Consider the following 60,861-nt stretch of genomic DNA (forward strand, 5'->3'; position numbering starts at 1 on the left):
GCTAGTTATGTAGCTACTAGGGATATCATAATTTTATGATATATATTATGTGGCCTTTTGATTTACTGTATATTATGCCATTTAAAAAAATGACTAGAACTGCATGATATGGGATTTTTATTGGAAAGAACACCAATATCTAGTACACTAGAAATAACCTATTCCCCTAATTGTGAGTCTTTTGTTTTTGACACAGACACAAAAACAGGGCAAACAACACAACTACACAACTACAATAAATGATTGATGTGTTCTTTTTCAAACAAAGACATTCAATAATAAAACCTAAGCTATTTATTTGATCACGATTACTTAATATGCAAAACGTGTTTGAAACAGTAATTGTTAAACTAAGCTTCATCTGCTTTTTTGAGAGCTACAAGCAGCAGTATAACAATCAACTGACAGACAATGAGCTCTCTAGCACTAGATATACACTATCTTGCCAAAAGTATTCGCTCACCTGCCTTGACTCGCATATGAACTTAAGTGACATACCAATCTTAATCCGTAGGGTTTAATATGACGTCAGTCCACCCTTTGCAGCTGTAGCAGCTTCAACTCTTCTGGCAAGGCTTTCAACAAGGTTTAGGAGTGTGTTTAAGGGAATTTTTGCCCATTCTTCCACAAGCGCATTTGTGAGGTCACACACTGATGTTGGACCAGAAGGCTTGGATGCAGCTGCTGGGCCATGGAAACCCATTCCATGAAGCTCTGTATGCACTTTATTTGAGCTAATCTGAAGGCCACATAAAGTTTGGAGGTCTGTAGCAACTGACTCTGCAGAAAGTTGGCGACCTCTGCACACTAAGCGCCTCAGCATCCACGGACCCCGCGCCATCATTTTACGTGGCCTACCACTTGGTGGCTGAGTTGCTGTCGTTGCCAATCACTGTAACTTTGTTATAATACCACTGACAGTTGATTGTGGAATATTTAGGAGTGAGGAAATTTCACCACGACTTGTTGCACAGGTGGCATCCTATCACAGTACCATGCTTGAATTCACTGAGCTCCTGAGAGTGATCCATTCTTTCACAAATGTTTGTAGAAACAGTCTGCATGCCTAGGTGCTTGATTTTATACACCTGTGGTCATGGAAGTGATTGGAACACCTGATTTCAATTATTTGGATGGGTGAGTGAATACTTTTGGCAATATAGTGTAATTGGGACCCCTTTTATGCAGCTGAAATAAATTATCCTAACAAACTTGAGGTTTAACATTACAGTGGCTTGCTAGGACAGTTATGACAAAATGCCTAAAATAACACAAAAACACATTTTTTCAACAGTCAAAAATTAAACTAAATGTAGTCCAGACCTAAAGCTTCAGTCCTTGCAACACACAAAAAAAATCTACAGCTGATGTGTGGCTGCTGGTTCTGCTAAAAAATCCAAAACTTTGTAAGTTGTGCCAATACCTATTGTTGACAATAAATTTTAGCAGAAAATGTCATATTGGCCTTTAGTAATAAGTTTTATAAGTTAGTATCTGCTGATACTGATATCAAGCCTATGATAATTCGCTTCACTAATCTTTACCAGTTTCCAGCTAAAAGAATCAAGTGTTTGATTGCTGCAGTAATGCTGAAATTTTGACATCACTGGTTTTCCTTTAACATGGAAAGTCTATCATTGTAAGATAGTCATTTTAAAATGACAAACAATAAATCCATGATCATTAACTTGATGAAAAAATTCAATAACAGTCTTGTTTTAATGTCATAAAGACTAAAAATGATATTTACTGAGCAACTACTGATAATTTAAAGAAATTTTGAAAAGGCTGCTAACATTTGTCAAATGAGATGTCGTGAAAGATGTTTCATACACAAGTGCAGAAGAGTGATCCAAGGAGGTGAGCCATGCCTAATAAATATTTTGAAAGTTATTAAAGTTTCCTCAGACCTTGGTCAGACTATCTCAAAATCTTAAGAAATATCTTAAACTTCACTTGGACTGTGTCGCCCACTGTATATTTACATTTACCCCAAAATTAATGGTGGATTTATAACTGGCATTCAACCAGTGCCAGTATGTCTCCAGAACATTATTTAAAATGTTACCTAATAATGACATTTCCGGTCATGTACTCACTGAATTTTAAGGGGCACATGAAGTACAGAGATTACCACTGAAAAATCAATTCAGTACAAATTATAATTAAATCTGATACATAATTGTAACAGAGCTACACTCATGTAATAACACCCATTACAAAATATGTGGTAAGATGCCTGCTGGGACAGAAAGATTGTTTATTATCTCAGAATGCATTGATTGCATTGTTTATTATCTCAAAATGTATTGATTGCAAAAAAGGTTGCAGTGCAGCTTTAACTGACGTAGTTACTACGCAAGTGAGGGAGGGAGAAGGAAGGATTTCCTGTTTCGGCGGCGGAGGGATACTGTTTGCTGCCGTAGCGTGTCCCGTTGAATGCGAGGAGATTTGCCATTAGCAGCGGAGTGATCTGAGCTAGTAGCTTCCTATACAATTCAGTGAGAACTCAATGTGAATCTGCTGCAAGGGAAAACATGGCGACTTCACAGCATGAGGGGCACGCAAATCAACTCGATCTACTTATCAGAGCCGGTAAGATAGCTTTATGTATTTATAGCCTCGATCCCGGAGCCAACGCGGGGTTAAGTTTTTAACCTCAACCGCTGCGTCTCAGTCCGCTGCCTACAGTGAAGTAATGGAGGGCAATCAGGAAGTGATCACCTTGGTAGCAACCTGCATGGCGTTGTACGCGGCTTTTTAAAATCCTGTGTGAGAGTTGAAAAGTAGTTTGGGGCATGTCCGAATGCACAACTAAGTTTTTATTTGCACAAAGTGCTGTTTGCATGTAGGAGAACATTTTTCTCATCGAAGTGAAATGTAAAATAACGGTCTGGAGATCGGCTCTGCACAACCAGGAAGTGCAACGATGTTGTCTTTCCTACGTCTTTGCCACGCTGTCTGAGTCGGAAGGACATGCGGGTTTATTTTTACTATAGTAGTTATGGCTCATATTGTCAGATTAAACCCATTTATTGTTATTCCTTATGTATATGCCAGTATTTTACTGTGACTGGTTTTTATTCCCTCCGTTTGAAGAAATATGTGTAGCAACAATATCACACACGTCGCCTCTTGAAAACTCTGCTATGATTCATTATGAAGGTCCCTTGTGTGCTTTTTGGTTATCTTAAGTTTCATCAGCACTATATGAACATGTTCAGTGGTTTATATTAATGTTTTATGATTTCCGTTATCGTGTTGTGCAGCCTGTGATTGAAGCGTGGGATGGCCTGGTTGAGTGGCTTCTTCCCTGTGGTCGTTTTAAGTGCGGCTGCAGTCTTCGACTACATTGACCTGCATTTGCTTAGTTTGTCTAAATGTACGAATATTCTCCCACTTTCTGAGTGTAAACCACTTGTTGTGAACACGTGGAGTCGTTTTTACTTTTGTTAAAAAGCAATTTTAAAATTATTTTGTTCTATCTCGATGGCGGAAGCATTGTGTATGTGAGAGGGCGGTGTTGTCGTTGATTGACTTGCCCGTTAGTCCAATGGCATGCGTATCCAATCAGGTTCAAGCAGGGGAGGGCGGTTGACCTGTGAATGGGCCAATAGGAGGCAAGGCGGGCGTTGAGTGACAAGAGGATTTGTGAGATTCTTCGAAGAGAACTGGAGGGAAAGGATGAGGACTGTAAACACGGAAGTCATTAGAGGCTGCACTACTTTTTGTCGGACTTGCTTCTATTCTTGGCGCCGTTACATTGTAATACGGGCCTAAACGATTTACCAGCCTGTTAAAATGATGTTAAACGTTTGATGTTTAAATGAAATAAACGTTTTATAGAACTGTCTGAGCGTTTTACATTTTAATGATGACCTTAATTGAAATCTTCGAGCTCAGTACAAACTAAAGATAGCTAAATTTTCTGTATGTGGCTATTTAGGTCAAGCCAAGTTGTGTGTCTGACCCAACACCTTTTAGTGGTCTTATTACAGTGCAGCTGCCTGGTTTCAAGGGCAGCTAGCTTTGCTATAGGGTCTCTCCTGTGATGTCCTGTTTGTTTGTAAAGGGGGGACTAAATGAGTTGGATAGTCTAAAGATAGTCCGTGTGTCCCCCCTCCTATGCGGTGTATGTCTCCAGAGTGAGATAGCCAAACATGGACAGGGCAGGGTGTAAAAGGAGCTCATGTTTCCCACCAATGATTGACAACAACAGCCGGTACCCTGTTTTTTTTTCTCAGGGTCCCAAATGGGGATACGTAACCATTTCTTCACAGCAGGCTGAGTGCCAGTTTTGATTTAAATCTCATTGTCATTTAGTGCCATGTTTTGGTGAATCTAAGTTAATAAATGTGGAGCATGTATTTTTGATTGAGACTGCTTGTCATTGAAATCTTGTCATGCAGATGTTTGAGGGCAGTGTTGAGTGCAGTTGAGGCATATAGATAAATAAACCCCTTTGAATTTTTCTCAATGTCATTCTTCAACATCCAGAAAACTAGTATGATCCATTCTGATTTTATGAAAGGGTCTCTTGAGAGTGTGTGTTTCAACATGTAATTGAGCTAATTTAAAGACAATGGAAGGAAATATTTTACTGAGTGTTAGTATTTTACATCAAGTCTTGTTATGTTTAGATCCCAATAAATTTTAGGCATATCCAAAGTACATTTTAATAGCCTGACAGTATTCCACTAGGGGGCATCACATACATTTATATTCAGTGTACGTAGCACTCTTATTTCAAATTTCTTCATTTGGGTCTGTTTTAAGTGTTATATTTGTATCCAGTCTCAGAGTTTACTTTTTTAGATATGATGAAATCATGTCATAGACATAGATCTGAAAAAAAAAATCAAAATTTAAGGAAATTGTATATAACAGTGAGTTGTTTGTCCTGCCTTCTTCCCCAAACTATAAGCTAATTGTTTTTTGTGCATGTTTCAGTGGAGGCTTCTGTCCATGGAACCAGTGTCCACTGCTCTGACAAGACCTTTGAAGCAGCAGAGGCTCTGCTACGAATGGATTCCCCTTCAAGCCACAGGGAAGACAGAAGTCCAGGTAGCATATAATTAAATTTTATAAAACCAGGGGTTCTGTGTAACTCTTCCTCTACAACCTCTTACCACTGTTCCAAAACTAGTCTTAAATTAATCAAGTATATTTTACAGTTTGTGATGTATCTATCTTAACAAAAAGGTGTGTACTTGTGTGTACTTAAGTTTGACTCTCTCGACGAATTTTTTTTTTTTTTACTTGCAATTGTGAACGCCTCACAATGCAACTGTAAAACATATATCTAACTCTTCTTTGTTCAATTCCTTTATCCAGAAGCTTTCCCACCATGCATACCGACCCCAGATTTTCTGCATGCTGCCATGCGTCCAGACATGATTTCAGAGACTGAGGTAGAGATATCTACTGAGGAGTGCTGTGAGGAGGAAGATGAGGAGATGGTTACCCTCCTTGAAGAGCCAGACCTAGAGCATGGCCACGAGCCTGTCAGGAAAAGGAGAGGTAATAAAGAAAAAGCTTAAGTTTATCCAAGTACAGATTTCATCTGCAGAGTGAATTAGTGGAAACCCTGGTACTGGAGAGAGAAGCACACAAAAATGTTCAAACTTTATTTCATGAGGTTACAGTCCCTCCATATCACCGGATTGTAAAAGGTTTTGAGCTTTAAATGTTTTTTGAATCCAGGTTGTAAATAGAAAACATCTGGCGGCACTGCGATTAAACTTTCTGGCCTAAAAAACTGGGCCATAAACCTAAATCCAGAAACCATGACTTTAACCAGTTATTACAGTTACTCTGTTCGCCCACAAGCACCATCTAGTGGTAGACTGTTGGGCCCCAAATTCAACTCTTAAAGCCAGAAATTCCCATAGTTCACTACAGTGATAGACAGAAATTATACTGTCTTGTTTTCAACTCTTTTGCAGCTGGGCGAAAGCCAAAGACGCATCAGACATCGATTTCAAACGGCTCACCAGACCTTGGCATCAAAAAGAAACCAAGAGAAGGGAAAGGTACCTTACTACAGGAATATTACTGGCTGTGATAAAATTAGATGTTTGAATTTTGGATAAACAGAAAGTATGGTTCAAAAATGTACTTTATTTCCAGCAGGGAGCACCACCTACCTATGGGAGTTCTTGTTGGACCTCCTTCAGGACAAGAACACCTGTCCTAGGTACATTAAGTGGACCCAGAGAGAGAAAGGCATATTTAAACTGGTTGACTCAAAGGCTGTATCCAAGCTGTGGGGCAAACACAAGAACAAACCTGACATGAATTATGAGACTATGGGACGGGCACTCAGGTGTGTATGGTGTTTCAGCCTTTTGTTTTTCTTATTTATTTTTGAAGCAGCACCATAATAATTTATCTCTTCCCCCAGATACTACTACCAGCGCGGCATCCTGGCCAAGGTAGAAGGCCAGCGGCTGGTTTACCAGTTCAAAGAGATGCCCAAAAACATCGTCATCATCGATGATGACAAGGTGGACATGCCAACTCCAGACGATCTGATCAGTTCAGAGACAGCTGCATCCTATGAGCGTGTGATGCCCTCACCAGACATGCTTATGCCCTCCAAGAAGCCGAATATCCTGCGAGGAGGAAACAGAGCCAACGTGGTGCAAACTTCTGTTGCCACAGGCAACAAGATGGTAACTGGAGGTAGTGCAGCAGTGGCAGCAGGGGTACAGAGGATAGTAACTGTTTCAGCATCACCAGATGGGAGCCAGACTCAGCAGTCTCAAACAGCTATCATCTCTAACCCCTCTGGACCCAGGTTAGCTGAGAACTTTTAGACTGGACATAGAAGGGTGTCTCTTCTTAGCGGTGTTTGCTCACATATTAGCATTTTGCCCAAAGAAGTATTTATGTTTGACTTTTTTCTACTGTCATCTGCGTTCTTGTCTACAGGACAGTGCGGGTTGCTATGCAGGTGCCAGTAGTCATGACTACGTCACTTGGTCAGAAGATTTCTACCGTTGCTGTTCAGCAGCCTGCAGGTACAACAGGGGCTGCTGGGCACACAACTCTTCTCACCAACACCTCTGCTATCGGCGCTGCTGCTGGAAACGCAAACACCCAACAGAAGGTGTGTACATGTGTAATCACCTCAGTTTTGTTCATTAAATCATAATATCTGCATTACTACAAGCTTAAGCAGCCATTTATCAAATTGGCTAATGAAGAGAAGGATTTAAAAAAAACATTAAAAACCTTTTGAAGTAGTCATTGGATGAAACAATTGAATCCACTATAATCTGTACCAAGGGCACATATGTAGAATAATTTGCAAATTTAGGAATACTCTTTCACACTGCTTTATGTCAAAATGCGTATGAATATAGGGAATATCTTTTCTATTAGGGCTGGACAGTATGTGAAGTTTGTAAGACATTGATTTAATTTGAAATTACACATAATTACTGTTTATATGACTAGTTTGTTGATGCTGATTTGAGGAAAAATGAAACCAGGCCTAATGCCAAGTGAAAAGATTATTTTCAGTATATAACAGTAATTTACTTATGAGCTTCCAGATCATCTATATAAAACATTTAAATTGGGAATTTTTATTCTATCATATTTTATTTTTGAGCATTTTTATATCATAGTGAAAATTAAATAATAATACCTGTTTGAAGTTGGAAGTCTTAGACACCCAATATTGGGTATTTTTTGTTTTTAACAATCAAAAATTGCAGACAAGCTCTCGCACACCTTTCCAAATGCTGGCAACAAATTTGTGCTATTTAGACAGTTACTCCAAATGTTGGCTACATGTCGGTGCAGTTTAGACAGTTCTCTCTACCTTTATTAGAATGCGAGTCACAATTATAAGTTCCTGTTGTTTTTGATTCAACCATATGATGGAGAATTTTAAATGTTTAAAGGATAAACAATTTTGACAGCATCATTATTTTGGACTTGTATTTTTCGTAGGTGCATTACTGTTGGTTAGGCTATGTATTGATATCGATTGTTGATCCATATTGGCCAGCCCTAGATTGTATAACTGAAAGGTTGTATCTTTTTATTTCCTTATTGTTTTTAGAGATATTCAAATGTTCTTACGACTGTTTCCGACTGGGTGCGTGGCTTCCACATAACAGCTGTGTCATGGCTCCTCTTTTATTTCAGTGTGTGTGTTAAGTAGTCAGGCCTGTCGGACTGCCTGCATGAGTGCTGTGTCTCACATGTCTGATACCTGCTTCTCATACAAACGACTCAGGTGATTCTGTTCTGGAGAATAGTGTCACTGGGATTTTACTGTGAGCCATATGTCTCAGCCAAAATAGACTAGAAAATGTTTAATAGGGAGACACATTAATGGTGGGTTAGCAGATGAGTATGTCCACGTCTGTTAAATATGTTATTGGCAAGATAGGCAACACAGTAACACTTCCAGTCTATTCTTTTCTAAGTAAAAACCTGGTTTGGTATTTCTGTGGAGAAACTTCATTGTTGGTACAGAAAACTTTTATCCTGAAAATATCGAGCAATTGTATGTTGAAGTATTGAGGCAAAACTAAACAGGGCTATCACAGCATCGCGTAGTCAACAAGCAGCACAAGTGCCTGCTTTGACAGCTGTGACAGTATGAACAAATATCTGCCGCTGCAGTCACTGATCAAACATGCACCCAGCCTAAAATGGCCTTTAAAGTTTCCTAAATGAGACTATTAGAACCCTGCAGAACCTGTGCAGACTTTAAGATCAATTTAGTAATTTATAACATTCTTTGTTTTCGTTTCATGTGCGATTTTTAAAGGTTGTGATCCAGACGATCCCCACCATGGTTCCCGCCACAGCAGAAAATGGGGACAAGATCACTGTCCAGTTGGCAAAGATCATCACAATCCCAGCTCACCAGTTAGCTCAATGCCAGCTGCAGACCACCACAGCCACAAACAAGTCCAGTGTTGGAGCCTCTCCAGCAGGCATCAGCCTCCTCGGGAGCCCTCTGACAGTGCGGGCCCTAGCGCCTGTTAATGTTGCTCCTGGAGCGCAAGTCATGCGACTTACCGTGCCAACGCCAACACAGCCACAGACTCTGGTGGTGTCACAGCCAGGCAGCGGGACAGGGGTGGTGACCGTATCAGCAGCCAATCAGACGGTGACAGCACAGCCTCGGATCATAAGTGGTGTAATTAATGGATCAGAGCTGGTGATTGGAGCACCAGCAACTGGAGGAGTTACAGTTGAAAAATTGAAGGCTGGGGGGGTCCAGGTCCAAGCTGTGCAGATGCCTATGAAGGTGGCAGTCCAACAGAACCAGGGGAACCCAAAAACTGTCCAGAGCGTCCAACCAGAGGCCATAGATGCTGAAGTGGTTATCAAACTGGAAACACCTGATGTGTCAAAGAGAGAGGAGCCAGAGTGCTGAACACAACATCCATCTGTTCCTTCTCTGCCACTGAGCGTTAGCTTCTACATGCCCATGTTCATTTTTTACTCTTTGAGTACCAGCAGCAGTCTGTAGGACTTTAAAGACTTCTGAAGGCCCGTTTTTAGTCCTGAACCTGACCTCACTTCTTCCCAGGTGCTGCCTAAAACCGGTCTCCCTCAGGACACAATTAAACCTCTGTGAGAGTCGTGTATGGAGTTCAGAACTGTGCTGTGCAGACTAAAAAAGGGACTTTTGGGAAAGGGAAAGGGACCAACCTTGATCACTACATATTATGCCTTCTAAATGGATCTCTGTCACTGACTCGAATTGGGAAAAAGGAAGGAACCTTGAAAATATAAAAAGCTGAAACACTACAATAGGAGACAAATAATTACATCTAAAACAAAATGTGAACTATGAAAAAAAACTAAGTAAGGGTGTAATAAAGCTTTTGTAGGAACCATTTGTTTATGACTTTGTCTCCACTGATGTTAAAACCAGCATTTTTTTGTACTTATATCACTGTGTAGATCAAGTGTGGAAGGTGCTACATGAGTCCTGAAAAAGTGACAGAAAGAAAGAGAAAGTGAAGCTGTGGGAAGCTCTTACTAAGGAAAGATATCAGACAGAAAACGGTCATGTATGTACATATATACATATATATTATCTTCTATTCAGTTTATGGAGCTAAAGTTAACAGAACAGCCTTAGATTTTTTATTTTCTTTGTATTGTCTCAGTTAAGAATTTTGTTTTTGTGTTTTGATACCTTGTACCAAGCACAGTATTATTAAACTAGGGGAACTAATCCTTATACTATAGTTAGTTCCTCTGTCTTGTCAGGCTGTTAAACACTCATGTAGATTTAATCTAACAGGAAAGACAAACATGCTGCTCTTCAGCATCTTGAAAAATTTCTAGTCTTGAATTTCAAACTTAATTCACAAATTTTATTTTTTGTTTTAATTTTTGGATGGATAATTCCTCTCGTTACAACCCTGCACTGTCTGGATGCGTGGAAATACAGAAAACACGTCCCTGAGCAGAGGCACGACATAAAATACGAATTTGGATTAAAAAAGGAATGTTTATTAGCTCAGAGTCTGGGATTGATTATTGTGGTTTCTAAAAAGAAGAAGCATAGAAAAGTTAGAAGTTCATGCAAAATTTCTGTGAAAATTATCAAACCACTGTGGATTCCAGGTCACTTTATTTAAAGTGGGTCAATTTGCCAACATTACTTTTTAAAGCTATTTTGTCCCCTTTATTCTTTTTTTTTTTTTTTTTTTTGGTCTAAAAAAGAGGGAAGCTGTAAAGGTGTGTGTTCAGACTGAACTGTTTGTATATTCAACATTTGAAGTATATTCTATTTTGCTGTACTCTTGTTTCAAAGTGTATTAGATTTTACTGAAATATAAAAAGACATTTGAATCCTGGCTGTTTTATTTTTACTTTGGAAGTTTTTACATTCAAACGTGGTGGTTACCATTCTAGCTTTAAAGCACTAAGCTCACTCTTTGGCAGCAACAACTTTTATTATTCCTTTATTTATGGAGCACACTGAGTGCAGACTTTCTGTGGCTATTTTCCAGGTTTTGCAACTCACATCTTTGAGTTTGCAGAACTTGCTGTTTCACTGATAAAGAACAGTTGCATTATCGTGTTCATGAACATAGATTATGAAAAAAAGTCTATGATGTAAGTTTATTGTCCACAGCAGCTTTTTATATCCTATCTGAAAGGTGAAACTGTTACTTTAGATACTTGCGTGTATAAAAACAGTTAAATATATCTATTGCAGGTGACAGTTTAGCCTAGTTGGTAGGGCAGGCACCCATAATGAGGCCACAGTCCTCAATACATGCTGCAGCATCAAATCCTGATCCCTAGTGCATGTCATCCTGTCATTTCTTGTCTGTCTTCAGCTGTCCTGTATATTCAGGACATTAAGCCTGCAAGAGAATGACTGTAGCACACCAGTGATTGGGCAACCTTGGTTCCTGACATACTGCAAAAAAAGGTTGCTACAGATTTACAGGTGCATTCCCCCCAAAATGAATATTAACATTTTTGTTTTTTCCTTTGATTTAATTCAAAAAGTTAATCTTTCATACATTCTAGAGTCATCATTAAAAAGTGAAATCTTTCAAAATTAATTTTTTTAAATGTTGAATATTATGGCTTACTGTTGAGCTCACACAAATCACCAATCCACTATTTCAAAATATTAGAAAATCACAAAACACCAGTCCAAAAAAGGATTTATAACAGAAAAGTTGCACTTCTGGAAAATTATGCTCATTTAGCACTCAGTAAGTGTTAGGAGCTCCTTTTGCACAAATGTACTCCTCTATGTGATGTAGCGTGGAGCCAGTCAGTCTGTGGCCATATTGGGGTGTGAAAAAGCCCAGGTTGCTCTGATAGCAACTATTAATGGGCTGGGCTATTAATAGATCGCAAAGAGTTTTCTTTAATGGAAGTTTTTCAGACAGTATCTCCTTAGAATGTGGCCTTACCCAAGGTAGCAGCCTAGGCCCACTGCTCTATTCTATTTATACAAATGATTTACCTTTTGTTTTATCAGATGCTAACTAAATAATGTACGCAGATGATATTACAGTATAAGCATCAGCAACTACACCTGCTGTTTGACCCCCACCTTGAACAAGGAATTAGTTATCATAGGAAAATGGATTCAAGAAAACAAGCTTATACTGAATACATTCAAGACAAAAAGCATAGTTTTGGGGTCAAATCATTCTCTGAGGCAAGAGCCAGAGCTTAAAGTCTTCATCAATAATTCACCTATAGAGCAAGTAAAGGAAATTAAACTATTGGGCGTTACCTTAGACAACAAATTGTCCTGGTCAAAGCATAGAATCTATTGTACGTAAAATGGGAAGGTCTTCGGCTGTAATAAGGAGAAGCAGAACATTTCTTACCCCTAAATTAACTAAACTTGTACTGAGTACTCTTGTTTTCTCACAGCTTGATTATTGTCAATTAATATGGTCGAATGTGAAAAAAAAAGATTTAAGAAGACTGCATCTCATACAAAAAGGCAGCACGCTACAGCTCTATAATGTCCATATGACACTAATATCAACATCATGCACTGAAGTCTGGGCTGGCTGCAGGTGGAAGACAAGATGACTGCTTTACTACTGGCAACATAGAAACTTGTGCAATTTAAAACACCTGTTTATCAGTACAGGAAACTAAAGCTGAATTGAGAATCATATAGATACAATGCTAGACAGGCAACAAATGGACAGTTTTCACTACCAAAAGCAAACACTAATTTCCTAAAACGTACAGTAGAGTACAGAGCAATGAAAGCATGGAATTCCGTACCACTGTTACTGACTAAATTAACACAAAAATTCGTTTTTAAAAGTCATATCAAAAAAACACCTTGGCACGTCATATTTGTAGGACACTAGGCACAGAGTGTTTGTAGTTTTCTTATCCTAACCTTTATATTAATGTTTTGTGGCTGAAATTGATTTTATTTTTGACAGAAATTATTGTAAAGTTCAATGGATATTTTAAGTTTCTGGATTTGTGTGAAGTATGATTTTAATTCTCCTTCCAATATGTGATGGTTTGCACAGACTGTGTTGCTTTCTTGTAAAGTTAAGTGTATATATGATATGCCTGTAAATATGTTTGTTTTTAGCCTGGACCCCAGGGGGACTAGCTGTGCTCCAGGGTACAGCTAATGGGGATCCAAATTAAATAAACAAACAAATAGCAGCCTTTAGCTAATCTGTATTGTCGAGTCTGGTGACTCTCATCTTCCTCTTGGCATTTCCCAAGAGATTCTCTGTGAGGTTCAAGCACAGCAATACTGTGGTTAGCAAACCACTTACTGGTAGTTTTGGCTTGTGTGTGAGCAGGTGCAAGTCCTAACCTGATGCAACAGATAGACTTTCGTATATCCATTGCATAGATATTTTTATGACAGACTGGTAGATCCTGGTATGTGCATCTGCTCCGCAAGATTAGCCAAATCCTACTGGAAAAGGAAATCAGTATCTCTATAAAGCTTCTCAGCAGATGGAAGTATAAAGTGCTCTAAAGTCTCCTGGTAGACGGCTTACAGCGTTGACTTTGGCCTTGATAAAGCAGCAGATGACATGGCACCCCAAACCATCACTGACCACGGAAACTGAAAACACTGGACTTGAAGCACCTTGGGTTCTGGGCCTCTCTGATCTTCCCCAAGACTCTGGGCCTTGATTTCCAAACTAAATTCTAAACTTATGTTCATCAGAAAACAGAGCTTTGGTCCATTAAGCAATTGTCCAGATCTTTTTCTCCTTAGCCCAGATGAGACTCTGAGGATGTTGTCTGTGGTTCATGAGTGGCTCGGCACACGAACACAACACTCATAACCCATTCCATAGCCACCCCTGAGAGGTAGCTCTTGATCCACTGACTACAGCCTCAGTCCGCTCCTTGTGAAGCTCCCATAAATTCTTGAATCTGCTATTTTGACAATCCTCTGAAGGCTGTGGTCTCCCCTGTTGCTTGTGCACCTTTTCTTACCACACTTTTTTCCTTTCAGTCAACTTTCCATAAATATGCTTTGATACAGCCTCTGAGAACAGCCTGCCCTCTCAGCAATGATGTCATGTGGCTTACCCTCATTGTGAAGGGTGTCAATGATTGTCCTCTGGACAGTTGTCAAGTCAGCAGTCTTTCCTATGATTGCAGTTGTGTGTACTGAGCCAGAATGAGAGAATGAGGGCTCAAGAAACCTTTGCAAATTGAACTTTCCACAGTATCAGTATATTGAGATTGTGGATCTTTTGTGTGTGTGTGTGTGTGTGTGTGTGTGCTGGAAGCTGTTGTCAAGATTAAAACAGAAAAATATTTCACTTTGTATAAGATAGATTTAGAATTTATGGGAGTTTAACTTTTTGAAGTTAATCACTGGAAAAAATGACCTTTCACATGATATTCAAATTTTTTAGATGCACCTGTAAATGTTGTGCATTTTTTTGTATCAGAAGTGTTCAGACACCAGTTGGCATTACGTAAAACTTGAGGGCTTGATTACAGTTTTAACTGTTAGAATCCTAAAATCTACAACAATGGAGTTTTAAAAAGGGTAGGGGTTTCATTTATATATTAGTTTGTTGAATCCATTCTGAGAGTGTACATATGCCATAATCACAAAAATATTTGCCCTTGCTATAATGCAGGTTTTTCAAAACCTTGTGTATGCATACCTGCCTTCTCTCTGTTCTCTTTATAAATCGTGATACGGATGAATAAATGATACATACTATCAGGTAAAAAGATACTGTCATACTTTGAATGATATAATATACTGAGCCTAAAAAGCATTTAAATCATCAGTTTTCTGAAAGTGGTTAAATGATTTTGCTTTTATTTGATTGACCAAATAGGGGTGATCTTTTGCCCAGACCACTCTACCACAGGTGCACCACACATGAAGGATTCATGCCTGATGGTTGAATATTCATGTTTTATTCCAGAGGTGTCATACAGCACAGCCATTGAGCAGGTTTCATCTCAGGTTTTGGAGAGATATGATGTTTTGGAAAAGAAGTACACCAGATTTTCATTTATTAAAATTTTGAGCACAATTAGAGTAGAAATACAACCCCAAGGACAAATGATATACCATGATATTTCATTTTTTTAATTAAATGAAGCCAAAATAGTACCAAACATTGAGAGCTGAAATTGCTGGTTCTTCTTGCTCAGCTGTACCAAATGATGAGGGTCTAAACAGAGATGGAATTCCCATCACTACAAATCATTTCTTACACTGCAGGTCCCACTTGTATGTTCACACACTGATGGAGGCAGTAATATCCAACAGTATAAACTAATTCATTCATACATATTCACATTTCCCTCTCTCAGCAGTGGGAGCAGTTGAAGGCTCAGTGTGTTTGCAAAGACACAAACACTTTGACTTGTGACTGCAGGCGCTGGGGATCAAAGCTCTGCTGATCAACATCTGCCACTAATGTTTAGGATGATGTGGATTTTGGAAAACAAAACATTGCAAAACAATCTGGCTTTAATTCACCTTCTGTGTAATCTAATTTTCCTGACTAAAATGTGCATGCACCTGAGTCAGAGTTTGCACACTGGTGGTCATATTCTACCACAAGACTGTTTTTTAATATATCAAATACTATGTGTGCAAAGTGACATGCACCAGTTTTAGGCCCCACTTTTTGTGTGCAAGTGAAGTTTATAGACAAATCTCCAGTTCATTCAGATAAAAAGCATTATGCATACCAATTTTGTCAAGTAATCTTATGGATAGATTGTTTTATTTACCCATATTGGAAATGTCTATTTGTCTGGATAGTGCAGAATAAAATGGATGTTTTTTTAATGTTTTAGACACTGAGACCGCTTGGTTTTCTAAATAAATCAGCCTGGATGTCTGTTTCTGAAATGAAAACAAAACAAGGTGTCCGATTTTCAGTGAGACTGTTTCCATCATAGAAAGTACCGTGTGTGTTATTCAGAGCAACAAAGACATTATTTTTGGCATTGAAGCACAACAGTAATACAATTTCAGGTTTATTATTCAATGCTGTCGGCAGCACATACAAAATTACATTTATTTGCAGATGCAGATAATACTTTTACCAATAAAAACTGGACTGAACAGACCCTTTAATTCCAGCCAATAAAGAGCATTTGAATCTACATATTACTACTTTGCAGCAGCAAAAGGCTTTAGGTATAAACCTCACATACATAAAGCAAAAACACTTAGTTGTCAGTCACTCTGAATTAAAAATTGCAGTTTGAAATCTCAGTCCTGTCATCATCCTCATCTACACACCAAGATGCATTCAGGATTCTCATTCCCTTCCTGTGTGCTGGTCCATCATTTCCTCTTCACTCCTCTTTGAAGCTCAAGTCACAAACCAGAGAAAGATGGTCGGAGGGATAACTAAAGGACGGGAGTCTGTTTGGCCCAATCTGTTCCTCTGTGGGCATGTCCAACACTGTGTCCACTCTCAGAGAGTCCTGACTGTACCAGATGTAGTCCAGAGTGGTACAACATTCCCCTGTAGGCCTGATCTTCCACGTCGTGTACTCCGGCTCAGTCAAACCGTCCTGGCTGAGTTTTTTATATGCTGAGTCCAACCCAAGAGTTGACGTAGCGAAACGTCGGTACACCTCCTCAGTTGGGACTGCGTTAAAATCACCACACACTAGGAGGGGAATGTCAGTGTTGGGGGCACCCATAGGCTCTGTGGGATGCTTCTGTACTAGATTCTGGAGGTGTCGCAAGAGGTCAGTACCTTGGGCGCTGCGGAGCCACTCCCAGCCAGAACGTGCCTTTAAGTGGGTCACAGCCACGCACAGACATCTTCCTGTACCCCGACAACGTAGCATTGTCACCACAGCAACCTAGAGCGAGAGAGCAGCAGGTTAGAGAGCCCTGTGAGAAGCTTTTCATGTGATTTAGTATGGCTTTAAACTAATTCTACCCACCTGATTGGTTGGAATTCTCATCGCAGAGAGCCTTATGCTCACGCTGTCCAGAAACTCGAATCTAGACTGATCAAAAAACAGCGCACAGCCATCTGGCCCGTTGTTGCCCTCCACATCCAGACAAGGTGACCAGGGTTTAGGGCAAAAGTTGCTGCTGTAACCCAGGCCTGCCAAGACTGGCTGGAAGGTGTCATAGTAATGGTCGACTTCCTGCAGACACAGGATATGAGGTCGGTAGGTGAGGATCTCCTCCAATAGGAGGTACTTCCTTCTGGACCAGCTGAGAGCCTCCATGGGACACTGGACAAAACCGTCAAGTCCCTCGCCAAGAGCTGAGGGATGGGAGAGAGAAAATCTGGCTTAAGTCTTAAGTTCACACCAGGCAGCTAAACAAAGCTTCACAGATCACAGTTTCTGTTCAACACAAACATTATTTTTACTTTCTACCACTGAAAAAAAAAAGTATTAGAGTTAAGTCTGTACAACAACATTTTGTGAAGGACATGTCTTTAAATAAAACACAAAACACAAGTGTAATTCAGTCTTTTTGTGTTCAGTTAATGTTTTTCATAGCGATAATTGAGAGATAATTTTGATTATAAATTGAGTAAAGATTGATAAATTGATTTATAAACTGATTTATCACATCAGGCAAAAACAGAATAACACTGCCACCCAGGGAATACTTTGTCCATTAAATAAGGAGCTTTAAATATGTTTTATCTCCATCAACTCAACAGGAAACTATCTATTTCTTTATCTTTTTAGCGATTACATTTGCTCTCCTTCTTAACCACACCAGCTTATATATTTATAGGTTTTGCTGACCAGGCAGCATGCAGGATTTTTTCTTACAGATTTCCGCTGTGGCTGGAGAAAAGACAGCTAAAAGCAGCATAGTGTGACAAATAAATAAAGCTGCAAGCGACAACAACAACAACAACAACAACAACAACAAAAAAACAAATAGGCAGCAAGGGGAAAATATCACTCAAACATAAATGTGTTGCACTGTCAGGAGAAAACATTTTAACACATTTTAAGCCACTTCTCTAATCTTTCAGTCCCTGCACATTACCCATAATTTTTTTAGTTAAAATATGTATGTAAACCTACAATCCCTTGTAGAGTGACACTGGATAACTGTAAGGATAAAAAATGATCTACCTTGAGCCAGTATGTTCCATTGCATCACCCTAATAGGGCTGCTGGGGGCGCTGTTTTCATCATTGAGGTAAGTGAACTTCCTATGAATGCGTGGTGGTCTGTCTCTGAGGGCCTCCTTGCATTGTCGGAGCAGGTCTGCTGGATCAGGGGGACATAAAGGGGAGCCATTCTGCTCCTGCAAGGCAAACATAACCCCTGTTGAGATTTATTTGACTTCATGGTCATGCACACACACAGTGCCTACTATCTTTTTTATAGTTGTACAAGAAACAGAATAAGAGTCACCTGGCAGAAAACTGGATCCAGATTTGCGTCCACAGGCTGGCATGGTCCCAGATGGTCTGGAGGGAGTGGGAGAGGTGACCTGCCACTGAGTGTGGGAGTCAGGATGCTGTACAGCCTGGTGGCCCCCCCACCCATCGGACACACTAAAGGGAAAGAAAGTTACCAAGATGGTGAGGTGGGTGCTAGAGCCCTACTCATAAAACAAAGAACGGGTTCTTATCAGACAGTTTTCTTAAACTATAACCTTATTTAAGCAGATGTAGACAGTGCTTGTAGAATCAGTTAACTATGGTGTTTGAACATGCTCTGATGGACAGACTGCAAAAACATACATAGTCCAGGCATTTTTCTTCATCATGTACTCTGTTTTAAAAAATACATATGTGATTGGCCCATAATGTCTGAAAATACTGCCTATTCATTCAGTATATGCATGTTTGAAGAATGAGAGAAATCAAATATTAACATTACTTAAGGTTGACAGTTCATTTAACTGAAAACAGCAGGCAGCTGTGCTTAAAAATTATGTTGATAACAGCAGTCACACCAATCCTAAACACTGAGTTGCAAAAAAGAAGAGCCAGAAAGACACTTAGAAGAATGAAAGGGAACTGCAATGTCAGGAAATAAATCTCTGAGGTTTATTACCATGAGTGTTCCCTTCATATCATGCACTCATTTCATCCATACATAAAAATATTGACTGTAGCATTTTAAAACAGCATGAACAGGTTTTTATTTATCTGGAATGCATCCAGTCTTTCCATACAAGCAGCACTAATAACAGCCAAGCATCAATTTTGAAGTGCATGTTTGAGTTTGTCATGGTCACACCCGGTCGATAATAGTAAACACAGTCACGTGTGCACGTGTGCAGAGGCACCATCTGTCCTTGATTATGCCTCCATGAGTATTTCACAAGTTGGCTGATGGTTTGTGAGAACTTTGCTCTGCAGTGGGTCAAACCAAAGTGGGTCAAACTCACTGCCAGTGAAGCCAAGAGCTGTGAAGCCTATTAAATTACAAATGCAGGAGTTATAAACAAAATATATAAAGGCTTGATATTTGAACTGAATATTACAACCATCCTTTGGTTTTCTCCTTTTCTAAGGGGCATCAAGAATGACCAAATATTAGTGTTTCCTAGTTATTGACGTTGCTTTAATATTCTCTCAAATATATATTTTTTGTCTATTTATGCCTTAATTATAGAGATAGGACAGTAGATAGGGTCAGAAACAGAGTTAAGAGTGGAGAATGGCGTGCAAGAATAGATGTGGCACGACCAAACTGCAAAGCCATCTATGCATCAATGCTTTAATTTTTATATGAAAGTTTGTTGTGTGTCTATTTTGTTTTTCTATTTTTTAATGTAATTAGTTGTTGTTTATTGCTTTTATACTCCTTGCACAGACCAGTGGGCACTTTTAATTTCGTTGTACATGTTACAATGACAATGAAACTATTCTATTCTATTCTATTCTATAAAGCTGAGCTATCTTGCCCATCCTTTTTGCAAAACTTAGTTTAGTTTATTTAAGTCTATAAACAGATTTTCACCACATATATATAAATGAAAGAATATGATAAAAATGATCAACACTGACCAAAAGAGCACAGACTAAAGCTTAATATAGCTCTCCTTTCACATTCATACAGGTCACCCTTTCACTGCTAGGTCAAAGTAAGAAAAACAAAACTTTATTGAATTATTCATGTTAAAAATAATATGAATTCAAAACATATATTTTTTATTGTGTTCACAGTTGTATTTTCAGGTCAATGCACTCTTTTTTGTGATTATATGCCAAAATTTCTTGAATGATTTTGTCTTCTGCAAATATGAAGAACTGGGTTATTTGCATTCTCTTTATTTACGCGAACCGTACACTGACCTCTTCACTGTGAACCCAATGCTGGAGACCGTCTTCTTTTGGGTTTCTGTAGACCAGAACTATTTGACTATATAAGGAGAAATCTAATTGGGTTTGATCACTGATGTGTAGGATCTGTCCACTTTTATATGGCAGTGAGAGGTAACATGACTGGATAAGCCAGACAGTCCTCCTGTCCATATATGAAATGGCACATTTTAATAATATATAATCATAAACAGAGTTTAATGTGGGCTCATGCTTATCTGTAATCAGCCACACTAAAATATAAGTGTTCTTGTCCTAGCATTGTTAAGCCAGCTTTTACTGCAACACCTAACCCACCTGTTCTTTTTCAACATACAAAAACACATTATTCATTTATAAACAGTTAAGCTATGACCTCATATTGAGTAAAATTAAAAAAGAATAAAATCCTCTTACCCATAGTCTCCATCACTGTTCACCGCTCTGTCCTCTCTGCACTTGAATTAAATGTCTTTAATGCCTCCTTTTAACCCTTCGGTCACACTAACAGATTCAGCTGATTTCTGTTTTCACTGCAAAAGCAGGCAGTGAGAAATGTTTGTCTCTGAGTGAACACAGACATCTGACTTCCCACTCCTCACTGCTGCCTATAAAACCTCAGGGAGAGAGAGAGTGAGCTGGGGAGGGGGAGATTAGGAAGTTTAGACGTCATCAGGCCATATGGAGTATTACAGGTCATGTGCTGGTGAGGGAGAGAGGCACATACTGCGTACCACAGACTGCTGCTCTCTCACACTCATATACACAAGCAGGGAGTGTGCCTGATAGAGAACTGCTATCGTTAATTGGTATGAATTACTTGGAAATGACACAAAATGTCAGGATCATTTTTAATTATTCACAGCTTGTTAATCTCTTCCCATTGAATTTCTTTACAACAATGAAAGCATGAGTGAACAATTGGCCAGAGGATGTGAGTGAGCGAGTGACTGTGCACATTTCACAATTATAACTTCCTGAGATTGCGTGATGTTACAGACACTTTGATCACAATTTTCCGTTACTATTGTTGCACCATTGAACACTGTTATTTTCCATGTGCTGTACTGTGCTTTTAAAAACTTATATCAACAACAGTGCGTGAGATGGAAATGAAGTAAGATGCAGCAATCCCCAGTCTGTGGTCTGAGACCTCATTAAGAAGTTTTGATGGTAGGGTTTAAGAAAAAACACCTGTCTGAACTAGTTTGTATATATATAGTCAATTAATCAGTTCACCAGCTTCAGTCACTAGTTCATAATTTAACCTCCTATAAATATACTTTTGTATTCTATTTATGTCTGTTAATTATGAGTTATGCAAAATGAATTGCCGCTTGACAGATAAATAGCGTACACTACATACGTTTTTAACACAATCATTAATAGAAGGAGAATCATAAAGGTGGTGCTCTAAACAATATAAGGCTATTGGGATTAGATTAGGCTGTCAAATTATCTTTTTTTTTTTTTTTTTTCAAATCATGAATACTCTCAGAATAGTTCATTGCAATTACCCTCCTGTTTTTGTCACGTTTTTAAATTCCACCATTTGTATTTAAAGCTGTTTGTATTCTATTTTTGATTTTTGAACTATCTTGTAATAATGGTACTCCTGCTCCAAGTTCCTGCTTGGGTATAGACCTTCTTTTATTTTGAAATGAAATAAAAGAACTTTGGGTACGTACAAAATTAGACATAACTTACCACGGAAAAAGACACTTGATACGGATTGAAAAGAAAATAAAGGCACAGTAAAAAGAGAAATGCTTGATAGCACAAGGCGTAGATGGCTTTGGACTAGTCCACTGAGCCGTCTGTGAGTTTTTTAAAAAGTGAAATAAGATATTAAGGAGAGATGGTGGTTTTACATCACTGTGGGGTAGGGAGCATAGTGTGCTGAAAGGGACAATAAAGCATGTGATTAATGCAATTTAAAAAACAAATGCACTAATTATGGGCCTATTTCCACTGTGTTTAATTTAGTTATGCTGGCAGACCTAATTCAGATAAGAAATACAGTGCCTATAAAAAGCATTTACCTAGACTAGAGTTTACCAAAAGGCATATGGGAGACTCCATGTTGTCTGATGAGACCAAAATGGGCATCAGACTTTTGGTGGACACCAAACACTGCAGATCATCACAAACACACTATCCCCACTGTGAATCATGGTGGTGGCAGCATCATGCTGTGGGGATCCTTCTCTGCAGCTGGCCCTGGTAAAATGAATGCAGCCAAATTTAAAAGGGCTATTCATACCTGATCTTTGTTCAACCTGACAGAGCCTGAGCAGTTTTACAAGGAAAGGAATGGAGCAAAATTGCAGTGTCCAGATGCGCAAGCCTGACTGAGACACAGACTCAGTGTTGTGATTGCAGCCAAAAGTACATTTACTAAATAATTACTCGAAAGGGGTGAAGATATATGCAGTCACTTATTTTACATTATGTATCTTTATTTTATTGACATTGCTTTGTAGAAATCTGTTCTCACTTTGACATTAAGGACGTTTTAAAAAAAAAATGTTGGTCAAAAAAGTCTAATTATATTGATCATAATCCATTTATAAAATCAATAAAAGGGTAAAACATCCAAGGGGATGAATACTTTTAATAGGCACTGTATTCATTATTGTGATTTAAAATGGGGGACCCTCAAAATGAAAAATAATTCAGGACCTCAGGCTGGGCAGGGGCTCTCCCTCGATCCCCTCAAGCTATGCTGGCTATGGGCTTGCAAGCTAATGCCTTTATGTTACAACATCAGGTAAATTATTTTTCCAATACTATCTTAGCCTAACTGTGTGTTTATGGCTAACAAGCAAATGTGAGCATGCAATATATTACTTTGAACAAAGTTAACATTTAGCCCATGTTGATGAGATTTGATACGGCCTCATAGGGTAGGGATAGGGTTTTACGTATCATATGTAGAGACAAAAAGGTGCATCTGTTTTTATTTGTCAAACTAAAAAGCATAAATGATGCACAGTTTAAAGAATTACTAAGCTATTTCATATTATTCTGCCAACCTATTTATTTGATTTAAGACCAGTGAAGACTACTGTTAAAGGAAGGCAAAAGCAATCAAGGCTGATAACTACTGGTATGAGAGTTTACGTAAAGTGCAGTCTGACTTAAGTAACCTTTACAGGTGATCGCCTGCGGTCACGGCAATCAGAGTGAAGCACAGACAAAGACTGGAGACCATCTAGGGAGCATTTTTTTCTGTTGCAAAAACACGAGACACATCAGCAACAGGCCTCTTTCTGTAAGCATGTGAAAGTGGAAAAAAGTGTTTTGTCCTAATCAGCATTCTGCATCCACCTGCTTAACTCTGTGAATGAAAACAGGTCAAAATCCTGCCCTCGAGTGTACTACGTGTGCTGAATAATTCTTTTATGAGTGGCAACAAAGCCCTCTAATTCCTCTTCATCTAGAGCCCTTAATCCAACAGATTGAAGTCAAGACATAATATTTCTATGTTCCGCTGTGTTGCTTTGACGTCAGAACGGTGATGGCTGTGTGGTAAACAACGGACGACTTGCCTGACTTTGATGACTCATTTCTGCACTCCAAAGATAGAGCATTGTCTCTGCGCATTACTGTAGGTCACAACACATCTTAAGAGGTAACAGCGTGATACTGAAATGATTTCCAGAGCAAGGAGTGGATCTTTAAGAAGCAAGAGGACCATCATATTTCATAAGAACTCCAAGGAACTGGCGGGCTGGCAGGGGGAACGAGTGGTCGTTGATAACTTATCTGTGTGTGTTTGTGTGTGCTCATCCAGCAGTAATGGCGGTGTGAATCATTCCCTGAAGACAATCTCTTGAGGATCCAGGCAGAATAATTGAATGACGTGGGTGACTGGGTGCATGAAATGAGAAAAGAGAAAGGCACTTATGTACATGTCTATGTATAAGTGAATGAGAGAGCACGTCACTGTTTCTTTTATTGGCATACTGGCATTTCCACATTGAAGGGCAGCTGTCTCATTATGTGTGGGTGGGCTTGATGGTGCTACTGTATTCCACAGGGCAAACCGTTACATAGAGGAAAGATTTAAAGACAAATTTGTTCTGTCATCTTTGATTGTAAATTTTACATCATGTTCTTATTATATGTGCTCAAACATTGCTAAAGATTTTTAGTTTCAAACATATAAGGCTGTGTATATAACACATGAAGCTGCAGTTGTAGATTCGATTATAACAGCTGCACACAATAGATATTTCATTTCAAAAACTTCTTCAACAGAAGGTTTGACTTTGCTGGCTTTGTAGTGTCCAAAACTAAAGGGTTATACAAACTTACTCTTGCTGAGGCTAAATTCATGAGCTGCCAGCTTTCTTGTTAAAATAAGGTTTGAAATACAGCCATGCCATCATAGCCTGGAACTATACTTAGCCCTGCTTTAGACAAATTGCTTTGCCTGCATGATATGAGAAAAATATGTAATGTGTGTTAACATTGTTCAATTATGTCATAAGGTTGTTAGTTGTGATAAATCCCCTATGTTTCCAACATGTCCACCCTGGCTCTTTTTAGCTCCATTGCCTTGTAGGTTCCTCTGAATCATCAGTGTGGACTTCCTGCTGTTGCAGTAAAAATAACAGCTGCACAAATTCAACTGCTATAATTAACAATATCCTCTCAATTTCATTAGAATTAATGATGCTGTTTATATTAGAATGATCAAAGTATTATCATACCTGGATTTTCCTGTTAATACCACACATACTGCACTATAGCCATAATTCTTTCACTCAGGAACACTCAGCATACATTTGACCATTTTACTGCAAAATGGATATACAGTTTTACTTGGAGGAGAAGGCTCTGTTCAGAAGGTGCTCAGTGGGTTGGTCAAGCAGCATGCTTTGACTTACCAGGGAGCGAATGGCTAGAAAACTACATATGGATAGATACATTTAAGACAATGTGTACTGAATACAATAAAACGTGTTCATAAGCAGTTCATCCATAGTAGCATGAATCTGAATATGAGGGTGCAACAGGCCTTATGCTATAAAGGAGGAGGCTGGGGTGGAGGAGGGTAAGCTTTGTCAGCAGCAACAGTGTGGTGCATCAGCATTAATGCAAGTAGGGATTAGTGAGAAGTATTTAAATACACCGCTGTGTTGAGAGAAAGAGTTGTGATTGACTGTGGGGGCTGGGAGGTGATAACTAGGATCAGCTGACCATCAGCTGATCATGGCTAGCTGTATGACATCCGTTTCCTGCATGAACTGACGCTAAGCTTTATTTTTCTCTGTTGTTGCTCTGTTTGCTTGCCTTTATCCATCTTCTTTCTTACATCACCCTCTATCCTCTCCCACTACCAACACAGTTTCACTAGAAGCCTGTTCCACATGAATCTGCTCAAGGTCTCTGCTTGTTACAAGGTTTGTCCTTTCCACTGTTACTTAGCTCAGTGTTGCTAAGTGCTGTGCTCATGGTAGATTCATGTTAGGTCTCTGTAAACAATGGTTCAAAGAGTACAGTTTACATCCTCCCTTTTTGTAAGGTTTCTTGAGATAAAATTAGTTATAAATTTGAGCTTTATAAATAAAATTTATTTGATAGATTGCATTGCAAAAGAAATCACTGATTGATAAGAGGGAAGCTGACCACCAGGTTGAGCTTCACAAGGCTGCATCTAAATATTGTGAAAGCATTCAACATTTATTCTCAGCCCTCAATCCATCAGCACAACCCCTGTTTGGAAAAAAAATGGCCAGTACCAATATGGATGCTAAGATATGTACTGCAGAATGGGTCTCAGAGGGATACAAGTCTTACACATTAAAATAAATTACGAAATGAAACAATAAGTTTTAAATTTAGTCAATGTGATATATATATATATATATATATATATATATATATATATATATATAAGAGCTATATTTTTTACATCTTTACCTTGAAGTAAACAGACTTTAAAATCACACTTAACTGCACCATGGCCCTGTTTTCTTTACATGCATTTCAGGCCATTGGTTATTTGAAAAGGCAACACATAAAACAAATATACGTTATTAAAAGTATCATTTCCAGCCAGTATCAAAAATCACACAGCATGAGTAGGAGTACAAAGCTGCTTTATGGATAGAAACCTAGCACCAAAAGAAAAGGCTGTCTGGGGCCAGTGTAAGAAAACACCCCATACACTTAAATGAAAATTTCTTTTGTGTTTAGTATGTTAGCATGCTAGCATTGGCTAATTAGGAATAAAAATGTAGCAATAAAGACTTAATTTACTTTCAAATATTGTTTAAAAGCTTAAGTCATTAAGCCAGCTTATGGTGTCAGGGAAAAATGTGTCTTGTAACGTCACATACAGTTGCAAACAAAACTGTTCAACCCCCATGGTAAATCAGGTTTATTGTGAAAATTTACAGACTTACAGCTGTTTGAAATGAACAAATCTAACAAAAGGAATTGAAATTGCTTGGAACAACTAATGCTTCAAGTGGTTTCCCCAAATCCAACTGAAAATGCAACTTATAACGACTTCTCCAGTTTCAAAATTATTCAACTCTGAACAGAATCCCTCACAACAGCTCAACTATGCAAAACCGTTGTTGTTTTAAGCACACCTGATGCCAAAGGCTTCATTAGTTGCACCAGGTTTGTGTGAGCTAAAACACATGAAATACTTGAATTGTGAGGGGTTCTTACATTTGACTGCATGTTAGAAATATGGCAAAGTTGAAAGAATGGTCCAAAAAGTTCAGAGATGAGATCACTGATCCTGACAAACAAGGAACAGGATATGAAAAGATAGCAATGTTCTTAGAGACACCGTTGAAAGCATAGTTCACAAGTTCAAAGTTACAGGAACAGTGGTTACACTACCTGGACGGAGCAGAAAAAGGAAGCTATCGATGGCTGCAACCAGATATCTGAGAGGGCAGGTTGTGAAAAACCCTTGAGTGGCTGCAAAAGACCTCCAGTAAAAGCTGGTGGCAATAGGGACTAAGGTTTCAGCCAGTACAAAAAGTTGAGAAAAGGTGGCTCCAATATGCTTAAAATCATATAAATAAGCCATAGGGGTTTTGGGATTCTGTTTGGTGGAGTGATGAAACAAAACTGGAACTTTCTGGCACAGTGGATCAGCAGTATGTCTGGAAGAAGAAAATTAAGCAGTACATTATGCTGAAAAGAGCACTGTGCCCACGGTTAAGCATGGTGGTGGCTTGGTGATGTTCTGGGGCTGTGTTGCATCCTCTGGCACTGGAAACCTGCAGCATGTGGAGGGCAAGATGGATTCATTGAAGTATCAGGAAATCCTAAGAGGAAACATCATGCTGTCTATGAGGAAACTGAAGCTTGGGCGTCATTGGAACTTCAAACAGGACAATGATCTCAAGCATACCTCAAATTCCACCAAGGATTGGTTAATTAATTAATTAATCAATTAATCTGATTTGCAATGGGGGCTGAATAATTCTGACTGTAACTGTACATCGCTGCCAACATGCCTGATGATAAATACATATAAAACTTTATTTTGGGCACTTTCAAGTCCTTTAAGAAATGCCTTCAACTGTTAAAAAGTGAACTTTGCTCTCTAAAAGAAGTCTTTCTCAAGGTGCCAGTAGACCTGTACTGACCTACACACAGCCCCTGTAATAAGGCTTTCATCCTCTAAGCGCATGGCCCAGGTTCAAATCCAGCCTTTGGCTTCTTTCTGCATGTCATTTCCCACTCTCACTCCCCAGTTTCTGGCTCCACTATCCCCCCTCTGTTATAGAGGCATAAAAACACCAAAACAAATCTCTTTAAAAAGTTCTTCTTTAAACCATGCCAACTAATTTCAATGCATAATTTATTCTTGCACTAATGCATGCAAAAATGTGCATGTGACTATGCATGTGTAGCCTTAAGAAGGAACCACGTGTGGTTTGTTGCTGTTTTGAAAAGCTACTTAACCCTCTGACCTTAAGACAGGCAAGCTACGTGTACAGGAGCAGCAACATAAAAAGGAAAATATATTTACTTGGGCATTTTGTGGTACAGACGGTAGCTCATTTAAATATGAAGGAGACAAAAAAGTTGAACACAGATCGTTAACTTGCTGCTAGTTTGCAGAACTATAGTGTTGTTGTGATGTTAGCACTACAAGCCAGAGTTTATATCACTGTCTACATCTCTGTGCTGCTGTCTGAATGAAACATCTCATCCTCTCTGCAGGTTTGCCTTCCAGCAGACACTTGAGTGACAGTTTCCAAACCCTTAACCTAGCTACAGCCAGTTGCATAAGTATGTCTTTGTTACCTTTAGATAATATCACAGTATTTGTTAATGTTTTACAAGTTTTTTACTGCCATGATCTTATCAAGACTGTTCAGCAACAGTCTTTCTCAGAATTGGAAACTCCACCTTGAATAACTCTGCTGACTCCTGAATACACAGAAAAAGCCTCACCTTCACTTTTGTTTTCAGCCTGTCTGGTCATGACAAAACAGTGGGAACAGTACTTTCTGTTCCTAACCACTTTCCACAGTCTACTATTTTGTCAGATAAAACTCAGCTGAGCCTTAAGGTTTGAAGGACTGGTATGAGAGCAATCCAAATTCTAAACAAGTACAAAGATTGTTTAGCCATAGGGGTTCAATTAACACTCAATTTGCTTTTGACTTGCATGCAACTTTACATTAAATGGTTGATTAACTACTTCCTGCAACTAGACTGCATGTTAAGATTGGCCAAGGTCAAGTAAAAGGCTAAATGATCATATTTAGGATCAGAACCAAGTTTTATTGTCAAGTACATTTTTCACATACGAGGAATTTGGCTTGGTGTTTGTTTTAAAAACAAATAACATAGAAGGAGAATAAACACATTAAGAGGAAAATAAAAAATATTATTTAGCTGGAAACTTAATAGATTATTATAGAAGAATATAGTGGTAGAATGAAAATATATAACACAATATCAACACCTCATGAGAGTCCTGAACCACTTAAAATGAGATTGGGTCTGGAGACAAAAGATCCACCAGGGTGAGAGGGGTCAGCTGCAATTTTCTTCCATCACTAAAACCTAATGTCAAGCAAATGATTTTTAATGGGCTGTTTTTAACATTGATAAAAGCTTCATTACTCAATATCAGACTGAGGGTAGGATGTGCACTGCATTGGTTTCAAAATTCTGGACTCCTTTGGGGCTTACTCTGTACATTTACTCTGTTGATTCTTGATTTTGACAACAAGTCTTAATCTAAGACTTTGCATCTTTTGTTTAAGTGGTTAACTCCCTCCTCTCTTAAAGGAATATGTATGCTTTCTTCTCTTGGTGGAGTTGCAGGACTAGGATTAGGGAGGACAACTCTACCATAACACTAAAAGTCGCTTAAACATGTAGAGGAACATTTCTACAAACCCTAATCTGGCATACCATGTAGACTGTTTTTTTTATCCATTGCATGGGATATTTTTCATATCCACCTGGACAACAGCCCATAGTCTGTGTTTGGGAAGGGCAGAATCTTTTAAAAAAGAAGAAATCTTGTATGGCGATGGAACAAACATTCTGCCCATCACATTCATTAAGGGCAAACAGAGCAACAACAAAAAATGAAGTAGTGGGCATATACCGCCCAGTGGAGTAAACATTACCTTGGCAGGCAACCATTATCATTGTTCACTATCAGTGGAGGCAGTTTGTAAATCAAATTCTTCAAAGTGCAAAAGCATATTTTCCACCCAGAAGAGCTTTCAGTGCTTTCTTTACTCTTTCTTAATAAACAAATGTTGTTAAATTCTGATAAAACTGCTGCTTCAGCTATATAAAGTAACTCACAAAAGTGAGTACATTCCTCACATTTCAGCAACCATATGATATCTCATCAAGGGACAATACTATAGAAATGAAACTTGGATATAATGTAGTGTAGTCAGCGTACAGCTTGAAAAGCAGTACAGATTTACTGCCCTCTGAAAATAACTCAACACATCCATTATTGTCAACACATAGTATACTTCAAAGTGAACCTAGAGCTGGGCAATTAATCGAAAAATAATCGAAACCAATATTTAGAGCCTCTAACCAACGAAAACCTGCCGTGTCAATTATTTCAATTTTTTCCCCTTTTCTTGTAAAACACTGACTTTTTACGAATAACATTTTTATTTCAGCTGATGTGTGTTTGGATTTCAAATGTTTCAATAGATTAACATAAATTGTTAATTTGTGCCTGTTCCTTTAAGTTGTTTGTTTTAAAATTATACAAATATTTACAGAACAAACAGAGTCAGAGGTTGGGGGTGGAATAATCGTTCATTAACCATAATCGAGGTAAAAAAGTTCAGTTAATTGTGATTCAGATTTTTGCCATAATCACCCAGCCCTAAGTGAACCTGTCCAAATTGTGCCCTAGTATTAATGTTTTTGTGTAAGCACCATTGTTATCTAGCACTGCCTTAATCCTTTTGGGCATGGCATTCACGGAGCTGGTGCATATTAGACACATTACAGCCCTCCACCTTCCACTTGAGGATGCCCCATAGGTGCTCAACTGGGTTCAGGCCTGGAGACATACTTGGCCATTCCGTCACCATCACCTTCCTCAGCAAGGCAGTTGTCATCTTGGAGGTGCGTTTGAGGTTGTTATCATGTTGGAAAATTGACATGTGGCCCGGTTTCTGAATGGAGGGGATCATGCTCTACTTCAGAATCTCACAGTACATACTAAATTCATGTTTCCCTCAATGAGCCGAAGCTCACCAGTGCCGGCAGCGCTCCTACAGCCCCAGACCATGACGCTACAACCACTGTTAATGATTATTATCACAGTATCTCACATCACTGAGGCTGTGGGCTGCAGGATAAATCTGCAGAAAAAAGGCCTAGGTCTCTTTGCTGATTTATTCAGAACACTATTTGAGCAGGACTCCCCAAAATTAAGGCCCACCTCCTAACTAAAAATCCACATCACCAAGTCCGATGCCAAGTGTTGGAAGGATTGATGTAAAGCACATCAACACTGGACTGTGGAACAGTAAAACCATGTCTTGCAGAGTGATGAATCAGGATTCTCTGTCCAGCAGTCAGATGGGCGAGTCTGAGTTTGGTGGATGCTGTTTTAAAAAGGTTTGGGCTTGGCCCCTTATCTCCAGTGATGGGAATTCTTAGCTCCAGCATATCAAGACATTTTAGACAATGCTATTCTTTCAACTTTGTGGCAACAGTTTTGGGAAGGCCCTTTTCTATCCCAACATGACTGTGCCCCAGAGCCCAAAACAAAGATGATAAAGACATAGTTTGATAAGTTTGGGAGAACTTGACTAACCCACACAGAGCCCTGACCTCAACCCCATCAAGGACCTTTGGGATAACTGGAACAGATAGCGCCTGGCCTCATAAATGCTATACAGAATGAATGGGCAAAAATTCCCACAAAAACCCTCCAAAAATCTTGTGGAAAGCCTTCCAAGAAGAGTGGAAGCTGTTACAGCTGCAAGAGGAGGCAACTCCATATTAAAGTACATGTATCTGAAAACAATGTCATTACAGCCCCTGTTGGTGTAATAGTTAGGCGGCCGAATACTTTTGTCTATAAAGTGTATGTAACAATGCTTCCATATAATAACAGCAGGAGATTAGGTGTTTACTGCAAGCTATGGCTGTAAATGACACTGAATGAGATGTGACTGATCACAATTATAAGATCCCAATTACATCTGACATTTGAATGCGATCTGCCAGGAAAGAAAAATACATCCATGATGCAGATCATTTATGATCAGAATATATATGGATTTTTCTGACCACATCTGAAATCTAGCAAGTCACAATGTTTTTATGTCTTCATAGGAATCAAGAAAATAGCATGAAGTGGTATCTGTATCAACATCGTCACTTTTCTAACCTTTTAAAGCCACTGAGCTCAGAGATCTGACTCAGGGCTGTGGTAGATTATAGAGCGAGATCACAGATTCATTTCTTCATCTGAACAGGATAATAAATTACATCCCTTTATAAGGACATTTCAAAACAATGGAAGAACAAATTTTGACGCAACTCTGTGGTCTGTACAACAAGAAAGGATTTGCTGTCAAAGGTAACTTCAGGGTTAACCCTGGGTTTTTCTGTAGTGAGACAGGGGTTGACCTCCCACAAGGGTAAATAACCATGGTTGCCTAAGCTGTACACCTAGGGAGGGAGTTCATCTCACCCTGCCTAATGAAAACCTCAGGTATCTCTGAGCTCAAAGAGCAGATTAGATCAAGCAGGACTGAGGGCAAGAGTTCAGAGACACAACACTTTGGTTTTCCTGCACCATTTTTCATGAGATAAATTCAAAGATGAAGTTAATTAGTATTTTTACTGGTACAATCCTTCATCAGAGACTAATAAAACACTACATTCTTGTACATGATAAAGTTATTAAGAATAACAGTAAGCCTACTACTGCTTTGACGTTCTTTTAGTATATTTTATGGCGGTGTGGATCTAAGAATATGCATGAAACACTCACACTTTAGTACTACTGTAACATGCAACTATCATGTTAATCTAACAGAATGAGGATAAGTGGCAGTATAAGCTGTAATTTAATAACCCATCATAAAGTTGACATCTTTTCTTCTTACATTTTGCAGTTGCAGTTGTTTTGGTTTTGGCCTGGTTTATGCAACTAAGATAAGAACAACAAAGAGTGGGTACATACATACATATACTCACTGTTTGCACTAGGGCTGAACAATTCAAGAAAATCATCTAAGTGTTTTTTTTTTTTCCAATATTGCAATTGCGATTTAATGTGCTATATTTTTTAGTTCCTCATCTTGTGTATTTTTCAAAAGAAAAAAAAAGAGAGCAATAAATAATTCTATATAATATCCAGCACAATATTTGATCAAACTAGGTCTAATTGTGATTATTTTGACTTATATTGCATATTTATATGAATGGTAGTGAAAGGAATGATCATTTTTATGTTATTCGTAATGTGATAAAGACAAACATCTACACATACAAGTAAAGTAGGATTATTAAACTATTCTAAAAAAGACCTCTGATTGTTTGCATAATGTGTTGTTGATGCCATCTCTGCTGCAAAAAATGTACTATTTGACACACACTTAAGGTTAATGAAATATTCGCCATCTGCGATTTGAAAATTGTAGCAGGCCATATTGTGATTAAATCTAATTTTGGATTAATTAGCCAGCCCTAATTTGTACTCAGTTTTACAGTTTTAAAGTCTTTGCTACCAGTAACATAACTGTCACCCTGACAACTATTTCACAACTAGATCTCATTTTGGTATCAGGTGTTAAGATGACATTTGTGCAAACACCAAGTCCTTTGTTAAACTGACAGATGTTTTAATACTTTATACTTTCACACATCCGCTCCTATTTTAATGAACAACAGTATCAAAAGGTGGCAAAGCTTGAATTAAATCTCAACAGCTTCACAAGACGTGCAAATTCCATTATATGGAAGAAAAATAAAATCCATTAAGAAATGCAACCAAACTGCTACACGGTGAAACTTTGTCAACATCTTAGTACAAACTTAGTAATATTTAGTCTGTGCAGGGTTTGCCTGCACTTTTTAAAAACAAAGCCTTGAAACTAGGGGTCTATAACCTTTATTTGTGTTGCCATGGTGTTTAAACAGAATTGATTTTTACATATGAATTCTAGTTTTGTTACTATCTTTAGTGTGACTTTAATTTTAGTGCTGGATTGTCTAATGTGACCCAGCAGCATTAAATAGACCCCTTCATACTTTTTCCACCCTGCATTGTGAATGTTTACATGGTTTGTTCAATAAAAACATGAAAACATAATTTTTTGTGCAGTATTAGTTTAAGCAGACTGTGTTTGTCTGTTGTTGTGAAGTAGATGAAGATCGGAGCACATTTGATGACCAATTTATGCAGAAATCCAAGAAATCTCAAAGGGTTCACATCCTTTTTCTAGCTACTGTATAGCGGGACTATCCCCTATTCTTTTCCTTTGTTTTCACTAAGTGTTCTTATATGTTTAACTATTAAAGTTCTGACCTTTAGTCTACTCTGACAGAGCATCATTAGGACTCACTAACACGAGTGCTATGTCACTGTAAAAAGAAAGGCTAGCCTTCAGGAACCTAAATGTCGTTTTCTTGCAATAACCCAGCAGGCTGTATTACTCATGACTGAAGACTAGTCAAACTTTTTGACTGCGTCAGGATTTCTTTTCTTTAGAATGTCATGCCTCCATGACCCACACCAAGCTCTTTATATCTTAACTTGCCATGCAAACAAAGATAACATAGCTCATAAAAGTTGTTTTTACTTTGTGGCACTACATGTCCTTCAACAGAAGATAAAGAAAACATCTACGGCAAAATGAGTAGAAACACCTGTTTGTGGTACAAACATGTCCTCTGCATGTATTCCTCTCTGGCACATGTCAGCTGTATCAAAGCAGCCATGGACAGAAGAGAACAGACGTCAAATAAGTCAAATAACATTCAAGCACTAAACTACACTCAAAAGTTGTATGATCAAACTCTCACTGCTTGCTCACAGAACACAAAAAAGTTTGAAGCTGATGTGTAAAGTTTTTCTTAAGACTTACCCTCTTACTTGTGGTTTCTGTTCCACTTCTGTTGTGCAGCAGCTGCCTTGTTTTTCAGCTCTCTTCCTCTGCCTCAGTGTGGCTCTTATAGTGAGTGACACAGATGGAGGGAATGTTATGTGCATGTGCTGGCGTGTTATTGTCCGCAGGACAGTGAGAAGCTGTCTGGCCCTCTCATGACACGGCAAGGTCAGAGTGGAGAAAAGCCTGGTCCCTTCTGCCACCTGCTGGTTGGAACTGTAGTTGGTCACTCTTGCTGCAGGAATTCTAAAATGAAAAACAGGAAAAAAGTATGCTAATAACAATTCGGGATTCTGAAAAATGGCTTGCAAATCTGACTGAAAGCAAGAAAAAATATATGGATTCCAAGAAGAGCTCCCCTGCCCCCATCACTTTTTTTGGGTCTGAATTAATTTTCTTTTTTTTTTAAGTATTGCTTTTTGTACATTTCTGTTCCATTGCCACACAATTATCAAGATTAAGTAACAATAAATGCAGTGGATTAAAGCTGCCTGGTGTTTTAAATTTCCCTAATTAAAAAAAAGCTGGATATTATATATAGAGCAGATAATATTTAAAGGTAAATCTCAGCTTACTAAATCAGTAAAAATATGACAAATGATAATGTTTCAACCTCAGCAATGGTCACACATGATTCTGAGGGAAAAAAATCCTCATACAAACACAGAGGTGAGAGAAAACACTCCAGTTATTGTTTTAAGCAACTTCCTAATTTGGGTTTATTCAGTGAAGTCTAACCCCAGGAAATAAGTAGCTACCGCAAACTTTACTCTGTAATAAATGTCACAAGAATAAAACAAGGTAAGAATGGGGCTCAATGGAAAGAAAACAGAGGAAATAGTATTTAGTTTACCATCTGATTCTCATAAAGCCATGCACTGTTGGATCTCATGATGAAAAACCAATGCACTATTGGAGGTGTTGAGGTCATTAACTGCCTGCAGAGCTCAGAGACAGGATTGTTGCAAGGTACAGATCTGAGGAAGGCTACAAAAAGCTTCTGCCACACTGAAGGTTCCCAAGAGCACAGTGGCCTCCATAATTCTCAAATGGAAGAAGTCTGGCACAACCAGGACTCTTCAAAGAGCTGGTCACCCAGACAAACTGAGCAGTCAGGGAGAAGGGCTTTGGTGAGAGAGGTGGCCAAAAACCCAAGCTCCAGGGATCCTGTGTGGAGGTGGGACAAAGTTCCAGAAGGGCAAACACCACTGCAGCCCTGCACTCATCTGAACTTATGGAAGACTCTCTTTAGGCCGAAACACAAGTAAACCTGCAACAGAGCAACCTGCAAAAAACTCCATGTGAAAGCCAAGGGGGTTTTCATGTGTTTTACCTTGTAAAACCCTGTCTCTGAGCTCTGCAGACAGTTCCTTTGACTTCAAAGCTTGTTTTTTTAATTGCTCTGATATGCATTGTCAGCTTCGAGGCCTTTAATAGAGAGGTGTGTGCTTTTCCAAACCATGTCCAGTCGTTTTACTTTACCATAGGTGGGTCCAATGATTAAATAAGAACAGACTAAACCACTCCTTTTTACCTATCAGCTTAAAAATAACAGCTTATGTTAGATAAAGGTTCATTGAAGGCCTCAAAATATTTTGTTTGGTGTTGTTTTGTTTGTGTGCTGTCAAATGAGAGATTTTGTTTTGACAGACACAATTTCATGATTTAGCTCCTTTTTGTTAATACTGGAAAATGTCAACAGATGAAATGTATTAATCTCCAAAGAGCCTACATGCACATATGAGGAGACCATTACATTTTGGTGTTTTCATGGGAATTGAGGAAATGTTTTGGATGTTAAGGGAAATATTCATGGGAATTTTCAAGTATTTTCATGGAAATTTGGGAAATGCATTTCTAAAATTTTTAAGGATTGTATTTATTTTGGAATTGGATAGGTGGTGCTTTTGTTCTTTGACATTTTTGAATACATTTCGTGGAAATGTGCAGGACTTATTTTTATTTTTTTATGTTTTTTGGATGTTTCTGTCATTTTTATGAAATTTCGGGAAATGTCTTGAACATTTTCATGAATTTAAATGGAGTTTGGGAGGGGGAGTTTTCATCGGAATGACAAGGCTTAATGATAAAGTTTTACAGAAAATTACTATTTAAAAAACTATTTTCACTATTTAAAAAAATGTTGGGGTACTTTTGTTTAGATACGTTTAACATGTTTAAGAATTTTGACAGAAATGGTAGGTAACTTTAGGGGATTTGTGTGGATTTTGGAAAGGAACATTTCCAAGAAATTCCTGTTCATAGACAAGGCAGATGTTTTAACTTTTACTTATCCTAACTAAGCTAGAGAAACTAAAAATGCATTCTGAATAAAAGCCCGGTCTCAGGAGGCTAAATATGCAACATGTCAATTAAACTTGTAAACAGCTCAAATACAGTAGAAAGGATGCAATAACTCAATATTTTTCTAATGCTCCCCCTGTGCAACTACTGGACAGAAAGCCAGTAGTTGTCTATGTATAGAGGCTGAGACATTTATGTGAAACCCAAAGTCTACCATGCTAAAAGGTTTTGGTGTATTCTTAAACACAGTTACAATAACATGACAATTACTGTACCATTCCAATTTAATTTCTTGTCTCCTAAATATAAAGCTAATGATCTTATTAATAATCAAAGACTGGATTTTTAATGCTGAAATCCTTTTTTTTTTTTTTTTTAATCTTACCGTAAACCAAAACATAATCTGTGAAGTATAATCTGTATGTAGTCCTATTTTAAGGTAAGAAACAAAATAAATTGTATTAATTTTTATTTCATACTTCATATTTAAATGGTATTTCTTATGTACTTAGGCTTGAATAAAAATAAACCCAGGGCTGCATTATATTTCCTCATGCTTTATTCTAAGATTTGTTATGATAGACATTACATGCTGAAGACCTCAGAGTGGTAAACCAGAGTAAAAGATGCATCTCAATTCTGCTGCTCTTCAGTTGCTTTATCTCCCAGTCGTTTGCTGAAGTTCAACATTTGTTGGTGTAGAAGTGTGGAGACCGTCCCTAACTGCTGCCCCCTGCTCTTCAGTTTGTCCAGCAAGGCAGACATTTGCTCTAAAAGAGCACTATCTCGGCATTGACTGTCCTCAATTAATAATAAATCCTCCCTTAAAGCCTCCTGTAATTTCTCATACAGGGCCAATGTATCCTGCTTGAACTGCTGGGTCTCCTGCCTGTACCGGTCTGTGTCCTCACTAGCTCTGCCAAGACGCTCGGTCTTCTGTCCAATAGCAAGACGCAGCCTGCTGTTCTCCATGTTCACCTCCTCCAAGTACACTTTATTGTTATAGATGCTAATCTCTACAGCTCTCAGCTCTGAGGCTTGTTTGTTGAGCACGTCTATGTGGTTAGCTCGCAGCTCCTTCAACTCAGCCTTCATTTCTTCTTTGGACTGAAGAAGAGAACTAGTTTTCTCCTTCATCTCATCAATGGAAAGGTCTAGATGGTCCTTCTTCCTGCTAAAATCAAGGGTCAATGCTTTAAGCTGCTGGTTCTTTGATTTCTCTTGACTCCAGTTTTCTTCCACCTCCTTGAGCGTCACCTCTTTCTCCTCCACCTCCCTTAGCTTCTCTTCATTTGTCTTGACGATCATTTCAGTCTCTGCCATGTACTGCTCTATTTCCTTCTGTCTTTTGCTTTCTTCCAGTTTGAACTCCTTCTCACAGTGGTCCATATAACTGATCAGCAAGTTTGCATCCAAGCTTTTGGGCTGACGCTGATGGAGTGCTGCCTCTTCTTGACACAGCTCCTCGTATCTCCTCCTGGTGCTGCTGATGTCATTTGACATTTTTTGCACATGCTCTTCCTGCTTCCTCTTTGCCTCCTTCAGTAGCTCTGTTAGTCGTACCTTCTCCTCCTCATAATGGCTGATGCTCTTCTTCTCCGTATCCACATTACCGCAAATCTCTTCCTGATTTCTCTCAAACACACGTTTGTTAATTGTAGAATCTTCCTGGAGCTCTCTGATCTGCTGCTCCATCTTGTTGACCTCCTTGCTGTGTTTGATGATGGAGGCGTTGCGCTCCTCCAGCTGCAGCTTGGATCGCTCCAGCTGCTGTGTGACATGAAGATACTCCTTCCTGACTTCATTCTCTTCTTCCTCCTGATGCTTGTATAGCTCCCTGATTTGCGCCAGTGAATCTTGGTGGAGCAACCTTGATGAATGACCTTCATCTAGTTTACCTTCAACTACAGTGAGTTCCTCTTTGTGATGCTGGACTGTAACACTGACTGCTTCCTTTACCTCGCCTAATTTTTTCTTGAGTGTTTCTCTCTCATGCTTTAATTCTTGATGTCTTTGGTTCTCCCCCTCCAGCTGTTTCCTGTACTGGCACCGAGACTCAGTAAGTCTTTGTATGTTGCTCTCCAGTTTGGCCATTTCAATTGTGAGTTCACCATGAAGAGCATTGTTTTCCATTTTCTTACCATTAACTCGGCCTAACTCCCTTATATGCATAGTACCTGCTTGCTTCTGCTGTTTAATTTTCTCTTCTGCATCCTTTTCTTCTTTTAAAAGGCTGTCTTTCTTTACAGAGAAAGCCTCTCTCTCTAGCGCCATATTTTGCTGTACTGTTATTTTGTCCTGTTTCAATGCAGCTATGGTAGACTTCAGCTCCTCATTCAGCTCACGTGTCTGATCCAGTTGATCCTGCAGGCCATACTTCAAAGTGATCTGATCATTCAGAGCTGCTATTACCTCTTCATGTTCAGCTTTTGCCTGCTCTCGCTCTGGGTACAGCCCTTCATTTTGACTCACGAGTGCTTCCTGTCTCTTGGCAGTGTCCTCTTGTAGCTGAGAAACTGTGCTGAGGTCTTGGTGCAGCTGCTTGATCTCCTCCTCATTGGTGGCCCGGGCTGCTGCTACGTCAGCCATGATTTCCTGGCGAATTCTTTCACTTGTGTTGTTAAGTTGGTGCCTAAGTTTACTGTTTTCTATGGTTTCTACCTCTAAATGCTCATGGGCTGCTCGCCGGTCGCCCTCCAACTCCCTGATAGCGGCAGCTATTTCAGACGGATGGAGGCTGGCTTCAGCTGAAAACGGTACTCCTTCTTCTTTCAGCTGCTTGTCCAGCTCCTTTATGTGCTCCAGAACAACCAGGACGGCCGGGAAGTCGGGGACCAAGTATGAAGCCATTGTTGTCGCTCGAAGATGTGCCCGCGATGTAAAGTTTTCTACTAACGATAAATTGTTTCTGCGGTCGTCATGACAACATTTGCCCAACAACGAAGAAGACTACGCGCTACGGAAAGTCAGCGGGGTCATAAGAGTGGAAGCTGTGGCTAACGATAAGCTAATCAACAAATGACACAAATACTTACTGCTGCTAAGGTTGTAACCCACCACATGAAATTTAAAATCTAAGTTTAGACATACAGAGAAGTTTAGTGACCTTCACATATGAAAGAACTTAAAGAACTAGTTACTTTGTCACCTAACGGAGCGTACCACAACTTATGTCCTAGCAAACGTTGTTAGTTCACTAGCGTTCATAGTTTGTTCAAAACGGAAAAAAATGCAGCTACGCCCAAGAAAACACCCAGGAACCCTTCGGTGTATAAGGTGTATGAGCTGAACATCACTCACCTGGTGTCTGACATCTAACTCAGCGTCTGTAGCTAAACCGCACCAGCAGGCGCTCGCGTTAGCTCTGGGTTGCCAGGTTTGGACGTTTCACGTAAATCGACTGGAAAAAACCTAAGTAGGATGTGGGTTTTTGCCATTGACTGTGGTTCTTCTTCTTCTTAGCCACAGTTTTCCCACACATTCGTGCAAGTAATATTGTGTATCCCTACTGTCTTCTGTCAGAAAAAGCTGTTAAATATTTTAATAGATTGCTTTTCCTCATTTAGGTTTTATAGGAACATCTCTCAAGTTTTCTGCATTTCAAATTTTGTTTCCACCAGACATAATTGAAAAATGCAGATCTAATTTACATTGAAAATACATCTGCACGCAGGGTGGTGACTCAAGATTAGTTTAAAATGTCTATTAATTTAAACAACTATGGGGCATCAAACTTTTCAGACACTTGGAGGATAAACTAAGAGGGAATTTTTTTCAAAGGGACCTGGCAACCCTAATCTATGTTTTGACTCATCTTATATAAACGAGCGAAATTTGGCCTAAAGGGGTCTACTTGCCCCACGTCAACATAATCAGTGAGTGAATACCATTTAAGTGTCTAAAGATACAATAGTCTAATCAAACACCCTAAAATGGCCAAGTTTGGCAATAATTCCCCACCCCTTCAATGGAAATAGGAACATTTGCATGTCCCTGTAAAACAATTCACCCTAGCATCTGAAGGCTGAAATTATTGACAGGGTGCTAATTATAATGTTACTATAAGATCTTTACACGTGTATCTTGTCAGATTCGTTATCCCTAGTAAAACCCTTTACGTCTGTACAGGTTGCGAAATTTTCACTCACAAGGCATGTTCCATGTCACAATCACAGCGTTACTCACAAACATTTGCATTGTGCAGATTTTCACTGTTGTAAACACAAAAATTTCAGATAGCAAACTGGACTTAATCTTTAAGCAAAATCCAGATTTTTTTGTTAATTTTTTTAGTTACTGTTAGCTTTTAATTATTTTGGAGAGCACGAAACTATATGTTTGTGGTTAAAGGCTGATCAGCCAACAGCACAGAAAAATAAAAAATAGATGAGGTAAATGTGTAAATACCAAAGGTGGTTAAGAGACACAAAGAGCTGAATGGCAGAGACATCGACCAGTTGGAAGAAGTACATGAATCAAACCGTAACTCGCACTGGAACACAACATTGTCTATTTCGGTGTTAAAGGACTGGATGAGTATAAAGAAAAGGCCAACAGACTTTGAAGATTATTATGGGGCAGAAGAGATAAATACGGTTGCTACTATGGTAATTTTATGCATCTGTCTGAAATGCTAGCAGGCAGACATTCCCAGTTGCCTGTTACGTCGCTCTCAAAGCCGTGACAAGTCTAAACTGGCACACATCCATCTGGAAAACCACTCACAGACAGCGTTTGGGAAAGGGCAGAGCCTTTGAAAAAAAACTCATAGGGTGATTGGATGAACATTCTGTCTGTCACATCTTTACGGGCCAATCAGAGCAACAAAACACGCTACACCCCTACTGCAGAAGTAAACTCCATTAAGAACTGCATACACGAACCATGGTGACTGTAGACATGTCAGTACACAGTGCTGTCCTTTGTTTTTCTTTTAACAAAGAAATGTCGTCAAGTTCTGATAAAACTGGCGCTTTAGCAGCATGATGCTAATGTCTTCAGCCATAATGGCACTGGCCTCTTGTTGCTGCTTGCTTATGTCACAACTCCGCTGCGCCCAAAAGTACTGCCCCTCAATGCTAATTGGTCGTGTCACTTTCTAACCGGGCCCAAACGGTTCCGATGGGAGCTTTGCAAGATGGATTCGCCAGTGAGAAACACTTCACAAGGTTAGGATAAGTCTACAATTCTCAGAGTTTGATATACTGAATAGTCAAACTTTAACATCCAGCAACATCATTTATTAAATGTTATTAAGGACCTTCCCAAAAACGGAAACTGTGTTGGCCAGCCCCCATCTCTGCAGAAGACATAAAACTCACCAGGGTCTTGGAGTTGCTGTCTCCAATCAAAGTGACTGGACTAGTCCACAAAGTGTGGTTTGAAGTACAACTGTATACACTTGAATACAATTACACGTGTAAGAGGAAGCAGAGAAGGAAATCAGGACATAAAAGGGACTCTTATTTTGATACGGGATGAGAAAGGCAATGAGTACATTTCACTTCCCCAGCAAGGTAAAACCAACAACCATAAAAGATCCTAAAGACCCATGCAAAAGAAGACTACAGAGGGTGTGTCTATGCTAACCCAGGGAATTCAAACTGTCCGTTAGCCTACTTTAATTTTTTTTAAATCTCATTGTCCTCCTGATGCTAAAGCCTTTTACCTTCACCCAAGAATACTAGACAAACGACAAGTACACTTGTGAGCCCATGGGACACAATTTTCTTGGCAAAATGTTACCTGAGATCAGCCAGGCAGCCAGGCTTTCAAGGAGATACACCCATCAAAGCTTGAGGGACACTGCTGTGCAACACCACTCTCAGGCTGGCCTTGAAATACCAACTATTACTGTGCATAAATGTGAGTGCAGCCACAGGAGCAACTGTACCCAAATCAATATTGATAGAGAGGAAGGAAGCAATATCCTGCCCTGCAAGCCAGACAACAAAAACAGAGCTGGTGAGTGCATCCCTAAATCATCTCTAAGTCTGATCGCACCAGAGTATGCAAACAAAAAAGGAAGTACCAATGAATGAAGTACTAATGAAGTGGTAACTATGTCAAAAACTGCATTGTTTGCTTGATTTATGTTTATAGGTGTGTCAGCCAAGCCCCAAGAAGGACAATCAAATGAGGACAGAAATGCAGACATCAATATTTCTGCAGAAGTCCCGGTCAACATAAAAGAGACGGTTAGTTCAATGTGTACTATAACCATAGATAGTATGAATGAGATTACAGTAGGAAAGGAAGCTATATTCTCAATTTACCATGAATGGAAGTGTTTAGTTTTATGTATCAGAGGTCAGTCTTTGCATGCTTTTACAGCCTTTTTCTGTGATTATTGCAGCATAGAACTCCTGATATCACAGATTTTTTTTGTGTAGTTATATGCAAGTTAGATGATTTGAGGGCTTGTGTTTTTGTGTTGTTGTAACACATTACAAAAACTGAGTGACTAGGAAACAATTTCAAATCATATACTGGTTTAGCAAAGGTTTGTCATCTGTTTCTGTGCCATGAAGAAAATGTATATAAAAAAGGAGTGAAATTCAGGAATTTTGACATGAAGAACTAACTTTGCATGGCATGTGCCCACTGTAGTGCAATCATAATGTAACAAGAATAACGACACTTAATACATTTTAGTCGTTTTAATTGTATCTGGGATGCTGTGTTGTTACAAAAAAATGTTTATTTACAGCAGAAACACTTGTTGAGATCAGCACTGACTCACTTTGGAATGGTGCTTCTGGTTGATTGAAAATTTGTAATATGGCCTCTTAGTTAATAGTCATCACAGCAGTCATGGAAAAGCCTGCTTAATCTTGGAGGGACGGGATATAAGGTCACAGAGACAACATTAATTTTTTTGTGCAGATGAAAGTGGATGATATTCCTTTGCAATATTAAACAAGCTAGACTAAACATAGTTGGAAAACTTAAAAGGTACTAAATCAGAGTCTTTTGAATACATTCAAAATGCATCAGTAGAAGGCAAAAGGACAAAGAAATCTTAAAAAGATTTATTTTAGGGCCTTTATACCTTTATACAAATAAGGCAGTGGATAGAGTTGAAAATTTGGGAGGTTCAAGGGGTTCAGATATGCCTCCACAGGCAGGATTTCAAACTGGGCCACCCACTTCAAGGACTTCAGCCTCCATACATGGGATCCACAGACATAACCACTGCTTGCTGTCAATGTCCCAGAAACATGCAGTTCAAGGCTGTTTATAATACAGTCTTTTAAAAAAGCAACATAGCATCAAAGTCCCTGTCAACTGAAATCCAAAATTTGTGTCCTAACACTCTCGATATGTTGAAATAAGGTTGCTGTAAACATGTAAAACACTGAGATCTATGTGTGACTGAATTTTGGATTTAGACCTGGCTGGGTTTAATTGAGCAGGGCAAATGTAGCACCCCATGATGTCACAGGGTGCTATGTAAACCCTGCCCCCTAGCACTGCAAAAATGTAAAATTCTGAGCAGTTTATCTTAATAGCCCGAACATCTCTTGCCTGTCTGCTCTGTGGTTGACAAATTTTTGGTAAGAAAAGCCAACAAAGGCCCTTGTTCCATATGTTTTTTTTTTTTTTTTTATCAATGAAGCAATTACAATTCAGGCTTTTTGACAGCAGTGGTTTACTTTTTCTTTCATGTGAGTCTGAGGGGTGGGGGCTCAACTTTTCTTCTATACAGGTAGAGGTGCTTTAAGATAAAAAGGGGGAACCTCTGCTATAAAGGATTAGGTTTGCTCTGAGCAGTACATTGAAATACAATAAATATGCAGGAAACACTAGATACATATCTAATATTATCATAAGGTTGAACATATAATTTTCACAGTTTTCTCAGCTTATCAACAGGAATTTTTTTTTCTAAAAATAAATACAAGAAGTATCAAGGAGGATGAAATATTTTGGTAAAGCAGTCTTTCTTTTCCACAGTCTAATCCATACATTAGGGATAGTGAACACAAACACAAGTTATTAACTATAAATACATAAATAAAATAATACCTAGACTACCATCTGCTTCAACGCCTGGACAAGGTATACTGTATGTTTGTGAAAGGACAGTGGTGGGTCGAGAAGTACGACTGGGGTGTTTTTATGATTTAGATCAGTCCTCCCCCCAGGACCCCCATGAAAATGAAGAGATGCATTGTTTTCAAAGGTTAACACCAAATTTAATTGCACTCATGAGGAGAAACCTACTGGCCTATGCATTTGTTCATACCAAGAGATCTTTTTCTAAACTATCCAGGCTATAGCTTTATAGTTCTAATATGCAAATCTAATTCTGAAAACCTTAATGCAAAGAAAGTTGCCACCACACCCTACCTGCAGGTTGGGAACCAATGATCAGATCGTATATTCAGTTTATTCTAATGCCAGTTAATATTTGTGCACGTATTAGAAGAAAATCTTTCCAAGCATTGTTGAGATATTGCATCACGTTCACATGAATGGTCCAGACAGGGACGAACAGATGGAAAATTTGAAAACATGATCCCTCTGCTCTGGTCCTGGCTATCGCTGGCTGGGTTTTCTTGAAGGAAGCTGAAGGAGAGCATATGGTATTCCAGGCTATTATCAAGTATTATGGGTTCAAGAGAGCTTCAGTGACATAAGTGGATGATGGCTGTGTACACGGATGAAGCAGCAAAGTTTAAGGAGTGCAGCAGAGTACACAGCATGAAATGTTAATTAAGAGCATCTGAGAATGACTACAGAATCAGCTCTTCTATCGTTGATTCAGTAATCCTGCCAGGAACAATGTTCTTGGATCACATCAGATACACAGTAAAACAGTTTTTTTTTTCTCAAATACATTCAGTTAGAGAGAGTTAGAAATGAGAAATAAGGTTGCCTGTCTGTATGTTGAAACCTTTTATTACTATATGGGAAACTTGTGGGTGCAATATTCATCAGTATAAACCAGTGACAACAAAGTGTAATTGGTGTGGCATGAAAAGCAGGCTGCACAAAGAGGGAAAAAATCTTAAAAGTATGGGAATGAGGTCAAAAAGACCATGGATGTTTACCCAATAAACAAATGAAAAACATGTAGTGTTCAAATTCTGGGGTAATAAATTGCATTAAGCCCAGTAGTTGGCGGTATTGCAACACTATGAGAACAACCAGCACCAAAACCAAACAAAGAAGAAGAGAAGGGTTAGTTTCTATTACCCCTATTCTTGGTGCTGCGACCAACCAGCGGATAACCTGCAGGGGAAAAAGACAGAAGAGCTACACTCCAGAAACATGGATCTTATCAGCAAACCTAGAGGCAAATCTATCGTGTGGATGTATTTCGGCCTGAAAGCGGACGAAAAGGGGCAACCTGTGAATTCTCGCGAGGCCGTTTGTCGTCTATGCCGAAAAATTGTGCTTTCAAAAGGTGGAAATACCACGAATTTGAGAAGTCATCTGAGACGTCGACATCGTGCAGATTTCTTCGAGGCCACCCCCTCCACGACCTCGGCAGCTTTGTACGACTCCCAAGGTGATATAGCATGATATTCAGAGTCTTCATTATGTTGCAAGAGCTGTATATCCAAAATGTAAATCCAAAACCTTTGCAACCATTTTTCATCTATCCCCATAAACGATACATTCAACTTGACTCGTACAACAACACTGGCATGATGCATCGTAAGGAGTCAGGGAAATTAGTTTTACGTTTTGTAATTGTATGCACACTGTGAGTGTGTAGGGCTTCTAAATGCACTATAGTAAAGTCTGTTTTACGCTGTAGAAAGCCTGGTACCATTTACCCAGTCACACCAATTACTAAACCATTTAACAGCAATTGTGGTGATGTGAGGCACCCTGAAAGGTTAAAGAAAGTCTAGATAAATATTACTTTAAATCCAGGTCATAAAGCCTAATTACATCTCTTTGACTTGTTCTTGTCTAACTACAAATCCACCCATACAGTGCTCAAATTGCAACAATAGTTGATTTTCACAACAAACAACTCTTAACCTATTAAAGATGAGTGTACGCATGCTCAGATCAAAATATCCGAGGTTGAAGTCTGTTTTACGGCAGATGCGTACCAGTGTTGTTGCCATGGTATCTCCGTGACAGTCACTCAAGCAGTCCATTGTAAGGAGCTGGCAGAGGATTTGAGGATATTAATAGAAAATATAATTCGGTTTGGGTTGTTTTTTACTATACCCCGTTCGTAAATTATGTCGTTAATAAAGATTGTCACGCGTTTGGTGCTATTAATGGCCAGACATAGCCGCCATCTTCTGCGTTTTAGAGTACCGTTTACCGACTGGCCCTCTCTTCAATGTGAGCTGATAATGTCCGTGGTATAATCGCCGTATAGCACCGTAACCTGACGGCTTGTACGGTATCACTCCGCTTTGTTTCCACATCCAAATCCTTCGCTTCATTTTCTATTTAAACAAAGCCACTGGATGCCCGGTGGAGCCAAGGGCTAACATGAATGCAGACCTGAGTGGATCTTGTAAAAATACTGATTTGTTTGATATGGATACTAAAGAGGACAGAACCATGAAAGAAGAGGAAGAGTCAGAAGAGGAGGAGGGTGAGGTAAATTCAAGTGACATTTCTAGACATGCAATTGTATCCGACTTGGAACTGGATGAACTTGAAATGAGCAGGTCTGAAATTAATAAGCTCACAAGGAAGCAGACATTGTGGGCTGTGACTATCTTCTTTGGCTGGCTGGAGTCCCAGGGGCTCCAAGTGGACCCTAACACAGTGGAGAAGACTGAACTGAATGGGATGCTGAGACTATTTTATGGATCAGTACGAACCAGCAAAGGAGAAATGTATGGGATTTCTAGTTATGTTGCACTAAGAGCTGGACTCAACCGGTACTTTAAAGAGCCTCCTGTCAGCCGCTCTATGTGCATAATGAGAGATGCTGAATTCACATCAGCCAACAAGGTCTTCTTGGGAATGCTCAAGAGAATTAGGAAGTCTGGTCGAGACAGGGCACAACATCATCCATCATTGTCCCCTGATGATATCCGCATCCTAAGACACTCACATGTGATGGACATCCGCACTCCGAAAGGTCTTCTGAACAAAGTCTGGTTTGATATACAGATATATTTTGGCCGCAGAGGGAAACAGGCCAATAGGGATCTAAAGCCAGACTCATTCATAATCAGACAAGATGAAAAGGGACTTAAATACTGCACCCTATCCTTCATTGAAGAAACAAAATTCCATAACAAAAAAGATCAATGCTACATGTATGAGAAGCCAGGCAATGAGTTCTGTCCTGTTACCTCTCTTGTGAAGTACCTCCGCAAGCTCCCATCAAGTGCAGTTGCTCTTTATCTACAGCCAAAAAGGGAGATCACAAATGAAATATGGTATAACAACACCCCTCTTGGAGTCAATTGTCTAGGCTCGATGCTTTCTCGTATGTGTAAAGAAGCTCGCACATCAGTCATATATACCAATCACTGTATCAGGACCACGCCCTTTAACCTGCTGTGTAATGCGGGACTGGAGGGGAGATTAGTTATTCCTGTCATCCTGGGCAGGTAGGATAAGTTGATTCACATGTTTCTTTTTTAAAATTACAATGTGACTTAATGCACCTGCTGAAATGTCCAAAATATAATGTGAATATATTTTTTACCAGGGTTGTAAACACCCTTCAAAGTGAGTCGACGCCATCGCTTGGGAGCAGTAAGAAGTGGAGAAAAATATTACCAAAGAGCGATTCAGCTATCCCAGCAGGTCTGCTGCCAGACCGTCCGGCGACCCAAACAGAAGTCCACTCAAGCACACACACTGTGCACCGTTAATACAGTTGATTCATTTTATTATAAGTTAAATCTTTAGTTAAAAGTCTGCATAAACCAATACCATACTGGATACAGGAAATTTCTTTTGTTTGGTAAAAATAAAAGTAATAAACAAAAAAACAGAGCTTCTGTTTTCACTTTAAAATGTAAGTGTCAAATGGTTTTAATTAACTATCACCTTTTGATGCTGGAAAATCATGTAAAGTTCTCCATTGTCTGTGTTGCTGAACTCCATCTCATCTGTATTTTGCTGTTCAAATTGATGAATTTGTCATTGTATCATTAGGAGTGCTATCTTGAATTAATTTCTAAAGTGAATTACTTCATCTTGTGTTTCCCTCTCCAGCTGAAGAATTCCTGGATGATTTTCCATTCCTCCAGCCTGCTTCAAACCAGAGCTATGTCCCTGATGCTGTGCTCCCACCTGGAGAGCCCTGGCTCCATGGTGGCCCCTCTCGGGCGGTGCTGTCCCTGCCTTCCTGCCTCAGCCTTGGCACAGGAGTTGGGCTTGGGATGTCTGGGCCAAGCTCCTCTGGGGAAGAGCAAAGGGAAGGGATGAAGGTGTACGCAAGGTGTCATCTTCAGCAGGGACTCATGTTTGGACCATATCTTGGAGAAATGTGCAGAGGACAAATGCCAACCAACCTCAAATATGCCTGGGCTGTAAGTAGACTTGTGCTGTATTACTTCAGTATTTCAAACTGAATTAAAATATTCATGATACTTCTGTGACTTGGCTTGGTAACCGGCAGGGACTTCATATAAAAATAACATAACAAAAATAGCTGACACACACATGTCTCCTATTCAGATCAGGGATGATGCTGCTTTTGTGTACGTGGATGCCGCTGATGAAAATAAATCTAACTGGATGAGGTGGGCATTTCTCTGTGCTTTTTGTAAAGCAGCAGATTTCCCTCCTTTTGCTGATATTTTTTCTCATAACTGAGTCCCTGTCCAATTTTGTTTTTGATCGCTGCATTAGTTTAACAAAAGTTAACTCTTCAATGCTTACTGTATCACGTTTTTTTCTCAGGTTTGTGACTTACACCAGTAGTGAGGAGGAGCACAACCTAGTAATCTTCCAGTTTTACCGCCACATCTATTACAAGGTCTCCCAGCCCATCGCTGAGGGAGCAGAGCTTAAAGTTTGGATTGGCAAGGATTATGCCACCTTATTGGGTCTGGGGATGGGTGAGTTCACTTGCTGAAGAATTGAATAACATTTTTTGTGTGTTGAGTCAGACTTAAACTTTCAATCATCCTATGCGTTTGTTTTGGGGGTGGGATACAGGTGACAATGAGAAATGTGAATTTGGAGACAAGGAGACAGTTCTGCGTCTTCTGCAGGACATCCAGCTGGTCACCCTTCCAGAGCCTAGCAGCTCCTCCATTTGGTCAGACCGCAGCCAATCACAGAGCCCCATGCCTGTCATCAGTGATGTGATGTCGATGCCAAACCTCGACGCAGTTTGTGATTCAGGCATGGCTTCTGGATCCACCTATCCTTCGTCCTCCCTAATGTCTTTCCCTTCGCCAAGCTATCAACCATCTGAAAAGTATGAGTTTATGGCCGGAACTGAGAAACTGCTGAGCAATCCAAATGTAACACAGCAAAGTCCATGGTACTTTTTTGGGTTAGAGCCTGACCCAGCTGGTCGGCCTCTTGACCGAAACATTGCTGTGTGTAAACTGTGTGGTGAACGTGTCAGCTGTGGAGGGGGAACCTTGGATCTCCAAAACCATCTGAGCAGCAAGCACCACATCAGACCTCGAGAGAGCTATAAGGATAGAAGCCTTCAACCAGCAGGTAATAAAAACTCCTCTACAGCCTGTTATAGTTTTAGACCAAATGTAACAGAATATTGAGTTTCATTGTTTGGTCAAAGTTTCTTGTTCAAATTAATCGATGCATTTGCAAAAATTTAAATAAAGTTAGAAGTGGATGAAAAAAGCTGCACATTTCACGGATAAAGTATGTAAAACTATCTAAGTACAGCATCAGAAATCTTTTTTCTAAAAAGTCTAAAAACCGCCCAGGACATGTGGCGTTTTCAAATCGTATGGCTTCATAAGGAGCCAGGGAGGTGACATGAACATGTTTTTTTTTTGTTTTTTTTCAAACGCGTCCCTATGGTCACCTCGTGACGTTCATGTCACCTCCCGGGCTCCGTAGATTCAGGGCAGAAAGTATATTTTTTAGTGAAGCGTGACTAATGGACGTGGGAACTTCAATTCCCGTCGGCCCTTGCGTACCCACCATGCTTTGCGTTTTACTCGCCCGCTTGATTCTACAGCGCGAACATGGCGGATTCATGGAGTAGCGAAGAAGAGACGAATGAAAAAGTTTTTGAGACATTGGAAGCTCCAGAGAATTTTAAATCTGACGTGTGGAAACATTTTGGTTTCCTTGTGTCAAGAAATAAGAATGGAGAAAAACTGACGAACAAACAAAAGACCGTATGCAGACACTGCAAGGCCGCACTGACACACCTCTTGGGGAATACAACTAATATGTGGAGCCACTTGAAAAACCATCATCCCGAAAAGATTGATGAACATCCGAAGAGCAAAATCTGTCCAGGCCAAAAGACTCTCAAAGAAGCGTTCGCACTGTCCTCCAACAGCGCGAGGACAGAGCAGATCACAAAGATAGGTGAATAGCATTGACAGTGTTTAAAAAACTCTTTTCACGCAATAGGTATGCATTTTTATTAACTAGGTCCAGCTGGTTCAGTTTTTTTATTTTATAAAAAGAACTTTAGGTCTCCCATACGCCATCCTGTTTCCTTTAACCTCTATTTGTGCATAGAGCTTTCAAAATGTCCAATCATTTTTAAGACTATGCACACCTGCGGCACTTTTTGCACACATTTTCATACTTAAAGTGCAATTGTTGTTTAAAGAGGTAGTGAACATTTTAACATTTTATTTCAGCTGTATACTTAAGTATCTGACGTAACTATGATAAAACACATCAGTGTTGGTGTTATTTCTGACATTTGCACCAAACTGATAAAAATCTGCATTTATGGCTTTGAATAAGATCAACCGTGCTTCTGTTTTATTTTGTTTTTAATACTACAATAAATACTGTACAGTGGACTTGTCATCAAGGTAATACTGTACTGTGAGATTCTGATACCGTTACATTCCCATTGTTCAACTTCCTGGTCAAAGCTCAGTAGACTGGAGAATGGACAAAATGCCAAATCTAGTCTGGTGTGATAAATTGTGACTTTGTGAAATTCAATTTAGCATTTTAACTAACCAACATGTTCACATAGATTTTAAAAGCAAAGTCTTTGTCAGAGCAGCACAATATTTTAACTTTTTGCTTCTGATCGTAAACATACAGACAGCATACAGCCCCAGCTGTTTGCATGGTTACGGTCTTTGCACACTGTTTCCGTTATTTTAAGCTGTGTAATCTGCAAAAAAAGAAAAAAAAAATTCAAACACAAAGGTTTCGGCATCTATGTGCAAACATTAGCACAACATGACATCACTTTTCATTTTTAATGTGCAAAATTTTCAGACGAGAAAGACAGATTTAGGGTGCCAAGGCCTTAAGACCCAGAAACCTATATGTTAATTTTAATTGTGAAGCTTTTTTGCTGTTATAATGAACCTCTCTGTTAAAGAAAGTGCAAACAAACTGTCACAAGTTTAGCCTGACACTGGTTTGGTTCAAAAATGTGGCACAAGTTTCTAAAGGTTTTTATTGATTGCAGATTGATTTTTTTCCTCCCCCATATAGGTCAACAACGCTCTCAGCCAGCGATGACTAACAGCAGCCAGGCCAGCAGCAATCTGCCCCTTGTATTATCAGTCCATGTGACTAACGCCATCACCAACTATGTCATCATGGATCTCCAGCCCCCAGCTCTTGTAGAAGGGGAGGGTTTCAAACAGCTGATCCACACCCTCCTGCCTTTCTACAAGGAGATGCCTTTGACATGTCAGCTTGAAAATCTTCTGAAAGAACATCACACCAAAGGCAAAATGAGCTTGGCTCAGCTGTTGAGGAAAACCAAGGAAGAAAACGAGGAGACTGATTACACTGCTCCCCTGGACTTTGAGCCCAGGAAACGAGGCCGACCTCCCATCCATGGACGGGAAGTTCCTCATTTTGTCACCTTAAGTGTGGATGATTGGCTCCACAACTGGCAAGGCAACACTGAAAGATACGTAACCCTCTGGGCACATTTCATTGACAATGATTTTAATCTTCAGAACCTGGCTCTGGTGACACAAAAACTGATAGAAAGTGAGGTGAAAGACTCAAGCCTTCGAGCGGCGGAGGCTCAAGTAAAAGCGATGGCCCAGGAGTGGGGAATCTCACAGCCTAATCTGCTCTTGCTGGGAGGAGAGGGAAGAAACAACATGAAGATGGATCCAACAAAGAGTGGGAAAGGCGGAGAAGCTGCTGGTAGCCTTCCTCATCCCAACTCTACCACATTCCTGGAGAGAGATGACTCCGTGTCATCAGAGGAGCAAAGTGGCTCGGAGCCGGGAGCATCAAGTGAAGGACTAGCCTCTGTGCCATGTTTTTTTAGTGTTTTACAAGGCTGCGTTGAGGAAGTGATGTCACACAGTGTCATTTTCAAGACCCTGAGACAATTTCAAAGTATCCTTTCAAATCTCTTCTTGCCGCAGGAACAGAATAGAGGCATATATCAGCACCACATAGGCAAGCTCGTGCAGACTCTTACAAAAGAAGAACAGGCAGAGCTGAAGTCATGGGCTCATAGTCTTCCAACATGGAATAAGCTCTATCCTGTGCTGAGCACACTCATCAAACACAAAAGCTTCTTCTGTGAAACCATAAAAGCAATCAAAGAAGAGTATAATGAAGACACTGCTTCAGAATCCAGTTCATTTGCTGGCTGCCACGCAAACTCCACCTCAAACACAACCTCACCAAGCTTTTCGTCCTTAAGGTCTGAGTGGAAGATTCTTGAGGATTTGTGTTCAGTTCTCAAACCTCTAGATGTAGCATGTCGAACTCTTGCTAAGGAGGCTTTCCCTCGTCTGTCACTCATCAAACCCATTCTCACTGGCCTGCTTTCCCGTCACCTTGTGCCACGGCCTGGAGATTCTTCATCCATCCTGAAAGAGGTGAAGAGGATGATGAGGCGGAATTTGACAAGATGTTACGATAACCCTGTTGTCAACAGGGTCCTGTGTGTGGCGTGTTCCCTTGACCCTCAGTTCCATGGCCTGGGATTCATGGAAGAGAAGGTGAGTCATACAGCTGCAACGGAGAAATGTGTATACTTGCTTAACCTACCTCAAGATGTCACTGTTCAGTAACTATTGAATAATGGTCAGTTATTCATACATCAGAAGCAAGGCAGGCAGATGTGTCATTTCTTGATGCTGGATGCCTAGTGTGACCCTCTAATAAGCGGGATACAACTCAGACTGACATAAGTCTAGCTTCATACCCAGTTGCTGTAGAAAAATAAGAACAAAGGAGCCAATAAGTTAAATAGTCTAAAAATGGTGATTTGGACATATTTTGTTATTATGGCTGTAAAAGAGTCAGGAAATGCCCTTAGTCTGAGAGCTTTGGTCCCTTTTCCCCGGAGAACTTGACTTTTCGACATCTAGTTAATTATTATTGCACATTATATGAAATTGTCAGCAGTTTAAAAGAAGAAAAACACAAAAACGGATTTGTTTTTCATGGCTTTTATTGCTCATGCAGTTTTGATTTGACATTTTAAATGGGAACCTATACATGTTTAGAACAATCACCAGTAATTTTTTGAGTCTAGGACTCTGGGTGTGCAAAACATAGTGCAAAAGATAACTATATACATAGGCTAAAATGAGTGCAAATAAAGGTGGAAAAATGCGTTCTCAACATTCTCAAGTAACATATTGTTCTTGCACATAACAGACACGCACAAATGCCACTATCTAATAGGGGAGTAATGTACAGAAGAATTTTGGTTCGGTACGTACCTCGGTATTGAAGTTACGGTTCGGTACATTTTCGGTATGGTAATTGAAGCAAATAAAATGTAATTTTATTTTTTAAATTAAATTATATTAAAATAAATAGGCTGAATAAATTACATCTATATTATTAATAATGCTGTAACCTCCTTCCAAAAGTTCTTCAGTTATTAAAAATATTACTAAATAAATACATTTTTGAGTTACTAGGTTATTTTCATTGATATATTTACATATTTTTACCCATCCTTTAAAAACCAAAATTTGTGCATTAGCTTGTTAAACATGTTAATTAGCGTCTTTCCTGCCGATTTCAACACGGACTTCAGCACTGGATTACTTATTTAATCAATGGGACCTACTACAGAGTTTGGGAGAACTTTTCACAGTCCATCTTGGCGGATAAAAAGGTTAGAGCCGTGTGAAATCTGAGGATAACTTTACCTATGACACAGCTGCAGAGTCTGTCTGTCCCTCCTCCGAGGCTGACGTATGAAGGTAAAATTTATTTGCTTCACAGAGCCAGAGCACCATTGTTATAATAAAAACGATCTTAAAGAATAAGAAATTTATAACTGGCTGGTAAGACTTTGCTGTTCCTCCTCTTTACTGTGATGTTCTTGTATGAGTGGAGCTTTTTCAAATGCTTTGATTGGTCTGCTGGATGATGTGCTTTTAGTGACACAGCTGCAGTATAGTGTCAGAGCTATTGTTGTTGTCTTTGTCTACTGTTGTATTTTACTGGGAAACAAAGCGTTCCTAAACAGGACACTTTTATCTGGGAATATTCAGGCTGTTGCTGTCATTTGCTGTGGTTGTGTTGTTGCCAGGACAGTGTGTTGTTCTCTGGTTTTCCGTCTGTATGTGAGCTTGGCTCCACATGTATTCGTTTGGTACATGTCGTCTTCTGCCAAAGCTGCCGTTTTCGTGGTGCTGTTTGACATTACCGTAATATATATACCACACATCATATATTGCTGGAAAGCACAGATTCTCAGCTCCCTGTCAACATTGGAATTTTTTAGATTGAGCAAACTACCGAGGAGCTACAGTGTTGAGAATCCATGTAACGGTCTCGCGATACTTCTGGTATTTTGCTATGAATGCCTATGCCATATGGTTGCGAGTACCATAATGAACCATATATGTGCGCATGCCCACAATTCTCAGCTTTCCAACACTGTTGGAATTTTTCTGATCGGACAAACTTTGACAGAGTTAAAGTAATAATACTCTGGACATATAAAACACAGTGCCGGCGCCGGCTCAGTAGGTAAAGGGTTAAGTTAGCATTTTCAAAAGACGAAATCAGAACTATCCCATAAAACAACAAATATTTAGTATCCTCTTGAAATGCATATTAATCTATCGTATCTATAGATTTATTTTTCAAGTCTATTTCCTGTTGCTGATATGCTTGAAAGTTGTTTGATAGGAAGACTGAAAGGCTGGATCACCATGCACTTGATCCGTTGTTTTAAAAGCCTTTTGTGTAACTTGATGTACTTTTTTTCTATGTAATTTGGTTAGAATGATTAATGCATGAAATTAATGACACTTGTGAACTTTCTTTTTTTTTTTAAGGAGCAGAAAGCCACTTTTGATTGGCTAAAGAAAGAGGCAGTCAGGATCATAAAGGAGGACAAAAGAAGAAACAGAGGCACGAGGCAAGGCCATGGCAAGAGAAGCCCCTCACCCAGATCACCGGAGTCAGACTGTGAGTTCCGACGGAGGAGCAAGCGGATCAAAGAATCCCGCCCTATCAACTTCAGAGGGATGGAGGAGGAAGATGAAGAAAGTGATGTAGAGGAGCTTGAAGAGAGTGAAGAGGCAGATCCAGGTGCTCGGGGTGTTGGCCTCTCAGGTATGGAGTTCCTCCTAGGAGACCTGTACTCCACTGCCCCAAAGAGTCAGCAGAGCTCCATCGAGGAGTCTGTAGACATGGAGATGTCCGTCTTCAGAGCTGACAAGGGAGCGTCACTGGGAGTAGAGCCCCTGCAGTGGTGGAGGACAAAGGCAGTACAGTTTCCTCTGCTAGCTACAGTTGCAAGGGCTTACCTGGCTGCCCCGGCTGTGGCAGGTAGTGCTGCACAGGATTTTGTGCAGGAGGGAGCACGGTCCACCTACAGCAAAAGAGCCAACATTCCTCCTGAAAGTTTGGACTCAATTTTGTTTTTGCACCACAATCACATACTCACCACCGAGAAGGGGGACCTAGTAATGAAGAATGAGTACTAGAATAATTGGATCAGAAGGGTCCAATGAAAACACAGACAGCTCATTTCCGTTTTTAAAAACTCTAAATTTCACCACCTCTCTCACTGATTGACTCTTAAGTGGCAAAACCTTAACCTTAACAACTAAAGTATATTTGGTGACCCAACAGAGTATTTTTAATTGGGATGCACGATGGTGTCGGTACCGATAAATTATGGGCCAATATTGCATTTCATTGTATCTTATTCTGATAATAAGATATTGACTGATAAAATCCACTGATAATTAAGGCATTTGTTGTCTTCCTCACGAGACTACACATTACAAAACAATAGGTAGCATCATGGTATGTAGCCCATCATTAAGCCCAAGAGAAGAAGAAGTCACAGCTGCACGGAAACTACAGCCCTCTACCGCTGTTCCCCAACTTAGATGTTGGAGCTGGGACTGACGTCACTCTTTCAGTTGAATGCGTTCAATTTGCTTTGTAACTGGGGGTGCTCTGACTTGCGAGTCAGAATTACAAGTTCAGGGTGCATTTCTGAGTTATGAGGACAAATGGAACGCACCATACTAGTCTTTTCTAGGCTTTACCTGACTAGTATGGGAGTTTTTCAGTGTTTCAGAAGAGGATAACACAACTGCGTTTGTAAAACAAGCTCCACAACCATTCCAAAGGAAGGAAAAACTCAAGTTATAACCCAACAGATCTTATAGTTCACGTAAGAGCTATCATCCTAATGACAGACTATTTACTAAGGCTAAGTGCCGATTTAACAGGCATTTGAAACTGTAGAAAGTTTGTCAGAGACAGCCAAAAGGCAAATCTTTTAATGACTAAATCAGTGTCTTGGTCTCCCAGTCTGCAGCTACATTTTAGATGTGGTCCTGGCTGCTTTGTTTGAAGCGTTTTATTTACAGTCTGATTGATAACATCAGAAACGTAAGTATATTCATAGTACTTAACCATTTTTACCTCCCTTTCAGTATTGATTTCGTCAAGTAAAACTACAACTAAAAATGTTCGTTGATAGGCTTTTCCATGAGAAAGACTAGACTAAGACTAGCCAAAAATAGATCTTTGATGACTAAAAGTAAGTTTAGTTTTCATCAAGATGACTAAGCTAGACTAAAATGTAATTCAGTTTTCATCGGACATTCAAAATCCATGATATTTCCCCACTGTGGGTAAGTCTGTCAGATTACAATGCATTTGTATTTCTTCTGCTCTTAAATGTAGAAAACAAGGATCCCAGGTTCGGCAGGGTGCATAAAACACACTACCATGATTTGGTACCAGATTCAGGCAAGAGAATGAATGCTTGGACTAAAAGTTAAGACTAAAATGTGAGGGATTTTAATGGACTAAAACTAGACTGAAATATTTTTGAGTTTTCATGGACTTAAACTATAAAGGGTAGAAATTACTATAATGTGACTAAACATAAAGGTACTTAATCTAAAGACTAAAATGAAAAATAGGTGTCGAAATGAACACTGCTCCCTTTGTTTATACTTCTGTCAGTGCATATTTTTTGCTTTTTTTATTAAAAGTACCAGCTTTCATTAAGTTCTGACTAAAAGTAACGCAGTGGTCCTCCAAACTTCTGTATGTATTAAGCATGACAGCGTGTTATCATTTACAGTGATGTTTTATTTGTATAGAACTAAGCAACAGGCTTTCATCTCCATAAATTTTAACTGAGGAATGCACTGTTCTTTTTTATTAGCTGTTTTTTAATTGAGAAACATGTCTGATTTGGCATTTGTCAGCTGCATTCTTGTTTAGTTGATTGAAATGTCAGATCTAACAGTTTGTCAAGCATTTATCTTGGCAAACATGAAAAAACTCTTTAAAACTAAAGTATGTGGATTCCTAGTTTATGAAGTCCCTTGTTTGATACAGAAATGTAGTAGTTAAAGTAAAAAAGAACATTTATAAAGTCAGAAATGTTATTTCTCTTTGATGTAAACATAAGTGATGTCAGTTGATGGGTTATGAATATCTCTGTTCACTTAATATTAACCCATCTTACCCCAGATGTGCATTTAAACAGTAAATAAACTTTGTTTTAAAATCAATAATTGAAAAAAAAATTGGTTCTTATCAGTTATTGGCCAACAGAAGTAGGAAATTATCGGTTATCGATATACTTATCGTGCATCACTAATTTTTAACGTAAACCCTGCCCCCCACCCCCCCATCCCCCACCCCCAAAAGCAAATTAAGTGGCTAAAAATCTACGGGTTAGAGTAAATCCCCCTTTTATGTTTCACTTTCAATCTTAAAGGAGCATCCACTCAGCATCATATAGAGAAAGAGGGTGCAACTCTGTTAGGTACCATCTGAAAAACACAGACTTTGGACTGAACTCTTTTTGTTAATGCATCCAGTTCAGTTTTGTTCTACATCATAACATTTGTTTGCTGGACCGTCATATAGAACTGAAAAAGCAACAAAGTTGTGCTTTTTTGTGTATGAATTTATGAAACTTACTGAAAAAGTAATCGGAGGAGAAATGTATAAAGCAGAGAAAGAGTGGGGCATGTCAGGCTGTTGTGTGAGCAGTAAGAGACCAAAGGTGCAAAGAGAAAAGTAGGGTGAATAGATTGAAGTAGTCTGTAAAATAAAAAGTTAAGAGTCTAAGAAGAATTAAAAGAAAAAAGATAAGACACTAGAAATAGGCTACATATCTTTGATAGAGTAATACCCAGTTGTTTTCTGTATTTCAGTATGTTAACACTGTCTTCATGTAACAGAGGCAGTCCTTTATTTCATATAATTATAAGATAACCAGGGGGCTTTATTTTTTATTGGAGGCTTTTCGGCCATTGTGACTGTAATTTTTACCCCTTTTATAAATCATGGTTAAAGGTTTAAATTGTAATATTTTTTATTGTAATGTTAAAATACCTTACCCAAATGTAACATTAGTTATTGTCCTTTTTAATCTTGTCCACCATGGTGGAAAACATACAAAAATAAGTCATACTGTATTCAGGTTGGAGTGCACTCCTGATTTACATTTAAGTTTGCAGCATCTATTCAGTACCTTGTAGCCTTGTGCCTTATCTCTTATTCATATAGAACCTTTGTAGATATCACATATATAAACATCTTTGTGGAGATGGTTAAAACATACAGAGTCCCTCATGAAAGCTCTGTTAGCATTGATGGAGACTACTATCGTGCCTTTTTCTTAAGCTTTACCACTTGTTTTTTCTGGCACAACTTCTTATCTTTGACTGTGATGTTCTCATTCCTGTATGTGTCTCTGCTGGATGTCTTACTGTACTGCAAATATGCTTGTCACATACTTTTTCAAATAAAATATATCAATACTGGATTTGCTATGCTAATTAAACCCTACATACACTCATTGATCATTTTATAAGGTACACAGGTACATTTCAAAAATTAGAATATGAAAAAGTTCAATATTTTTTGACACTCATTTTAGACAGTGAAACCCATATATTATATAGTACTCATTACACATAAAGTGAAGTATTTCAAGCTTTTATTTCTTGAAATTTTTATGATTATGGCTTACAGATAATGAAAACCCTAAATTCAGTGGTCAGAAAGAACCCACAGAGACAGCGGTATGATGACAGAACTAGAACATTAAGACTCACGGCAGGTAATATGATACGAATGCATACACAGATAAAGAGAGAAAT

The 60,861-nt window shown here is 39.2% G+C and overlaps 4 protein-coding genes across 13 annotated transcripts in view; 2 read left to right on the top strand and 2 right to left on the bottom strand.

Moving 5' to 3' along the window:
* LOC121508153 (ETS-related transcription factor Elf-2-like) overlaps window positions 1–10,831 on the top strand; it is a 23,371-nt gene extending 12,540 nt beyond the window's left edge. For 4 of the 7 annotated variants that reach the window (XM_041784739.1, XM_041784738.1, XM_041784742.1 and 1 more), the window contains exons 4-10: window positions 4,951–5,064; window positions 5,335–5,520; window positions 5,946–6,032; window positions 6,130–6,325; window positions 6,404–6,799; window positions 6,934–7,111; window positions 8,792–10,831. In XM_041784739.1, coding sequence (XP_041640673.1) covers window positions 4,951–5,064; window positions 5,335–5,520; window positions 5,946–6,032; window positions 6,130–6,325; window positions 6,404–6,799; window positions 6,934–7,111; window positions 8,792–9,406 — 1,772 coding nt within the window. In that variant the 3' untranslated portion in view covers window positions 9,407–10,831. Of the gene's footprint in view, window positions 1–1,153; window positions 2,596–4,950; window positions 5,065–5,334; window positions 5,521–5,945; window positions 6,033–6,129; window positions 6,326–6,403; window positions 6,800–6,933; window positions 7,112–8,791 lie in introns of those variants that run through there. The other 3 variants (XM_041784745.1, XM_041784744.1, XM_041784743.1) reach the window with 3 other exon arrangements.
* Window positions 10,832–15,971: 5,140 nt separating this feature from the next.
* LOC121508649 (nocturnin-like) lies at window positions 15,972–40,555 on the bottom strand. Of its 2 annotated transcripts, XM_041785639.1 has the most exons (6): window positions 40,481–40,555; window positions 34,856–35,122; window positions 18,364–18,506; window positions 18,079–18,253; window positions 16,912–17,243; window positions 15,972–16,827 (listed from the first exon to the last, which is right to left on the bottom strand). In XM_041785639.1, the coding sequence occupies exons 3-6, from the start codon at window positions 18,496–18,498 to the stop codon at window positions 16,309–16,311; spliced, it is 1,161 nt and encodes a 386-aa protein (XP_041641573.1). In that variant the 5' UTR covers window positions 18,499–18,506; window positions 34,856–35,122; window positions 40,481–40,555; the 3' UTR covers window positions 15,972–16,308. The 2 variants fall into 2 exon arrangements, with proteins under 2 accessions (XP_041641573.1, XP_041641572.1); XM_041785638.1 differs by lacking the exons at window positions 34,856–35,122; window positions 40,481–40,555 and adding an exon at window positions 20,682–22,390.
* On the bottom strand, window positions 37,801–40,030 carry LOC121508648 (coiled-coil domain-containing protein 175-like). Its single transcript, XM_041785637.1, has one exon. The coding sequence runs from the start codon at window positions 40,028–40,030 to the stop codon at window positions 37,814–37,816; it is 2,217 nt and encodes a 738-aa protein (XP_041641571.1). The 3' UTR covers window positions 37,801–37,813.
* A 5,846-nt stretch (window positions 40,556–46,401) lies between the features above and the next one.
* Window positions 46,402–60,516, top strand: LOC121508383. 3 transcript variants are annotated; one of them, XM_041785189.1, is made up of 7 exons: window positions 46,402–46,697; window positions 49,340–49,656; window positions 49,805–49,869; window positions 50,030–50,187; window positions 50,288–50,803; window positions 52,754–54,237; window positions 56,545–60,516. In XM_041785189.1, exons 1-7 carry the CDS (start codon window positions 46,457–46,459, stop codon window positions 57,196–57,198), a joined length of 3,435 nt encoding a protein of 1,144 aa, XP_041641123.1. In that variant the 5' UTR covers window positions 46,402–46,456; the 3' UTR covers window positions 57,199–60,516. The 3 variants fall into 3 exon arrangements, with proteins under 3 accessions (XP_041641123.1, XP_041641124.1, XP_041641125.1); XM_041785190.1 differs by lacking the exon at window positions 46,402–46,697 and adding an exon at window positions 46,925–48,726 and having other exon boundaries at window positions 48,828–49,656; XM_041785191.1 differs by lacking the exons at window positions 46,402–46,697; window positions 49,805–49,869 and having other exon boundaries at window positions 49,567–49,656.
* The last annotated feature ends 345 nt before the right edge of the window (window positions 60,517–60,861 follow it).

This window comes from Cheilinus undulatus, linkage group 4, assembly GCF_018320785.1.
Source record: "Cheilinus undulatus linkage group 4, ASM1832078v1, whole genome shotgun sequence".
Classification (NCBI taxonomy): Eukaryota; Metazoa; Chordata; class Actinopteri; order Labriformes; family Labridae; genus Cheilinus; species Cheilinus undulatus.

Excerpts from the sequence above, each read along its gene's own strand:
- LOC121508649 (XM_041785638.1), bottom strand. Across the intron at positions 18,254-18,363 it reads TGGATCCAGTTTTCTGCCAG|GAGCAGAATGGCTCCCCTTT; the intron begins GTGACTCTTATT and ends TTTGCCTTGCAG. Across the intron at positions 17,244-18,078 it reads ATGGAACATACTGGCTCAAG|CTCTTGGCGAGGGACTTGAC; the intron begins GTAGATCATTTT and ends CCCATCCCTCAG.
- LOC121508648 (XM_041785637.1), bottom strand. The coding sequence starts at position 40,030 with ATGGCTTCATACTTGGTCCCCGACTTCCCGGCCGTCCTGGTTGTTCTG.
- LOC121508383 (XM_041785189.1), top strand. The coding sequence starts at position 46,457 with ATGGATCTTATCAGCAAACCTAGAGGCAAATCTATCGTGTGGATGTAT. Across the intron at positions 49,657-49,804 it reads ACCTCAAATATGCCTGGGCT|ATCAGGGATGATGCTGCTTT; the intron begins GTAAGTAGACTT and ends TCTCCTATTCAG. Across the intron at positions 54,238-56,544 it reads TGGGATTCATGGAAGAGAAG|GAGCAGAAAGCCACTTTTGA; the intron begins GTGAGTCATACA and ends TTTTTTTTTAAG.